Raw genomic sequence first — 72,089 nt, 5'->3', positions numbered from 1 at the left:
ATTGGAGCATAGTCTCCTGGTGAAATTGTTATGTAAATGTGTGTGTCATCTGCATAGCTATGGTAACTTATTTTGTTGTTTTTCATTATCTGAGCCAGTGGTAGCATGTAGACGTTAAAGAGAAGAGGCCCCAAGATGGAGCCTTGAGGAACCCCACATGTCATATTTGTCAACTCAGATGTGTATTTACCTATAGAAACAAAGTTGTTTCTGTCCTTTAAGTAGGATTCAAACCAATTTAGAACTGTTTCAGAAAGTCCCACCCAGTTTTCCAGTCGGTCTAGTAATATGCTGTGGTCAACAGTGTCAAACGCAGCACTGAGATCTAATAATACTAACATTGAAGTTCTGCCACTGTCTGTGTTTAAGTGGATGTCATTAAAGACCTTTACAAGAGCAGTCTCAGTGCTGTGGTTTGGACGAAAGCCTGACTGGAACACATCGAAACAGTTATTTAAATGCCAGAAATTACTCAACTGTTGAAAAAAAACTTTTTCAATGATTTTACCTAGAAATGGGAGGTTTGATATGGGCCTGTAATTGTTCATTACTGAAGCATCTAGATTATTCTTTTTTAAGAGCGGTTTAATGACTGCAGTTTTCAGGGCCTGTGTAAGGACCTCGAGCTGAGGCATATTTTCATACAGACGTTATTTTTCTGAAAGCAGGCTGATGGGAAATGAAAGCTTTAGCGCAAGTTCAATAAGGAAGACCTAACAATGAGTCACGTACACGTCACTCTATGGCTCCCTTCCCCCCTCATTAAATACAAGGGCGTCACCCCTCAGCAGCCAATTGCTGCACATGCTAAATTCCTTAAATGCCTGCTCTTCCTCCCTGTCAGTTGTCATTTCAGGTGACCACACGCAACCCGCCTCCACCGCTCTCGCCTCCCGTCTCCTCCAGGACAAAGCTAAACCTTCCTCCTTCAGACCGGCCCCACCTACTTATCACCACCACCAGTGTCTAGACCCCGGGGATTTCATCGGAGCGGTTCTTTCCCTCCTGAATGATTATCCTGCAAACCGGGGCCTAATCGCCAAACACCATTCCATTCTCCTGTTGTATTATTATGGCAATCATTTCATTTAGATGACGTGTAACAATAAATATGTATTCCATACATCACGTCTCTCCGGTTTGAAATAGGATGCAGCGAGGGTCTTTGAGTCTAAATGCCTTTTAGAGACGTTCATTAGCAACAGTACACACTTCTGACCTTTTAAAGAGAACAAAATAACTGGTGAACAAGCGATCGATAACTTTCATATGGATGACATTATTCTATTCACTGAAGAGATTGTAAAGAATGGAGATGAACGAGCAGAATGAGGAAAAAAGTAATGGTGTTAGTGGACTAGAAGTAGAGGTGATGAATAATGTATGTACAATGTGGAGAAAAGGAACGATCACACACAAAGAGTTCTCTATGCTACTTTACTATAACAGCTACAGCCTGGAAATAGACTCTAAACATTTCAGTGTAGGTGGTGTTACTATTCATATCGGTTTATTTAGTAAAAACTAACATTTACATATTAGTCTGTTCACTTTTGACTACATTTCTCCTACATTTCAAATACAAATATTGTCATTTAAAGATTTTATTTGCAGAAAATGGACAATATGTATTCCTGATCTCATCCTAGGTTAAATCGTTTAAATATATATATATATATATATATATATATATATATATAAAGTGCCTGTGTGCATTATTTGAGGTCTTAAACCAATGCATCTTTTTTGTTTTGTTAGACATCTTCATTCGAATATATTTCTCCCAAATTTGAAAAGAAAATATTTTCATTTAAAGATATTATTTACAGAAAGTGGCAAATATTGAGTCATAGTCTAATCCTAAATAAGACATGCCTAAAAACTGTAAAAACAGATTATCTTGCAGTGTTTTTTACATTTGCATTTGAATGTAAAAAGAGAAAAGGTAAAACAACACCAGAAGAGCAGCAAATGATGATTCAGGGAAACATGAACAGACAGAAAAGAACGATATGTGATAAAAAAGGATATACATTATTATCTCTGTTTGAAATTAGTTATTTACTCCATTCTGCAGTTCTACAAAAGATAATAATCAAACATACAAAGTAGTAAAGAATAAAATACATTAGCAGCAGGCACGTGCACAAGGATTTTATATTTACAAAGCATTGAAATTGTCTCACATAAAGCAAAAAACAAACAGAACCTGTGTCTAATACACATTATCTGAAGCATACGTGTTGCATTGAGAATGTTGTACCTTATTATGAAATGATATGTGAATTATATTGAAGTCATTTGTTTCCACATCTTCTTATTGCCCGTTATTTCTGAGGCATAATCTGAAAGCCTTTACTGAGAAGGTGGTACACTCGATTTCTTTGCATGTAGCATTAATGAACAGTCGTGTAGCAGCGTTTGAATCATCATCGGACTTAGGGTTGTTTTAAAGGTCACCTATTATTAAAATCCACTTGTTCATGTCTCTTCTACATCAACATGTGTCCCCTCTTCTTCATGTCTCTTCTACATCAACATGTGTCCCCTCTTCTTCATGTCTCTTCTACATCAACATGTGTCCCCTCTTCTTCATGTCTCTTCTACATCAACATGTGTCCCCTCTTCTTCATGTCTCTTCTACATCAACATGTGTCCCCTCTTCTTCACGTCTCTTCTACATTAACATGTGTCCCCTCTTCTTCATGTCTCTTCTACATCAACATGTGTCCTCTCTTCTTCATGTCTCTTCTACATCAACATGTGTCCCCTCTTCTTCATGTCTCTTCTACATCACCATGTGTCCCCTCTTCTTCATGTCTCTTCTACATCAACATGTGTCCCCTCTTCTTCATGTCTCTTCTACATCAACATGTGTCCCCTCTTCTTCATGTCTCTTCTACATCAAACATGTGTCCCCTCTTCTTCATGTCTCTTCTACATCAACATGTGTCCCCTCTTCTTCATGTCTCTTCTACATCAACATGTGTCCCCTCTTCTTCATGTCTCTTCTACATCATCATGTGTCCCCTCTTCTTCATGTCTCTTCTACATCAACATGTGTCCCCTCTTCTTCATGTCTCTTCTACATCAACATGTGTCCCCTCTGTGGAAAGAGACTCTGAAAGTTTCAGGAACAAAGATTCTCTCTCTTTTTGTCCTGATCAATTTCTATAAAAACCTGTCTGAAAATGAGCTGATCAGATTTTGGCCACTTTATGATGTCATAACGATGTGTTGGCTTGTGTAACCATTAGCCAATCACCAACCAAGGTAACCCCCCCCCACCTTATCACCTGAATCTCCTCCTAGAGCACCATTGAGTTATTTTTAACCAAATCTCTCTCAGAGGGGCGTGGGGAGGGGCTCCTTATTTTCATCTAAAGTAACAGACAGAGAATCAGCACTTTGGAAACAGGGCTGAAACAGAGGGGATTATGGGTAATGCTGCAATGATCTGTTTGGTGTTTGGAGCCAAACACTTCAGAGACATGTTTGTATATATCTGAAAACTATAATATATTGATAAAAAACAGTATAATAGGGGACCTTTAAATACATCCATATATATCTCAACATCACCCAAATGTACGAACACATTTCATCACAAATCTTCCTGCATCTGACCTAGCTATCTAACTTTACTTTATTATAATTACACTGTTATCTAACTTGTATTCCATGTCACCACTGAGTGCACAGAGTTAATTAAACACTTGAAACCTCCTGAGAGCCACAACCACAATCAGTTCTTGTCAACACTGTGTAATTGCAACCAAAGAAATCTATAGTTATTAATCTTAAGTTGTTAAGACTTACATACTCAATACTGTGGGCAATCCCCACAGGAGCAATTTGGGGTGAAGTGTCTCAGGGACACAACGACATGCTGACTGCAGTGGGCTTTGAACCTGTGACCCCCTGATCCCAACACCTACGCACAAACCACTGCACCACACGCCTCCCAACTTGTATCTGAGATTTAAGGTGTTGTTGTGTAAGGTTCGTCTAAAAGCATATTTCTACATGCCTTTCAAACATATTGGACACACCCTTGGTTATAGAAAAAATCAAGTATAACATGCAGTTATTTCAGTTTAAATTCTGCTCAATTGATGCCAATTTCGAGAGTCAAATATCGTCAAAGTTATTAACTCACAGTGTTCGGCCAAAAGGGAGCAAAAACAATCCAGATTGTGGATTATGCAAATATATCTGACCAAACAGACTGAATGTACTGTATGTCAATCTAAACTGGATTCACATCCCATGCAGGCTGAGGCAAATTGCTGCCAAGTGCTGCAACAAACCGTATCTAAACTTCAGATTTACTGCTCGAGTCTTCATCATGGCCAAAAATGCCTGGCCTGATCCACGGAGCTAGCATCTGTGAGGGATTGAAATAAAAAACAGGGCCTGATCGTTTACAGCAGACTGCCGGTGGACATCACGATGGGGCTTACCCTGCAGCTTACATTCAGCCGCCGCCTTATCAGCCTCACACAGGGTGATTCTGCGCCTGCGGAGTGTGTGTGGCTGCTGATGCTGATAGAGGCGGCTCACACACACTCTGCATGAGAGGCTGTGAGGACGCTGAGACAAAGAGAAGCTCAGCAGAGGAACGCCTGCCAGTTTTAACCATCTATTGCCTGTCCATCTCTGCATTGTTAGTGCAAACCTCAACACGTTTAGACCCTCCTCTCTCCTCCATAGCTTCTCTTGGACTTAAAATCTCACTGTATATTTTACATTTATATATTCAGTTTAATATTTAATAGCTCATCTGTCACATACCTATGTATATATAATACCTTGCTTTATATCTTGTTATTGTTCAGTTCTAAATTCAACATTTATATTTTCTACTTTCTTGTTTATTTCTTGTCTTTACATTTGTATTGTATGTCTTTTCATGCTGCTGCAACACAAACATTTCCCACATTGGGATCAATAAAGTACTATCTTATCTTATCTTATCTCTTGACCCTGAAATCAGACAAGACACGCCAATAGTGGTGCAGGAATTAGTCCTAAAACAGAGGGAAAAAAACGTAGACTTATTTTACCACCTCTCGTTTCCTCAAATGTTTAAAAAAATGTAACGTCTTTTTGGTTGTTAGCCTAAAATAATGTCTGTAGTTAACAGAAGCTAAAGAGTTGTTATCGTTTTGTTCTACAACATCAAATAGGTCAACCCCAATAACCCAAACTAATTTATTTTGGACTAAAGCCCGTTCATCTGACTGCACATTATCCATGTTTCAGTTGCCCTTCAGGTTTGCCAACTCGGAGCGTCCACACAGCAGCGTGCGTTGACGCTTGGAGGTGGGCGTATCTGAAGCTTGGGGATTTTTTGCGAGCAACACGACCAACAACCAATCACATGAATCTCCCGCCCCCGACATACAAAGCAATAGCAATGTTAAAACGAAGTAAACTGGATATAAAATCCCCAAACAGGCGAAAACCTACCAGTTTCACCCACTGTCTCTGCCTCCTCCCTCCATGCCTCGCTCCTCCGGTTTGTATCCCGGTAGATGAACAGAGACTGATCATACAGCACCGGGTGATTCACTACCGCTACAATGAATTTCCCCTCAATTTTTTTGAATATGAGGAAATGACCTGCGTAGTCTCTCCCAGCATACACACGGTTTGATTGGCTAGCGCTTGTACTGGCAGATTTGAATAAACGGGATTTCATTGGCTGACGCCTCCGTCAAGGCGTCAAAAGTTGAACATTGCTCAACTTTTGACGCCAGCTACGCCAGCAACGCTCCACGTCGCTTCCCAAAATGCATTTCGGCTAAAAGTGACGTCACCCCATTCAAAGTGAATGGGCAGAAGCGTTGGAAGCTTCAACGCACGCCGCTGTGTGGACGGGCCGTTACGCTGCCCAAACTATTCTCACGCCAAAACAAGAATACCGAAGACTAGAAACGGTTTTGAAAACTGTTGTCACGCAGTGATCGTCTTCTCAATAGAACATCTTTGATAATGTCTTCTGGCCAATCAGAATCAAGATAACGGCGTGGTGTTGTTGCAGGAAGTCCCGACGGAGAATACTTTTGCTGTAGTACATCTCTATATACATCGATACAACATTACGTGTTGATAGAAATCAACACGTAATGAAATAAGACACCACGGTTTGATGATTGGTAGGTGTGTGGGCTGTCTTCCATTTTGACACACAGAACAATGGGGGCTATCCACCCTTATCCAGTGTTGAAAGTGTGCCGGTGTTGTGCCGTAGATTAAAGCCTTGCCGTAGATTGAAGCCCTGTTCACGGGGACGCGCAAACGTGACGTCATGGCCTGTATTGAGCGTTCGTCTAGTTTAAAAAGCTTTTCTCTCTCTTTTGAATGATATATTTCCCATTAGATTAAACAGCAAAAGACTGAATAAATAATGTGCATACAATTGCGAGGAGGCTCGTTTTAAGGACACTTTTCAGATAGTCACAATCTTCGTATTGGAACAAACTTCCGTTTTTGAGTGCAGTCCCACTCTGTTATATTCCTCCTTCCTACAGAACAGACAATGACAGGATAATATGTGATTTGTCAATAGTCCTATTTCTTAAAACCTTCTCTGTTGTTTAAGTGTCTGATAACAACGAATAGTAAGCAATGATATAACAGTAATTATATCACATGATCATGTCAGACACTGTGTTATTTTCAATCAAGCCTAAAAGATAATGTGTTCAAACTGGCTTCACTCACTTGAATTGCTCCTTTGAATATCATTGTTATATATCCCTACTCAACACATGTTTGTATTGTAATGCCACTCATATTTTATTTTTTTTTAAATTGTATTTTAAGGTGACATTGAATGCTTTGAAAGGTGCCCTAAAATAAAGTGTATTATTGGTGTCAATAGGGAAGATCTGCACTGTTCTCTACATGTTCAGAGAAGGTATTTCTCCTGCCGGATTTGGAACCCCCCCCCTATATCTTATATATGCTAGAGCTGCCGGATTTTGAAGCGCCCCCTGTAATTTTGGCCAGGATAGTCACAATATCACACTGGTGTTGCCTGTTCCCCTCTAGTTTATGCTCACCAAAGCATTTCACTCTGGGCCCTGCAGGTGAAAAAATAAGGGGGGGCTTCAAAATCCGGCAGATCAGGTGTTGGTGCTGCCGGATTTGGAACCCCTCCTATATATTTCTCCAGGATAGTCACAGACTCACCAAAATCACACTGGTGCTTGCTGTTCCCCTCTAGTAAAATGCTAGGCCCAGAGTAAAATGCTTTGGTGAGCACGAACTGAGGGGAACAGCAAGCACCAGTGTGATTTTGGTGAGTCTGTGACTATCTAAGGGGCTTCCAAATCTGGCAGAGCAGACTTTCTATCCTGAGGAAGATTTTCTATTTGCTTGCAGTCCAAGTCATTTCTGCGTTTCTGTGTAATATCATAATAATAAAGTTGTCCTTTTTCCTGGCAACGATAAATCCCTGTTTTTACAAGTTCAAGTGTTTTGAATTCTTTCAACAGCGCACACGTTCTTTATTACCACATGGACACAAAATAAAGGGACATTCTTTTAACCTCACCCAAACATATTTGTTCACATTTGTGGTATCTTCTCCATTTCTTCACTTTATTGCAATAGGTTTGTAAATTATAAATAATTAGACCAATACAGTATTTTTCGTTTGCAAACACACTAAAATTACACATAAAGCAACATTATTTAAAGTGACACTCAAAAAGCAAAACCTCAGCTCAAGTCTCCAAAAATCTAAACACATTTTCAGCTTGGCACTCAATTTTAAATTCAACAGGGCACTTTTGCAACACTGCACGCAGTTCTACAGTTCAGGCAAACAACTGACATAGTCACTTGGTTTGGATTACTGGTCTGGGGGAAGCTCGCGCGCGTGTGTGTGTGTGTGTGTAGGCTACGTGTGTGTGTTTGTGTATTTTTGCGTTTGTGTGTAGGCTATTGTGTTTGTTTCCCGGGGAAAACACTCACGAGAAACACCGGCTGTTGTTGTGCCTGCTGTGACGTTAAGTTACTCCGTTCTCCGCTTGTAATTATACCGAAGCTTCAAAGTTGTATTTATCATCTGAATTTGCCGAAACAAGTTTAATGTTCTGAAAGCCAAGACTTTGTTTAATTGAAATCAGATGAAAACAAACTGTAACGGACCCTGCCGTGTTATCTATGATTACTATACTCTTTCATAATTTCAGCCGGAGGGAGGGGGGCGGCGCTGCGGAAGAGCAGATTGCGAGTGAGAGGTGCCTGTCTTCGTCCCTTTACAAGCTTCAAAAATGTATTTATCGTGTGATTTTGGAAATAAAAGTTTCATATTCTGAAAGCCAAGACTTTGTTTGTTTAAAATCAAACAAAACACCCGAACCCCAAAAAAATAGTTGTTTACGTAAATCCACGTTTATTTTGAAATGAGCCGTTGCGACTTCCGACTGATTTCGATAGAGCGGGTCACATATTGTCAAGTGTTTCTAATTTCTACCCCATAAAGGCATTACAAATGTGAAGTTTGTGTTCAGGGATGCATGAAGCTGGGGGCGGGAGGAGAACAATATGAACCAATGAAGGTCGGGGTAGCATTATAGTACCTGCAAGACATTCAAACCATGTTCACCCCTGCCCTTATCCACAATGTAAAGTAATTCACACAGCCTCTTCCCTCTTCTCTCTGTGAGGAGCAGCAGGTTCAGCTTCATTTAAATATGTCGTGTAGTAATAGATGTATTTATTTATTTTCTCAAGAGAGTACCAGAATGTGTATTTTATGTTAGTATTTCAAAAAATCTCCTGGGGGAGAATCCCCCCAGACCCCCCTGCAGGGGTTGGGTTTTCAGCATGTAAACTCTTTCACTTGTGGAAATAGCAGGATTGGCTCCAGGTCACTATTTTTAATTTCTACAAGACAAATGTGCCTTTTTATTTCATACAGTTCAATTTGGATTGAGACAGGGAAATAATGTAAACCTCACGCGTGGCGTTTCACTGTCAAGGGGGCGATAGAGCGTGTATGTAATTACATTGCAAATACTGACTTTAGCCCCACCACTGTATGGGTTAGCCCTACCATAGATTACCCAACAAAAACACTCCGGAGCCGATAAGTCAATTAATTGCTTATTGCGACAGGCACACAATAAAACAGTGGAAACAAAGATGTGAATGAAACTGTGTGCCCTTTGCCCCTTTGTAGTCTGTGTCCAATATTGTGTATTTGTATATGTATATCCTATATGCTAAGGACCCGCTACTGACACGATAGCAGTCATTTCGTGTGCAGATGTGTAATTAAACCCATGATATCAAAATCTCACTCCAGTCAGGTACCCAAAGTTGGCAACCCTGCCTTTGCTACAGAAATATCATTATCCCTGGAAAGAAAAACATGGGTACATGGATAGTTGTTTTGCAAAATGTCATCATCATATCTTAAAGGAGATATTTTTGCTTTACTGTTCTATAGGTTTCTGTGCATGTAAATGGTCTGCAAAGGCTAGCATCCCTGTGTTCCCTCCAGGGTGCTTTTCACCAAATAACAAAATCAGATTATCTTTAAAACTTGCCTACGACAGACATAAATGCCAACAAACTGCCCCGCCCAAAGTTCATACACATATTTCATCTATACGAGTCAGTAAAGCTGTCTCTCACACAGACGCTATAAAAAAGCATGAAAAAAGTGCAGCAGTCAGCGTTAGACGTCAGACAGCAAAAAAAGCATTTGGCTCCGGCAACTGCTGACAAATTGAAGACACACGCACACACACACACACACACACAGTGCCTTATGTAATTCCAGTTGGTGAATATATCATTGATTTCCTCTAAGTATTCAGTCAGCCTGGTTTTTGCAGAGTAAGCATTACCAGCAACTGCCAATTACATGTGCACGTACTCTGGGATAATGACACTTTTCTTCTCATTTCTCCCACGGAGGGCTTTTACTCTTCGCTGCAGTGAATCCCCCTTAGAGGTAGAATTAGTGACGCCTCCTCAGAGGAGACTTTATTCTCAGAGAAGAAGAGAGCGACAGACTTCATCTCTCATGCTGCCCAAAAGATGACAGGAATAATTGGAAGACACAAATATCTTACATTTTTAAAACCTTGATATAAAAAAAGATAGATTTTCCAACACATTTGAGCAAAGTCTCAACAGTAAAACCTCAAAGTATTCAATCAATTCCACACTTACAAAGATGTTTGCTTAATGTGTTTGCTTTATCATCTCTCGGTGTTCCTTTTGAAGTGCACATTTTATTCTGGGTTTTCCAGTTAGCCGCCACACAAAAGCTGCCAATTGACTGTTATATTAACGATGGGTTCTATGCAGAAGACAGACTCCTGTTATCAATCAATACTATTTTATATAAAAAGGTCCAGTATCACAAATTAAACATTCGTCTCAGGGGGAATACCATCTGTCCTTAGGCTCTTGCAGCACACAAGGAAAAATATACCCTAAAGAAACCTTATCAAAGACCAACAAAATTGAAAACTTGAGGAAAAGAAACAGAGGAAGGATCAATCTAAGGGGTACAATAGATGAAACATTAAAAATTACAACACAGATAATCAAAATGACAAAAAATGTGACATATTTAAAATGAAGGATCCAGGAGGATTTCAAAAGTTTCCGGCAAAAAAGGAACATGAAAAATACACACTTAATTAAAACTGAAAATGTTATGTCATAAGAAAGTCCCTCAAACATGTTTCAATGTGAATAATTGCCCAGTATGTTGCATGTTGTACATTAGAGTAGCTTTTCTTTCTGCATGTTGTACAATTTGACCTGGAGCCCTCAATAACAGCACTGATGAAGACTGTGGGATGTGGTCAAAAGCTTTTGGGCAAAGCAAGTGACATTTTTTCTCAACAACTGAAGCTCGGTTCCAACCCTTAAGACAAGCAGAAAGCTGAAGACTTGACAAACCACCCATAACAACATTTGATATTATAATTATATTACATCTCATTTGTAAGACGCTTTTATCAAAAGCGTCTTACAAACATTCAGTACTGTGGACAATCCCCACAGGAGCAAGTGTCTTGCCGAGGGACACAACGACATGCTGACTGCAGTGGGAATCGAACTTGTTATCCCCTGATTCCAAGTCCAACCACAGCCTCCCTACACTTATAAAACACATTTAACAGCCCTTAAAATCAAACAAGGAAACCCATGTCCTTATGTTATTGTACCAAAACAACCAGGAACAACAGCCAGTGTTTGCACTGATTACATACAGTGACATGTTATGCCTAAAAAGGACAAAAACTCCTCAGATGTTAAAGATATTTTGGAAGGAAAGGCCTGTAAGCCTGTAAGCAACTGGAGCTGAGTAGACTTCAAACTCACCAGATGTAGAGATGGGAATTCGGTAATCCGGCTTTACGGCTTGATTTCCAGTCCTCTTCCCAAAAGTTAAACTCCCCAAATCACACTTAACTGTAAATTCAACTAAGAGCTAAATGTTTTCCATCTCCACTGAAAGCTGCTCAGGATGCTGCATTAATCCAGAGTTTCCCTCCACAAACAAGTCTCTTCCTCATTGGTCCTTATAGGCCACGCCCCAATACACCTGTGATCCTTGAGGAAACAGATCACCTGACCAGAAGTACCTAGGAAGCCCATTTACGCCATTGAGATGAAAAAAAACATCCTTTGAGTCGGTCCAATTTGATTTAGTACCTCCCATATATACAGTATCTCAAAATGATGAGACACTTTTTCATTAAGTTCTCATTATTTTTGACTTACTATCTGAATGTTTTAACAAGTATGTCAATATGTTTGACTTACTGTCCAAGTACTGACTTACTTATTTTTTAAATCAGGAGATCCTTTTGCGGCAGAAATGGTCGCCCATAGAGCCATACAAAACTAAACTGGCAAAAAATAAATAAAAGACGGGGTGAAATGGTGAACGTATTGCACCAGAATTTGAAGTTTTTATTATTACCCCATTGGTTTTATGTACATGTATATCCTCACCCATACTTTTACGGCACTGTCACGGGTTAGGTTTTGGTCTCAAGGAGAAAAGAAACCAAAATAATCAAAAAGTATACAAAATATCACCATATTTTGTCCGAACTACATTGACTGAAATGTTCAATATATGACTTGAAAAAATACAAAAGTGTAGACAGTTTTCTACTCAAACAATACAAAAAAAATAAGTTTTTCATTGTTTAAGACAACACTAAAATACACAGTCATCTTGACGAAAATAAACACAATGACGTCTACTCTATAAGAATTAAAAGGACATTTGAAACAGGACAAAATATAGCTGACAAACTTCGACTAAATAATGTGTGAGCATGAATCAGAGCCAAATCGAATATTTTAATCTGAATCACTTTTAAATTCAGCCTTTCACAATTAACAAGTGATGAAAAGCTGAAGATCACAGAGAATTCATTCAGTGACACTTTTCTCTTTTGTGTTCCCAAATGAACAGCTAATATGAATCCTGCTTAATATGCAAGTTAACTTCAAAGCTGTCTTGCCTGAAAGCTTTTCATTTTCCCTACATCATTTTAGACTTTGGCTAGCCTGATTATTCTTTTATATTCCCAAAGAAGACAACTTAATGGATCACTTTAAGGACTCACAAAAGGACCAGTTAATTAAATGCGTAGCCCCATTTGCATTTTATTATTTATCTTTTGCAAATGTTCCTTTTTTAGCTAGTTTCTCCATTGCGATTAATAACGATCACCAAGTGGATCTCACTCCTTTATGTCGCTCGCACATGAGAAAGGAAGATATTCAAAGTCACAGCATCCAAGGAAATAAATGATTTATACTTTCAAACTACATGTGAGGAGAAAAACATCCATTTTATTTCATATGTAACAGACAGAATAATTAATCAAAACACAAAAAAGATACGAGCAGTAGGAGAGCAACGTCTCTTAAGGTATGAAGTATAGTAAACATTATTAAATACATAGTTTGAAACGTTCACTCTTATTTGCCGAATTAGATGTTGTTTCTGAGGAGTCACCGGTTGTGTCCTTAATTGATTTTATTACATGTGTGTTTGCTCCTTATTTACAATTTGTTATAGCATACTCATTTCATTTGTGGTTTGTATCTGCTCTGTTCCTTTCTGTTGGATCAATCTGAATGTCCTGCTGTGGGTCGAACAAAAGACATAGAATTCTTACTTTATCTGAAAGAAAAAAGCAAGGGGAGTGGGCTCTTCATGGGCATTGAAAAGAAAACAACATAAAAGCTGATACTGTGGGGGAAACTTCGGTAGCAATGGAGGAGTCAGGACTCAAAGGAGACACGAGGAGAGCTGGAGCTTTGATGTCAAACACTGATGGTTTATTTGGAGTATCGGCCAGAGAATTCACAAAACATGTCAAGAGCCAGAGGTCTGACTACACGGGAGCTGCCACAATCAATTCTGAAGAAACCTTCCTTTGCATGATTTAGTTTTAACTAGTTTGGAGGGGTGTAATCAACATTATTCACTAGATAGACTAAACAGCTGGGGACACTTGCAACCAATGCTTATGGCCTCAAAGATTTCACACCTTGGAGTCAACAAGCCCCGAGAAGGAAGCGTTCCATTTGTCCCCATAACAATAAACTATGTTTGGCCGAAAGGTGCCCGGTCATAAACTGGCAACAACAACATATGGCTGAAGCAGCCCCCGCCTTAAGGGGGATCACAGAAGAAGAAAAGAACGAGGAAACTGATTTGAGAAACCAAAAGATAATCTAAATAAAGAGGGCCAATTTACCAAATAAACTTAAGACAAACTAAGAACGACTTTCTTATAAAGAAAGTCATAAAAGTAAACAATGTAGAGAGACAAAATGGAGCACATCTCCAAACTCCAGCAAACAGCACAACTAGTTACCATGAATCACACACGGCACACACTGCACACTGCACACGACACACACTGCACACACTGCACACGACACACACTGCACACACTGCACACACTGCACACGACACACACTGCACACACTGCACACGACACACACTGTAATTAAGTCCTAAATCCAAAATGTTACTTAAGTAGAAGTATTATCTAAATGACCTCATGCAAGAGAGCACTTTTCACAGACTGATTGTTACAGTATACTATATTATACTAACAACATGTAAAGGCGTTTTAGTGTAGCTCGTCAATGTAGAGCCAATTTAAGATACTCTGCAAAAATACTGGGTAGATTGGTATTGCATTATATCATTCCAGCACATCATTAGTCTTTATTTGTAAGATAATGACTTTTGAATTAGTGTTCACTACATGTAGGAGAGTGAAATGTTCAACATTTCCCTCTGAGGTGTAGTGGAGATTAAGTATTGACAGCATACAATGGAAATACTCCAGTATATTAAAGATCTTTGAGTAAAAAAGAAGGTCAACAGATATATTGTGCATTTCCTAGTGTGACATTTGAAGGTTTTGTGTGCAGACAGGATTGTCCAGGGACTCTGGATTTACCTGCGTCTTCATTTATTCCTGACCAACAACCTACACAATACGAAGAGAATATAATATAGACATGAAAAAATTAGATATGTCCTAATTTCCAGCCTGGTGTGCCTTTTAGTTTCCTCCAAGGTATTCCTTTAAACCTCTCATTAACCTGTTAGGCTAAAGGTGTAATTACCTTTGCAAAGTGAGATTTCCCTCCAGATGTGGACTTTAAACAGCTGATGGATGCAAATGACAAACAGATCAATGCATCTCCACAAACCGGGTTAAAACATACTTACCTCAGCATATTGAAGAGGGCTGATGGGTAATCCTGAGAAGAAATTAAGGAGGTCACATGACCACAGACAGGGGTTAAGATGCGACAGGTTGGAGGCTGGGAAATGGAAAGTGAGCGAAACCGGACTATATGTGTGGTTTTCTAGATCAGTGGTTCCCAACCTTTTTCCCCAAGAGCCCCCCCAAATGACTCCTGTTGGAAGTTGCGCTCCCCCCCACACACACACACACACACGGGGGGGGGGCGCAACAGCGGTTATTAAAGTTTACAAGTCTCAAAAATGCAACAACTACTGTCACAAACTGGATGAATGTGAAGTATGTTGTTAAAGGAGGATGAAAGCGTAATTAAGGAGCACTATTGGAGTGACTTTGATGGTTATTGGACTCAGGATTAATTCATTTGGATTCCCGCTGAATGAAGAAATTAAAGGACGGCGCAAGTGGAAACAATTCACAAAGGGATTAACCTGTTTAAAACACATGCTCAAAGTAAGCCGGATTTTGCCGATGTGGATTCAAAAGTCGTATATAATCTAAATGGAGGAGACCGATCTGATCGGAGCAACTGTGACAAATAATCCAACTGAAACCGGCATGGACAATGACTATGTTTTTAAAATGCGCTTATCCAGCAAAGCCTGGTTTGGACACTTTATGGGCAGAAGACACATTTCTACTAAAGAAATAATTATACATTTCTGTCTTTTTATGCCTTTAATAGCTACTAACTTGAATTTTTATTAAAATTAATTAATCAATTATTTTTAATATTGTATTGTAATGTAGAGACAAGGCTTTTAGTGACAATCATGTATTGCTTTACAATTCTATGTACAAAAAAAACAATTCTAAATATGATATTTGGCCTCAAATCATCTGAGGCCTGGCGCCCCCCCCCTGCGATCTTTGGTGCCCCCCACTGTTCTAGATCATTTACTTTAAATGTACACTTGACAGATGGGAAACATGCTTATAAAGTGTTCTGTCTTGTTCTTTGAAAAATGTGCATAGTTTTAGAGAAGAGAAATTCCAAAAGTCTTCAGCCATGCTCGTATCTCTGTAGGCCTGAGGCTGTACTTGCTAGCTTAATGCTCAAGATAGCATGCTATCATGGAGACTTAAAGATAACTAAATACAGTTTTATCCTATCAAAAACAAACATATCCAGCTCTGAATTCAGCGGTTTCATGTAAAAAATATGTGTTTTTTCTCATGCTTTTTGGCTAACAAAGAGGGCTACAATCAGCGCTACCGCTAACGTTTGCTTAGCTTGTTTCTCTGACAGCTTTAGATCTGGACGTCTGCGGACTACATGTTTTGATATAGACGTATACAATCAGGATCTAAGAAGTGCACGCTCATAAAACTGTATTAATGACTGCTTCTCGTGGAAAACAACGACACGGACGCATGCTAAAAGGAGATGCGATGCATTACATGACATGAATGAAACACAGCTTTAACTTAAATAAAATAACCGACTTCTCTAGGTTTGAAAATTGCTGGGAACATTTATGATAGCAAAAAAGTTATATAGTACACTTCTAAAATCCAATTCTGCAGGGAACAATTATGCAAGCAGATACAAAGAGCACCAGGGGGACTTGAGACAGATTTTTTTGTAAAGCCTGAGAGTTTATGAGAGCACGACAGAGATTGATCATCAGACATGATGGCACTCGAGGAGTAATACCAGTCTCTGCTCAAACTAATCTCACGCTGCTTCATTAGGTCTGTCTGGATCCTCCTGCCGCTTCAGACGAGGAAATAATAATAATAATGGATTACATTTTTTAATTAGAGCGCTTTTACAGGTGCTCAAAGCGCTTCACAATTACATATTACACATATTAGACATGTAACCAATGAACTGGCCAGATGTATGGAGAGCCGAGATGACTGGAAGCGACGACGATGGAGGGCTCGTCTGAGGACGACCTAGAGAGAGAGAGAGAGACATGTAAATGTCAATACTGTGGACATTACCCACAGAAGCAAATGCGGGTAGAGTGTCTTGCCCAAGGACACAACGGCCTGACGCAGTGGCGGCCGAGGCGGGTTTCGAACTGGAGTTCATCAACGCTCGCCAAAAACGACCCTAAATAAACACTACCTTAATGAGAAATTGGACATAAAGTAATGTCTCATGATTGCATTTAGCTAGTTTCTTCCTGGGTTTTATTTCTTCATCTTCAGTTCTTTCAGAGCGAATAATGTAAGATGTTTCGGGCAGAGCAGCCTGACATTGCATGTAAGCTTTGTATGCTCACTTCACTGTGTAATTCAGGTTGAAGAAGTTATTACTGTTTGTAGGTTTTTTCTTCTTTACCCCTCGCTGTGAGGAGAGGGGTAAAGACGTTCTGTCTTTTCCTCCTATTCTCCAAGGAAATGTAGTATTGCACTGCCATAACGTTGCAGGAGTAGAATAATAAAATCAAAGCAGGAGAGGCGGAGATATCCTGATGTGAAGGCCCCTTTTTTCAAGTATAGCAACAAAAAAAAGCTGCATTCTACGACTTTCTTTCATTAGACCCTACACAAGTTTATTTACTCTGTTTGTTACACAGGTTTTAGTGCATGTAAATGGTCTGCAAAGGCTAAAATCACTTGGATAATAATATATTGGTATGTGTATTTTACATGATTGAAAGCCATTATCAACCACTGGTGAGTTTACATTTAAATTATAATGCTGTAAATTAGAGATCGTAAGAACAATGTCAAACCAGCTTCAAATAACCACATAGATTTCACACATAATCAGACTCTTCACTGTGAATTTATCTCAACTCCCATTTAGTCAAATAAATGAAAATAGACCTAAAAGCATTACAGACGCAGCTTCTGAGCCTCCACACCAATCTGTGGTGCTTTGGGGGCTTTTAACCCTCCTATTGTCTTCGTTCCCCCCCCCCCTTACTTTGGTGTTCGCGGTCCTGTTTAAACTGCTATTACATGAACACAAAAACCATTATTCATCACCACATGTCATTTAACACCCTTTCAAACTGTACATACTATATCAGACTACTGGTACACATGAACAACTGCAGTAAATATACAAAGAACAGACACTGAACATGTATTGCGTGTGCCAGGTGTGATCCATGTGGGGGGATGGGCACATAAGAGCGGGACATTTGTCAAATTGTTCTGTGTGTGTGTGTGTGTGTGTGTGTGTGTGTGTGTGTGTGTGTGTGTGTGTGTGTGTGTGTGTGTGTGTGTGTGTGTGTGTGTGTGTGTGTGTGTGTGTGTGTGTGTGTGTGTGTGTGTGTGTGTGTGTGTGTGTGTGTGTGTGTTTGGCAACAATTGTCAAAATCAGTTTTGTGGTGTTTATATATCTGTTGTGGAGGATATCATGAAGCCCTGTTCCGATAAACAAACTAGCGTAGTTATTATATCATTTGAACTTGAAACGGGTCACGGGAGACCCGAACACAACATAAGGGTTAAATGAAGGAGTGCAGTAAATGTCTTGAATCACTGTGCACCAAGGCGTGGACATTTTTTACTTGGAAGCTAATTTTCTGAAAGGTAATTGGGTATATTACAAAAACTCACCTCTTCAATCTGGCGTGTGTGATTGTTTTTGTATTATTTGACTTTAACTTTAACTATATATTTATTTGTTGTTCCTTTATTTTATTTTATTTTATCTTCACTATATATGTAAAGCGTCTTTGAGCACCTGTAAAAGCGCTAACAAATTAAATCTATTATTATTATTATATCCAAAGCCTCTTCCTCTTAATGCCTGAGTGCTCTTGAAAAATAGAGATTTTTATTGTCTTACTTGCCATAATTTAACACAAGACACACACCATTTTAGCTGGGAATTAAAGCAAAGCAGGCATAGACGATGAACAAGGGGGAAAGATGCGTTAAATTACATGTAATGCATCAACAACTGTTATACGGATTTAGTTGTTTATAAGACACAAAACATTTCTTATCCAGAAAAGAGGTTTTGTTTGTTTAATCAGAATACTTGCATACTTTTATATCGATCTATATCTTTTATTTAGAACTTTTCATTTTCCTGGTTCACAAACCAACTTTGGGGAAGAGCAATGGTATAATAAAGGCGTTCTGACCTTTTGAAATACAAATATATATTCCTATTCTATACCAGATAAAAAGGCACTTTTCTCTCTGGTAGAAATGGCTTTAAATGAAATTCCACTTCGCTTTCACTCCGTGCTCTCAGGGGCTTTAAGATGCTAACGATTTCAGATGAAGTGTGGGAGGCTGCTGAATGTTAATGGGCACTTTGTAGATTAGTTCATCGATGGTTCGAATATTTTTTAAAGATGTGGGTTACAGGGCAAAGGCAATAAAACAGTTAATGGTTTATAATATGAGATACCAAGTGAACAGTGTCTGGACCAACACATCCTCACTCCCAGGTCGGCCTATGTTGACGTTATGTCAAGTCCCCTGTCGGCTTTTTCCAACGCAAGGGGGGGGGGGGGCTTAGCATCCATTTTCAACGCAAGGGGGGGCCTTTAGCGTCCATTTTCAGCTTTCCGGGATGTCCATATGCTTCTATGGACGCTCATGGAAGCACGGCATTCGTTTGTGTCGGCTGCCCTTAAAGGCAATGTGAGCGTCCATTCTCATTGGATAACGGAGAATTGTACACCCGGAAGTAAGTATTCCCCTTACTGTCGATTGATTTTACAGTGATATCTGCACTACTCATCGATTAAAAAAACACCAGATTATCCTTGTTAATTACACAACATTGATTGGTTTAAATTGTGTGCAATGCTTTTGTATGTTTCCCCTTCGATTCGGAGAAACAAATATGTTTTCGGAGTAAAGGATGGCAGAAGACACTACACTACCCAGAATCCTCAGCTATCGTTTGGACTACACCATGCGCTCTGTTTGACGTCACGTGATCTTCAAATTTCTCCCTGCAGAAAAAAAAAAACATGGCCGAACTTCGTTTTATTCTCGATGGAAAATGCCTATTTTAAAGTTAGTTTGGCCATTAAAATGCGTTTTGATGTCATTTGATGCGAGAAATATGAGTTGTTATTTCAGATTATGTGTGCAGTGGATGTACATGATCTTTAGTTTGCTAGTTATTACGAAGATTACTTCAGGAAATTGCGTCCATAACGTTTTCATTGTTACCAAGGTGGTTGCTAGGGACGCTGCTATCGATATTATTTCTGTTATGTTGTGTAACTGTTTAATGGTGTTATCTTTATTGCTACCCCCTTCCCCGTCAATGTATAGTGTTGGTCCACAGCGCAAACATATTAGTTTAACAAAATCCGCATCTAAAGATAGCCTACGTTATTTCCCCTGTGCAGTTCCAGTCTCACATCTCACAGCACATCGTCATTAACAAATAACGGAAACAGACCGAAAACATTTTTTAAAAATACAATAATACTTTATTCCGAGTGTGCTTGCTTTTCTCTTTGGAAGTCATCACATAACGGCATTGTAATACACGGTTCGGCTGCATTAAATATTACATATCTGCCGTAGTTCTGTATTTATAGAGCCCTGATGAGAAGACTTCCAGACAAACATGAGGAACTGGAAACGTGACGTGGATCATAAATATATCAGCCATTAAACAACATCTTACATTTATTTTCACACAATACGTCTCCTTGCAGTATCAACACTAATTCGGCTGACTTTTATATTTGATCCAATTGGTAGATAGGCTGTATTTACACCATAAAGGTGCACAGCTGATATAAAGGGACACCTAGTGGTTAAAGCATGTTATTGAATTTCGGTGGACCCGTTCAAATCCAGTTTTGGACAGTCTGCCGTGATTCCATCCCATTTCAAGTGCTGTTCGAGGCTCGGCGTAACCCTCGGAGCGCACTCTCCAATCACAGAGCTTGAGGACTATCACGGGGTTTGTCAAACAGAGCACATGGTGTAGTCCAAACGATAGCTGGGGATTCTGGGTAGTGTAGTGTCTTCTGCCATCCTTTACTCCGAAAAAACATTTGTTTCTCCGAATCGAAGGGGAAAAATACAAAAGCATTGCACACAATTTAAACCAATCAATGTTGTGTAATTAACAAGGATAATCTGGTGTTTTTTAATCGATGAGTAGTGCAGATATCACTGTAAAATCAATCGACAGTAAGGGGAATACTTACTTCCGGGTGTACAATTCTCCGTTATCCAATGAGAATGGACGCTCACATTGCCTTTAAGGGCAGTCGACACAAACGAACGCCGTGCTTCCATGAGCGTCCATAGAAGCATATGGACATCCCGGAAAGCTGAAAATGGACGCTAAGGGGCCCCCCCCCTTGCGTTGAAAATGGACGCTAGGGCCCCCCCCCTTGCGTTGGAAAAAGCCGACAGGGGACTTGACATACCGTCAACATAGGCCGACCTGGGAGTGAGGATGTGTTGTCTGGACTGCACTCTGGATTGGAGGAGGCAATCTTCTCATTTCAGTTTTAATACTTTTTACAGACAATTTACAATCTTTAATGGGAGACAGTGTTTTTTATCCTTTTTTGTATTAAAGGGGCCATATTCTGCTCATTTTCAGGTTCATATTAGTATTGAGTGTCTCTACTGGGACATGTCTCCATGCTTTAGTGTTAAAAAATCCTCATCTTTTTCGACTCCACTTCGAGCGATAGAATTGCTAACAAAGCACTTATATACTAACAAAAGACTGGCTTATCTAAAGCCAGTTGAGTAGCACTTGAAATGTTTTAGCTCTATGAAACCTGATGTACTTATATGATTCTGTTTTCTTCAAGGTTGTATCTTCTTGGTCGAATGCACTTATTGTAAGTCGCTTTGGATAAAAGCGTCAGCTAAATGCAATGTAATGTAAAAAAGCTCTTTATTTTCCTGCCTGTGCTGCAGTTACTCCCTCTGGAGGGAACTTTGGATATATCTTAGCTTTTGCAGACCATTTACATGCACCAACACCTTTATATATATATATGTATTATATTTATATACAAATATATGCATGATGTCACCAGCAAAAGTAAGTGAAACGACAGGTGTTTTTCAAAAAGTAAATAAAGCAATAGGCAGGAACAATTTCATTAACCCTTGTTACGGTTTCAACTTTGTTTTTGTGAGGTTCCCATACATACATGTTCCTTAATCTCAAACATATATTATTTTGACTTTATTTCTGGCACTAATTGCAGGTGTGCCATACAGTACGCTAAATGGGCATGTTATTACCTCTTTCATCAATATATCAGACATGTCATCTTAGAGATATTTCCTTTAAGCATTACTCAGAGGAAAATCTAGCCTGTAAAAACACTTTTAATCTTCAGCCATGCAGAGTCAACTTCTGTGATAAATAGCTTTGCAGTGATTTCTGAGCTGAGTCTCCTGATATCTCTGCAGCTCATTTAGCTGTTCTGACAGACGTTGTTATCAGCGAGGAGCTCAGACTGTCTTTCAGGAACAGCTGTGATATTAGAGACACATACAGGTTGATAAAAACAACAGTAGATTAAAGGCAGACAGACACCGTTCCACAACAGCCAATCAGCCGGTTTTTATTTTTCCATTACTTCATCCGTAAAGGTCTCTGTTGGGTTGCGTTATGAATATGAGAACACCTCCGCTTTAAAGAAACTGTGTGGTCTATTTCACCAAACATAAATCTCAGTGGCGGCCAATGATAAGAGCCGGAGAAATGAATGCCTATCTTCTGTAGACTGGGAAACACATAATCAGTCACTTATGTCACATATTGTTGCAGCATGTGTTTGCAAATGCAAAAATGAACCTGCTTAAAATGTTATTTCATCTTCCTCTCTCAGGAGAAAAACCTCAAGACGTGGTCACAAGAGAGAAAGTGAATCAACAATATTTATTCATCTGTTCAGCCCTCGGTGAGAGTGGCATATTTTGTTAGCTCCACTCGGCGTCCTTGTGGATTGAAAATTCAGCTAAGCTTTGCTAATTAGCGCAGATTGCCAGGCGTGCGGTGATGGCATTCCTCTAATTACTCCTCAGTTAGCATCACGCTTGTTGGCTCAGCTTCTCCCTGCAGATCCCACCGTGATTTAAAGCGTCAACACATACTAACACACACAAGATTCTCTAACAGAAAGGTAATCAAGAAAATATGAGGCTTAAATTGTAGGGTGCGTTATACATTTTAGCCTCGTATTTGTGTCTGATTACCTCTGAAGCAGAAGGGATGAATCGTTTTCAATGTGTGCTGTGGGGGACAGAGTGTCCCCGCCTAATAACAGAGCTGATAGGTTGTCATTGGAGATCCATTTGGTTTGGAAGCAGCACAGCCTCTGTAGAAACATTTCAGGACTACTTCATTTCTGGCTTCCCTGTGCTGTGTTCCCTCTTCCTGACCCCCATTGCTTTTGCCGTTCTCCTATTTTCTTTTATAACATGGTCATTTTATTACAAGAGCTCTCAGTGCAAAGGGCCTGATGCAGGATGGATTTTCTAGAAAATGGAGGAGATAGGTTTGCAGGTTAGTTTAGCTCATTTTAAGCCTCACATGATTTCATATTTTACATTACATTTACATTTAGCTGACGCTTTTATCCAAAGCGACTTACAATAAGTGCATTCGACCAATAAGACACAACCTTGAAGAAAACAGAATCATATAAGTACATCAGGTTTCATAGAGCTAAAACATTTCAAGTGCTACTCAACTGGCTTTAGATAAGCCAGTCCTTTATTAGTATATAAGTGCTTTGTTAGCAATTCTATCGCTCGAAGTGGAGTCGAAAGAGATGAGTTTTTAGTCTGCGCCGGAAGGTGTGTAAGCTTTCTGCTGTCCTGATTTCAATGGGGAGCTCATTCCACCATCCTGGAGCCAGGATAGCAAACCCACGTGTTTTTGCTGATGGGAACTTGGGTCCCCCTCGCAGTGAGGGTGCAGCGAGTCGTTTGGCTGATGCAGAGCGTAGTGCACGTGCTGGGGTGTACGGTTTAACCATGTCCTGGATGTAGGAAGGGCCAGATCCATTCGCAGCATGGTAAGCAAGTACCAGTGTCTTGAAGTGGATTCTAGCAGATACTGGAAGCCAGTGAAGGGAGCAGAGGAGCGGCGTGGTGTGGGAACATTTAGGGAGGTTGAAGACCAGACGAGCCGCTGCATTCTGGATGAGCTGCAGAGGTCGGATGGCACATGCAGGTAGACCAGCCAGGAGGGAGTTGCAGTAGTCTAGGCGTGAGATGACGAGAGCCTGGACCAGAAGTTGCGTCGCTTCCTGGGTCAGGAGGGGACATATCTAACGTATTTAAGGTTTTCGTAGAAATTGGCTTGGCTCATGTAGGATGCAATACAGTGGGGCAGTGAGGAAGTATTTTTGTAGGGAAACCCAGAAGTTAGCATTGCAATGGTTCCTCCGACAAAAAGATGATGGGATTTATTCATTGGTTTTTGGAATATTGAAGAAAAAAAGCTCTGTGGTCAACACATGTGTTAGGATACTTACACTGTTTGTTCAGCAGGATATCCTCCACCATTTTAATGATTTTTGAAGTATAAGTACAGATGTATGGATGCACTTAATGCACTGAAAGACCAGAGAACATTGAAGTCCAAAGAAAAACGAGCAATTACCCGTCCAAAGAGGACATTTAGGGCAAAGAGTGACGCTCTGCTGGCGTTGTGTCTGAGAAACAGGAAACTCAGCTATCAGGTTTCCTCCTGTGTTGACTGTTTCCCGCTCGTGGCCCCTGAGATTCATTTAAAAGTCAAACATCGAGTAACCTTAGAAGCCAATCAAACATACATACATATAAAGCATGTAATACAAAAAGTAAATTACGGAATCGGTGTTTTACACCGCTCTCGCAATTGTTTTAAGCTCAGTGTCCGAAAGAGAATTGCTTCTCAACTTATTCTTCCGATTATGGACTATTGTGATGTCTACCAAAATGCACATAAATCAGATCTTGCTCCACTCAACATAGCCTACAATAGACTATGCAGATTTGTTCTTGGTTGTCCTTTTCGTACACATCACTGCACAATGTATAACCAACTTAAATGGCCTTCTTTAAATGTAAGAAGACACACGCATTGGCTTCAGCTGATATTTAAATGCATGTATCTTAACTATCCCCCTTATTTAAAGCAGTATTTTGTACCTTTACTCACCAAATCATCAAGTTAGACATTCTGTTCAGATGTATTTCTCTGTCCCCTCTGCAAAAAAATTGTTTGTCAAAAAAATGTTTAAAGCCCCAACAGACTGGAATACTTTACCTGCTGCCATTAGATCTCTTGCATCATTGGGTTTATTTAAACATGCATTGTTATCTCACTTTCAACTGGTCTGCACTTGTTATTAACTGATATTGATGAAACTGATTTGCTTGACTGTCTCAAATTGTAATGATTGTATGCATTGCTTGAATTGTACTTAACAGACTGTATGTGGTTTGTCTTGTGTGTCATGTTTTGCATTTTGTCTTTTTGTTTATGTATGTCTGTAAGTTGTTGCTATTGTCGGGACCCCCTTGAAAACGAGATGGTGCATCTCAAGGGGTTTATCCCAATCAATAAACATTTCTATATATAAACTAATTGCAGTGGTGGTGGAAAGTAACTAAGTACATTTACTCAAGTAATGTGCTTAGGTACCATTATAGGGTACTTGCAGATTGATATTTAAAATCTATTATTAGTATCTGATATATAATCCATTAATATACAGTAAATTAAAACACAGGAAAGTTTAAAAATATTAAAATAAGCTCTATTGCAGTTCTATTACAGCAACTGAAGAGACATTTTGGCTGCAGAGTGAGTACTTTTTTGAACATTTATTAGAGCAAGTTCCTTCACACTGAGTCTCAAACAATATGCTACAGATACAATATCATACTGTTATATACAAAACTATATATATAATATAATCAAAAAGTACAATGTACAATAATATTTATCAACAAAGCATAAGCAATCTAAAACATATAGAGAGTCCAGTTAGAGGTTTACAATATATTCACTTATAGGCCTACCTTGCAACAGGTGACCATTTCAATAATACACTTCCATCTTGAGTTGTAGTTTTGCTGTTAGATTTTCCGTACAGTTTACAACCTTAAGTCTTTGTGTCTATTGGTCCAAAGTCCAAAGGGTGAGGCTCAAGCCAGTTTACAATAATAATTGTATGGGCTATTAATCCCCGAACTCTGAGCATATACATCTTGTCTTTTCCAATTCTCCTTGGAGGTACATTCCCTAAAATCAACCTCTGTGGTTCATATAATACATTTAACTCGAAGATCTCTTCAATTTCCCTCATTAAAATATTCCAAAACAATCGTATGAGAAGTCTCCAATTGATCAGAGTGAGCACTTTTAATGTTACGCTTAGAGGTGGTAATGTGAAGTCATGTGACCGTGCTGTAGTTCCTTTATAGCCCAACATAAGCCACCTTTAGCTTAGCGGTGGTGACGTGAAGTCATGTGACTGTGCTGTTGTTCCTTTATAGCCCAACATAAGCCACCTTTAGCTTAGCGGTGGTGACGTGAAGTCATGTGACCATGCTGTAGTCATACTTGCCAACCTTGGGACCTCAGAAATCGGGAGCATTTCAAAAACACCGCGGGTGGGGGGGGTGCTAGTGGATCGCCGGAGCTGTATTAGATTAACATTAACATGTTTATTGTAGTTGTAGGTGCACTGTCTTGCAGCCTGTAGCACCATCCTTGATGGAGCATATGTGTGGACTGGACCTGTAGCCTATTATAGAGGAAAGGAGTGAGCAGGGTAGAATTGTCGATTCTTGTTCTGTTTTCTGTGACTATCTTCCTCACCCTTTCAGACTTTCAGTTGCACGCGCTACTTAAGAGACGCTCTACCATGGAAACCAAACAATGGTGTAGCTGTATTAAAGTCAGAGTGGAAACAGTCCTGAGTATCTGATTTTGTCAGAAATCGGGAGAAATATGACCCCGGGAGGAAACCGGGAGAGGGCAATGAATTTCATTTCATTTCAAACCTTTATTTATCCAGATTGGTCCCATTGAGACCAGACCTCTTTTTCAAGGGAGACCTGCAGCAATTAGGTTCCACATGAAACATAAAACAACAAAAAACAATAGAGGATATCATACAACACATATGCAAATCGGGAGTCTCCCACGAAAATCGGGAGGGTTGGCAAGTATGACTGTAGTTCCTTTATAGCCCAACATTAGCCGCCTTTAGCTTAGCCGTGGTGACGAGAAGTCATGTGACCGTGCTGCAGTTCCTTTATAGCCCAACATTAGCCGCCTTTAGCTTAGCGGTGGTGACGCAAAGTCATGTGACCGTGCTGCAGTTCCTTTATAGCCCAACATTAGCCGCCTTTAGCTTAGCGATGGTGACGTGAAGTCATGTGACCGTGCTGTAGTTCCTTTATCGCCCAACATTAGCCGCCTTTAGCTTAGCGATGGTGACGTGAAGTCATGTGACCGTGCTGTAGTTCCTTTATAGCCCAACATTAGCCACCTAGCTTAGCGGTGGTGATCTACAAAGCGCTGTGGCAGCTTCCACATGAGCATCATAGCACAAGGAATTCCCCGTCTCACCACCGTGGCATCAGGCTTTGGTTCAGAAAATGTAATTACATCGCCCTGCTTCCCTTTACTATTCCCCTGAGGGGTTTGGAGACTCCCAGGGGTCCCTAATGATGCAGTGGTGACCCCCGCCTACACAAAGGCGCCCCCAGCCTCTTTACAATCCATCTCAGGCTCATTTCCTCTGGGCTTCTATAGTGGCAGCATTTTGTAGGCTTCATCAGCAGAAGGTGGTCAGGTTAAAGCATTTGGTTTTACTCTAATAACCTGGAATTAAATTATTATAACCCTATGTTAATATAACATGAAAGATAATTAATCTCTCTTAGTTCCCAAACCTTGCATTGCATCATGGGTATTTGATAGTGATGTGGTTGGATAATGAATTCCCCTAAAATATGTTTGTTATCTAAATGTATCCAGCTGCCACCAGCGCTCGATGCATCGATTAGTCCCCATAAAGACAAATTGAACATAGAATTTTCATCGCCCCGATGCAGTCATAAATATTCAATGCTCATACAAGATGAAGTACAGCTCATGCTTTCTTTGGTTTTTCTTGCAGTGAGTTTTATTAATGCACATTTAAGTGACATTATTCAGCTTGGGGATCGATCAATGCCTTAATAATATTGCACGATAATGTATTAAGTTGTGTCCTTGACTTGCCTTCCTGATCTAAATTAAGGATATCAATCATATCCACTGTCAGAGGAAATGTTACTTATTCATGAATGAATTGCTGTGGTTTTACAACAGAAAGGACCTTTATAGATGCTTGCAGGATATGCAGTACAGCTAAATAAAAGAAGGGGGCAGTATTTGAAGGCATTAAAAGGGAGTATTGATTGATGAGCGAACCTCTGCTTCCCACAATGCAGTTCGGTGAAAAGTGACGTCACCCCTTTCAAAGTGAATGGGCAGACGCGTTGGAAACTATATATATACAGTCTATGGTTTGAAACCGTTTTTGAAGCTGTCGAAGCTGTAGTGTGGACGGGCCGTTAGAGTTTGCGTGGAGGACCGCACGTTTTCCCGTCAGGTTAGTATTTTATAAATCGCAAACATTGCGTAGAAACTGGCGTACGCCATTTTTTGAGCGTATATCCCGTTATAAATGAGGCCCCAGGTCATTTGAGTGTCTCCAGTGTGTTCTACAGTGCGTAGATGCAGCGGACAGACAGGTCTCAGTTGGTTTGGTGTCCTCTGCTTACTTTTAATACTTGTAAATAAAACTTTTGGCCCGTAATTTATTTTCCTCATTGTAGCGACCAGAGAGGGGGGGGGGGGGATATATCCAGTCTCTGATGGTGTTACGTTATTATGAGAGTGCTCTGTTTGATTCTGAAATTGTATATATTTATATAAATATACATATATATATATGTGTGTGTGTGTGTGTCCGCATCTGTAGCCTGTTATTGTCTCATTATACCGCACTGTGAATGAATTAAAAGTAAATATATAAGTCGTCATGAACACATCTGTCCATCAGACAGAGTGCTCTGCCTCCTGTCATCATTAATGGACGTCACTTTAAAATGACCGCTCAGAGGAGAGGAGTTCTCATTTCTCTAACCGCCTGCTGCTTCCCCTCCTCTCTCCTCGGTTCCCCTCCTCAGTCCTCCGCTCGCATCTCCTGTGGGCGGGACTAAGTATTGAGGATAGGAGTCGAGGAGGGGAGTCGAGGAGGGGAGTTAGAGAAATGAGAAAGGGCCAGAGAATCAGCACTTTGGAAACAGGGCTGAAACAGAGGGGATTATGGGATGCTGCAATGATCTGTTTGGTATTTGGAGACAAACACTTCAGAGACATGTTTTGTATATATCTGAGACCTGTAATATATTGATGAAAAACAGTATGATAGGGGACCTTTAATGGAATTCCCCCAATAGTTGTGAGAACATTTAAAAATCAGCCACATGGTGGAGCTAGAGGAAAAATCCAAAGACATTGGGAGACGCAATTTGGGCATTCTCGAAACCCATTGGATATCTGACAAAGATCCAGCCTGTGATGCAGCGGCCACTATTTCAGGGGGTTTAAGTGCAGCCAGGAGATATCCAGGCCAAGACCTCCTTCTTCTTGCGCCACGTGGTGTTTAAAGTTCGATCAGCAACCTAAAACGCAAGAATGGATTACATTAGAAGCTAAATGATCTTACATTGAGGCTGATGCCTTCCGACTCTTGCTAGTCTCAAAGCTAACCTGTATAAAACCAAAGCCAGCTCAGGCTATTTTGCTGAATACAAACTGAAACCAAAATGTTGTCCTGAATCTGCATTCATATATAGATATCTGTTATGATGTATGGATGTCTTAACAAATAGTAGATTTTACAATATGTATCAGGGAAGGTGACACTTTGACTATGGTGGCGCACCTTAAAGTCATTCAGTCATCTCAACACAATACAAATCTAATTTAAAATGCATAGATATCACAACCAATAAATACTAAACCTGCTTAAGATTGGTCACAAAAGTCATTAGACTTCATCTTCTTGGACCATGAATAGTACTCACTAATGCCATTTTGCTACCGTGGCTGCAACATAATAAAGACGGCTCTGGCTATTCTTCATCCCTTAGTGCAGGGGGGTGTCAAACTCAAATACACAGTGGGCCAAAATAAAACCATCTGTAGGGTACTAGTCGAGGGCCGGACTGGTTCGATGTTTATTGCAAAACTTATTGAAATGAACTTATTGCACATATTAAACCTGGAACTAACAAAGCTTAAATGATTGCCTATAAAAACAACATTACATAATCAGTTGCATTAATTTCTTATGGCTCTATCTGCAGATTTTCCAGAGTCATTTCTTATGATTACATTTTCCCACAGGCCAACAACAGCTTCAACAAAAACTATTTCCCTCAAAGAAAAAAACCAAACATGCCCTGTTGTCGTGAGAGAGAAAGTGCAAAAGGAAACATCCATTAAACTCAGTGTGCTGCTCTGTGATAGTTCAAGCAGATACTCATCTTGGGTGCAAGTTCATCAATGTGTGGGCTCAGGCTCTGAGCTGAGGAGACCCTCAGGATGGAGTGAAGGTGTGCGTGCAATATACCGGAGAACCAGATCTAATAGTAATTAAAAATGATCCTGCGGGCCGAAATTAAATCCACCACGGGCCTGACTTGGCCCCCGGGCCTTGAGTTTGACACACGTGCCTTAGTGTCTTTGGCTTGTAGCCGAGGATTCAGCGGTTATAATTACTTTGACTTAATTGTGTTTACATGTGCAAACAGTCTGGCAGAGTGAACCAATTTAGAAGTGTCTGACAACCTGATGATGAGGATCCACATGCTCAGAGTTAATGTGATTATTATAGGAGTAATTAAAGCTGTGAAGGAGCTGAGACACCTTATCTTACCTTAGGTTGGAGTTGATCAGGCACACGGAGACATCTTCAATTTAAAGCAGCGACGACACCATCTCCATCTCTTCGATTACATCCATCATTTCAGCAGCAGCTTTTACAGGAGAGGATTTATCTCTCTGTTACCGATTCCTATTTTTAGAGTTGAGTTGCTGAAAGCATGTAAAGAGAGACATTGTATTTTTAATCGCTTATTGTTAGTAAAACATGATTACATTTTGTGTAGGTGGAGTTCGGCGAGAAGCTCAATAACTCAACGTTACACAGGCTATATGGTTTTCGTACTATGGCTAAAGTAAGCAAACTAGCTAATATAACGTCATATTAATCAATCCCTTTTTTAACTGGGCACTATAGCCTACCAACCAAAGTTGCATAAGACCCTAACATGAACATTAAACATTTTTTATCAACTACTGAGTCCTTAAAAGATTAAAATAAATGAAAACATCCACAACTCAGACGAGGAAGAAAATGGGAAGCTTATGAATTTGTATTTTTTCTTTTAACATTTATTACAAATTAAACCTGACAGTGAGATTCAATATTTGCTTCAGCAAGACAGGATGTATCACTCTGTCACTGATTCCTCTCTATAGAGTTGAGTTGCTGAAAGCATGTAAAGACAGTGGTTTAATATGATTTCTGGTGTAGACTTTGTAGCTTTAATAAACCGCTTTTCTGTTTTTAAAACATGATAACATTTGTTGTGGATAGAGTGGCTTCAGGCAGAATTATTCTCTGGAAACATTAGCTAACACTAGCAAGTAGGATTGTTTTCATTGCATCTTTGGCTAACATAAGCTTGGTAGCTAACGTATCAATGTTTACCTGGGCACTGCACTATCAAAAGTAAAATAAAAAAAACAACATCTGAAACTCAGACGTGTAAGAAATTAAGCAAATGCGGCTTTATGGATGGGTATTTTATATTTTGACATTATTACTAATGATAACTGACACAGATATTCAATATGTGCTACAAGATGGCAGGATTTCTCCCTTTGTGGGTGAAGCGTGACTGGAAGCCAGTTTATTCTCTGAAAACATTAGCTAATTACGGAGCCCTGGAGTACGGAGCCCTGGAGGGTTCATAGAGAGAAAAATAAATAAAATGTGGCCACGTTTTACTTTCTCGTGCGCACGCTTTAGTAACTCGTACGCACGAGTTACTAAAGCGTGCGCACGAGTTAATAAAGCGTGGCCTCGTTTTATTTAAATTGAGGGATTCCTGTCCGTGACTCACAGTATCTGCTGCCCACAGCTGTTTTATAGAAGGAAAACCTCCTTCACTTTATGAAATCTCAGCGGCACCAGTGGCCTGTACTACGAAGCAGGATTTGCTATTTACACTATTCATTCATGAAGTATGACACTGCGCTGTCAGCACGCGTCTCCATGTTTGTGATTGGTCAAATGTTGCTAACCCCGTCCCTTTCACCTGAGCGCGCTCTCAGCCGGACAGAGAAACCCTGGTTGATTTACTGAGAGCTTCGTAGGACCACTTATCGACATCGCGTTTGTTAGGGTCAGTTAAGCCGGGTAAATCGAACATATCCAGGTCCAGGGTCTGTTGAACTGGCTTCGTCGTACAGGGCACTGGAGGCAGTAACGTGTAACTCAGCAGAATCTGAGAAGAGCAGCACCAGCTGCAAAGAGCTGTGCCTTTTACTGTTTACTTCACTAGAACCGCTGAATAGAGATTGTTGGAGATTTAAAGGGATAACTGGTCCGCTTTTCAAATCTCCGCGCGTTCCTATGAAGCTGGTTATAATACAGGAAGGAATCCATATATACAAAGTAACCGTTAACAATAATCTACTTTAATGGCAATATGACAATGCAATACAATCATTACAACACAACATGATATATTACAGTTATATTGCAATGCTTAAGGAGTAATGCCGGCTTACTCCTGCTCTGGTCCGCATACTGCAGAGCTACTTTCACCCGAGGGCAGCATGTGAAGAAGAGGCCGAACGCCAGGGATCCACCGGATATATACCAGAGTAAGAAGGAGGGGTTTGGTGTTAGGTCAGCTGGTCATCTGTTCAGGTCATCTCATTGGGAGACGCAACGCAGCAGGAAACACAGCAGGAAACCAAACAGGCTCACTTTACAACAAAAGGTCTCAAGGCCTGCATACCTACACCTCCCCCACAGAGCCATAAAACCCTGTTTACTCCAACCAGCCCAGAATGTTTATAGCCATTTGTAGTCCTTACATTTATGAAAGGATAAAACAGAGAAATCAATATAAAACACAAACACAGGTATTGTTTGAACAGTATTCACTTAACTGCTACTGTTGATAACCACCAGAGAAACCCAAGGGACCTCTCTTAATAGCACAAACACTGCAGCTAGATCTAAGTTGAATGCAAATCAGGACATGCTCTCACCTTCCCCCATCTTCCTTTGTCCTCAAAAACACATGTCAACAGGCCCCAAATGCAGCTCACAGTTTTACCCAAATTATTCTCATTTTAAGCTTATCCATAGTTTGCTAACATGAATAAATACAAATATAACTCTACAAGATCGAGGCTGCTACGTTTAACCACACACACCTATACACACATCAAACTACCTGAGTATTCCCCCTCGCTTTATGAAGGAGATGTCCTGTCACCGGGGCGCATGGTGTGTGTGTGTGTGTGTGTGTGTGTGTGTGTGTGTGTGTGTGTGTGTGTGTGTGTGTGTGTGTGTGTGTGTGCTCAGCTCTGTGTGCGTGAATCCGACACCACCGGCATTTGTTTTCAAATTACCACGAACAGCACACGCACACACACACACAAAACGAGGCCATGCTTTAGTAACTCGTGCGCACGAGTTACTAAAGCGTGCGCACGAGAAAGTAAAACGTGGCCACGTTTTATTTATGTTTCTCTCTATGAACCCTCCAGGGCTCCGTAGCTAATGCTGGTTAGTAGGTTTAGTTTAATTGCAGCTTTTGTTAACATAAGCTAGCAAGCTCATATGAATTCAGTTTTTACCTCGGTAATGCACAATACTACTAAACAATTAACCCTTTGCTGTCAGTAAAACGTTTTTACATATTAGAGAACTTAAAACTATAATCAAATTATGTTTACAATGTCAAGATACAACTCTGATAGTAAACTTTTTCAAAAGTTTTAAGGAGGAAGTGTCGGTTGCAACACAGTCTCACGGCATTTCGTGTTATAGTCACGAAATTAATCTATCGATTCGTGATTTTCAAAATGTTTTCGCGTCACACAGAACAATTTTAAAAGCAATGTAAATTAAAAATGTTAAAATAAAAGGGTTAGGCTTAGGGTAAGATATTGAGTAAGACATTTTTTTTATGAACCTCACAGCTTCTGGTATTCCAAGACCCGACCGGACAAAGACGTGCTGCAGGCACGAAACACACGACCAATAGAAATACATTGCTTTTAAAATCGTTCTGTGAAACGAAAAAAAAATGCTAAAATCGTGTTGGTGAACACGAATCAATAGATTCAATTAATTTCGTGACTATAACACGAAATACCGTGAGACTGGGTTGGCACATAGCAGGTGAGGCCTTCTCCTGTTTGACACTTATTGACATGGATGTGCCAAAAGTGAGGAGGAACTGCAGTAAAGACAGCAACACTTTCCACACACTGCCAACAATGTAAACCTGTTCATGAACCACTTCTTTGCTAAATTGACTGTTGGACTGCATGTCCATGTTTCAATCTATTGTATGTATACATAATTGATTATCCTGCACATGCACCAAAACTCAATAATGCGGAATCAGTAGGCATGGACAAGCTGTTTATGTGATTCCTTATTTTAGGAGATAAGGGAGGGTATTGTAATTCAAACCGGAGAGACGTGATGTAAGAATTACATATTTATTGTTTACACGTCATATGAATGAAATGATTGCCATGATAATACAACAGGAGAATGTAATGGTGTTTGGCGAGTAGGCCTCGGTTTGCAGGATAATCATTCAGGAGGGAAAGAACCGCTCCGATGAAATCCCCGGGGTCTAGACACTGGTGGTGGTGATGAGTAGGTGAGACCGGTCTGAAGGAGGAAGGTTTAGCTTTGTCCTGAAGGAGACAGGAGGCGAGAGGGGTGGAGGCGGGTTGCGTGTGGTCACCTGAAATGACAACTGACAGGGAGGAAGAGCAGGCATTTAAGGAATTTAGCATGTGCAGCGATTGGCTGCTGAGGGGTGACGCCCTCGTATTTAATGAGGGGGGAAGGGAGCCATAGAGTGACGTGTAAGTGACTCGTGTTAGGTCTTCCTTATTGAACTTGCGCTAAAGCTTTCATTTGTCAACACAGTGCTTTTGGCAGAACTGTATTTTATTATGGTCATGCCATTAAAGCTATTTAATTTGACTGTGAATTACCCGACACAAGGATGAAGATGATATATATTATGTCTGCTGTCTCAGAGTCATGTCATGTTTAGATAATGAAGGAACATTTAGATGGTTTTGCTCCATCAATCACTCAGAAGCAGTACCGTGTGACAGTGTTTCTTTCCTTCCTTGTTACAATGATAACAAGACAGTAATTGATACGTTGGTCAGTGTGCTAATAATCAATCAATGTGTAAATTGCGTACAAACGATGGTGTGTGTGACAGGTACCAAATTATACCTATAGCATCCTTGTTATATGGACATTTATAGATTAAGGGCTGCTTTTATTATCCTTACAATGCTATCTCTCAATTGTATTATAAAATATATTACTACTATTGCTTACATCTCTATAGTATTATCAGTTCATAAGCACATTGTTTTTTTTGCTGTTTTGCACAACGCAATGTCGTATTATCAGTAGACATAAAACACAGGATGTTCAACACATCAGCTCATTGTATAAATCATTTGACATTTAAAGGAGCTATTATCTGCTAATAAGTGTCATGGGGAAGGTTAAAGAGAAAAACACTACAATATGTCAGTTACACAGGTCCAGTATCCGGTGATATCAAAGTATTTAAAGAGGACATATCCTGCTGATGTTCAGGTGTATATCAGTATGTAGTGTCTCTACTTTAAAGAGTCCTCTCCTGCTGATGTTCAGGTGTATATCAGTATGTAGTGTCTCTACTTTAAAGAGTCCTCTCCTGCTGATGTTCAGGTGTATATCAGTATGTAGTGTCTCTACTTTAAAGAGTCCTCTCCTGCTGATGTTCAGGTGTATATCAGTATGTAGGTCTCTACTTTAAAGAGTCCTCTCCTGCTGATGTTCAGGTGTATATCAGTATGTAGTGCCTCTACTTTAAAGAGTCCTCTCCTGCTGATGTTCAGGTGTATATCAGTATGTAGTGTCTCTACTTTAAAGAGTCCTCTCCTGCTGATGTTCAGGTGTATATCAGTATGTAGTGTCTCTACTTTAAAGAGTCCTCTCCTGCTGATGTTCAGGTGTATATCAGTATGTAGTGTCTCTACTTTTAAAGAGTCCTCTCCTGCTGATGTTCAGGTGTATATCAGTATGTAGTGTCTCTACTTTAAAGAGTCCTCTCCTGCTGATGTTTCAGGTGTATATCAGTATGTAGTGTCTCTACTTTAAAGAGTCCTCTCCTGCTGATGTTCAGGTGTATATCAGTATGTAGTGTCTCTACTTTAAAGAGTACTCTCCTGCTGATGTTCAGGTGTATATCAGTATGTAGTGCCTCTACTTTAAAGAGTCCTCTCCTGCTGATGTTCAGGTGTATATCAGTATGTAGTGTCTCTACTTTAAAGAGTCCTCTCCTGCTGATGTTCAGGTGTATATCAGTATGTAGTGTCTCTACTTTAAAGAGTCCTCTCCTGCTGATGTTCAGGTGTATATCAGTATGTAGTGTCTCTACTTTAAAGAGTCCTCTCCTGCTGATGTTCAGGTGTATATCAGTATGTAGTGTCTCTACTTTTAAAGAGTCCTCTCCTGCTGATGTTCAGGTGTATATCAGTATGTAGTGTCTCTACTTTAAAGAGTCCTCTCCTGCTGATGTTCAGGTGTATATCAGTATGTAGTGTCTCTACTTCTCATACTGCCTGTGCTGCAGCACCTCTTTTCACCCTCCGTCTGAAACCAGAGCCCAGCTCTGATTGGTTATCAGAGCAGACTGGCTGGCTCTGTTGTGATTGGTTAAACGCTTAGAGATGTCACGTACAGTACAATGTGTTGGAGCACTGGCCAATAGGAGCGAGAGTGTTACATAGTGATGACAATATGTGTAGGAGAGAAACTCCCTCTACAGACCATTTACATGCACTAAAACCTATATAACACACTACAGGAAAGGGGAAAAGCATAATAGGGCATTCTTTTTCGTGAAGCACGTTATTGGATTTATTCTGAATCCTGATCATATTATATAACACTGCCCTCATCTGGTCATTTCCAGAGTCCACTAACATAATGAATAATGAGAGCATATTGAAATGAAAATCACAGGCTATTTTAATGACTGAGTGGATTGTTCATTTATACAGTGTGCTTTGCAAAGAAAAAAAAAACATTTTAAAGATCTCCGTCTGTATAAAAAAAAAAAAACCACGTTGTACCATTACTACTTGGAAATAACATTAGAGAAATACTTTACAATTAAAACATGTCAGCATTACTGAGGATGTACAATATAATCACATCTACAGAGGTGATCTATACAATTGCAGCCTACAGGGGGACTTGCATATATAAAGTACCAATAAAACAGCCAGGAAAATAAAAATATGTACATTTTCCCGCTCGGATAATTCAATTATATAAACATCGATTTATAGACTTTCTTTTCTTTTTTCTATACACCCAATTTAAGGAACATAAAGTGCCTTATTAGAAAGAAAAAAAAAACCTAGTGACATGTGCTCCATGAGAATCATTTAAATGACAAAAATACAGTACAAAATGCACACATATTAATTAGGAATCAGCGCTCTGAGGGTCTACTCACACACATGTGGATTCAAAGAGTTTAAATAAGAAACACACTGCTGTCGTTCACATTACATGAGATCCTGTGAGGAGTAAGGCAGGTATTTGTAGTACCGAACACGCACTTATAGCCAGTTTCAAACACATTCGTTTAGTGGTACCATTAAGGGTGTTAAAGGATTTATTTGCCCACAAAATAATATCAATTAATTCCCCTCTAAACCTTGAATTCTTGTAGAAAACTGTTACTTTTCATAAGGCTGGGGAATATATCAATGTTGTATCTGTATTTTGTATTTTATAATATGTTGTAAATGTATTGGTTTTAAATTGGCTGTAAAATAAATGTATCACTGTTCGAGCTCTTGATTGTTCGCCTTTATCCATTTTTCAACATCATGTATTCTTGTTCATCAAGAATCTTATAGTGAAGCACCAATATCGATAATGGGATATTGAATCGAAGAGTTAAACAACTAGGATAATTATTGATACATTGAAGTAAATGAAAGTGGTTTAATAACAGCTTAAATGTACGAAAACATCAATACTACAAAATAAACGAGACTTGGTTTATACTGCAAAAAATATGAATGAGAGTTTGGATGTTTCGGTATAATTTTAGTGTTGGGAAACCGTACATTTCTCATTGTCTTGTTGTCTTCGTTCACCGTAAAGCATGTGATTTCTTCAACAACTTAAAGGTGAGTAATTCATAATCATTTTGTGGGTGAATGATTCCTTTAATAGGAGCTACAAAGATCTCTATGTGCATAGTCTTCCCTCAGAAGGAAGTAGAAGAAGGCAGGTGAAGGCGTGGGGAGGCGTTTCCCCGGAGGTGATCACCCTCCAGCAGTCAGTCTTTCTGGGGTGTGTTTCGGGAGGTGTGTGTGTGGGGTGTGTTCCCAATCTTTCATTCAGTGTTGGCACCAGGTACCTCCATCATGGACGCACCTACAAACTAACTCCTCGAGTCCTGAACTCCACGGAGAACGTCTGAGGAGGGGAACCGATCTGAGGCTTCTTTAGCTTCAGATCAGCGACAGTAGTGTCTCCAGCTGTTAGCAGGTTAGCATGCAGTCAGTTATTAACGGACCACAGGCTTTTTACTCCTCCGTCTAAGTGCTTTACTGGCTAGCATTAGCAGCTAAGGCCGATGAAACCTGGAAGACAAAGAGGGGAAAAGGTTATTGCAGCTGCGGACGTCTTTCTAATAACCTTCCAAAGAGATCTAAGGATGATCTTCTGGTGTTCAGGTGAATAATGGATGTATAGGAGGTAGGATTCTGACCGGGTGTAGATCCTGCTTTCTTCGTGAACCTCCATCTCGGAGCTCTTGAATTCGTTGAGCTCTTTACGGATGGCAGCCTGAGGGCAGACAAAGAGAAACGCTAATTCAGCTTTTATTCATTCACAACGAGGCACAGAGGAAGAAAGGCAGCGTGGGGATACAGCTGAAGATGTTTAGAGCACTGCTGACTATCACTTAATTATTTTTTATTTTGTTATGTTTAATTATTTGAATATATATATTTTTGTATTCTTTTTTGTTTAATTAATTATTTTATCCTAAACTAGGATAAAGAAACAGCTAAAGATAGATAGAGAAAATACGTTAATCTAGTGGAAAATAGTACAAAGTTAAATAAAAAGCCTCAAATGATACAAGAGTTTCTGCTATAATGGCTATAAGATAAAAGAAATATGCTTTATGGTTTTCAAACGGGACATTTTAGTTCTTACTTTATTAAAGACATATTATAGGGGAAGAGTTTCAACTTAATAAATGAAAAAATAAAGCACAATAAGCTTAGGCCATTTGCAAAAACAGCCAAATTGGTAACAAAATGAAACGGTAAAGAATATGTGCTTGAAGTAACTTCATATAATCCCAGTTCCTTCATGTTTCCTGAGCCTTACAGAACCAGGTCATTCACTGGGTAAAACTCAGCTCAGACATTAAGCAGTGTGAACAACTAGTGTGTGGGTGTGTGTGTGTATTGGATTCCTGGGATTCCTCCTCGATACTCAATCTGCTTGGAATGCAAATCCTCCATCGCTGGTAAAACCTCTCAGGGATCAGAAGTGTGTGTCTGTGTGTGTGTAGATGAATTTGTGTGTGTGTGTCTCACCTTGTCAACAGGAGTGAGTGTGTAGATGAAGGTGTGTGTTTGTGTGTAAATGAAAGTGTGTGTGTGTGTGTTCCTACTTTGTCGGCAGGAGTGAGCTTGGTCCACGGTTTATCGGCTCTCCGGTCGTACTCGTGTGCGTGCGTGCTCTCCACGTTCTGATGGAAACGGAGGATCTTCCTCGCCTCGAGCTCGGCCACCGTGGGTCTCTGAGAGAGCTGAGGGCCAAGAAGAAGTGTTAAATGACATCGGTTGTACATATACATCTAAAAACATGAATAAAAGGATCAGTTTAAATAAAGTGTGTGTATCTGGTCCACGTGTGTGATTCAGGTCTCGTGTTCATCCTGACCTTTCTGGTGAGCCTCCGTTTGATCTCACATCGCTCTAATCGCCGGTCGTCTTCGTTCTTGGCTGCAGGAAGAAAAAACACATTCCATGAGAGGAGGAAACACAGCAGGCAGTCAGCTGCTTCACCCGAGACGTCGTAACGGGAAGCTTTAATCACGCCGAGTCGTTTCAGGACAGCAGAGCGGCGCCGTGGAGGAAAACGAGATCAAAACGTGTCGACAGATCCTGAAGAATCACGATAACACTTCACGTTCTGGAGCCAACTGTGAGAAGTGATGCTTCAGGACTGCACATTTTTAGTGCAATCACTGTTTTTTAACCAATTAAACCAGGGGTGTCCAAACTTTTTTAACCGAGGGCCACATACAGAAAGCTACAGAGAGGCGAAGTCCCTCCCTTTCCGCGGGAGCTCCATGGGACCTTATTTCGGAAGAATTATGTTATTGAAGTCAATGGGGAGAGAAAGATTATCTTTCGATCCCGTTTGAATTGTGCCACGAATTACACATATGATGTTTGTCAATTGAAAAGATAATTTTGCAAGTCAAACATTTTTAAATGTGTCGTAAAACTGTGAAGTAACACTTTTTTTTGTGTGAAACGCTCAATGAACTACATCTCCCATCTCGCACCAACACTAAGACGGCCGTCACGTTGGAACATTTCACTTCTTTCTTTCAGAATGAGACGAAAAGTATTAAACGAGGTGAAAATCACTCCAAGTCTGGGCGTGTTGAGAGCTGTGCACACACACAAGGGGAGTTAGTCGGTTCCTAAGAGCCAGCATGCGGGACCGGGGATTCTGGGATTTGTAGTCTTTCTAGTTGCATATTTTTCATAGTCTTATATTTCAACAGTTTTACGACAAACTGTGACTTTTTTGCTTTGGAAATTATTTTTTAAGATGGACAAACATCATGTGTGTAATTCGTGGCACAATTCAAACGGGATCGAAATATACGTTTTCTCTCCCCATTGACTTCAATACATAATTTTTCCTAAATGGGTCGGAAGTAGATGGGCGGGACTTCGCCTCTATATACGAAGGGCTGGGCCACTCACTAGAGGTATTTTGCCTCATAAGTTAAGTTATAAGTTAGCTAAATCAATCAAATGCAGATTGCTCATGATAAGAGGAAATAGGAAGGGTATATTGTCATGTGGATAGCTATTGTAAATTGTAATCCCTGTAATGATGCTGTATGATGTCCTTTTTGTTGTTCTGTTTATGTTTCTATGTTTCATGTGGAACCTACTTGAGCAGGTCTCCCTTGAAAAAGAGATCAATGATCTCAATGGGATACACCTGGATAAATAAAGGTTTGAAATGAAATGAAATATTTCAAGATTGTTATGGAAATAAGTTATTGGGATATTTTCTTATCAACTAAGATTTGATAGAAATTGTTTTCAACTTGAATTGACTGAATGTATTTCAAAAGTGGTCTCATTAACACATGAATACTGTGTAGTATATTTGTACATATATATTTAAGAAGTAAAATCTAAGACAAGCACAAGTTTAATTTGTGGGCCATATTTCATTATACCTTTTGAATTAGCTAAAAAATGGCCCGTGGACCGCATTTGGCCCCCGGGCCGTAGTTTGGACACCCCTGAATTAAACATATTTTGATCTATCAAAACTTAACTCAGTTCTCTGTTTCTGTTTTCACTCAGGAGGCATGAGAGAAGATATTCAATAATTTGAACGAACACGGGCAACAAATGGTTATTTTTCTGGGTGAAATATTCCTTTAACGCTCTCAATGGTCCCAGCTAACGGATGTGTGTAAACGTGTTTTTGTATGTGGTCAATACGGCCAAAATCTTGTAAAACCATATACTCATTAAGGAAACAGTTTATATCCCGACACAGTATTGTTCTGTAGACTCAATGAAGTCATGTTTAAAATAACTATACTATCTTATTTGATTAATTTCCTCTTGAATTTGCCTCACAAGAGACACCACTTGAGTTCAAAATGATAATCTAAAACTACAAAAACATATCAAAATGTAACCTTTAGGGTACCTGAGAACAATCATATTAGTGTGACAGGCATTAAGGTTAAAATGGACCAATAAATACCAGCCTGACTAAAGTCCAGGCAATATTAGACAATATAAAAATCACAAAATATATATATGCATTTGTAAAAGACAAAAAACTCACTCACTTCCTTCCTTGATATCTAACCAAATTCAGGCATACAGGATTCTTAAATAACCATAATCACATACACACTCAGTGAAAGTAACCAACGATCAATCAAAGAATGCTTGATTGATTTGTATAATTAATTGGTTAATAAGTCTCTCACTTGGTTTTCCATCTTCCTCATTCTCATATCACATTAAGAACAACGTGAAAATATGCATGAGGTCACAACGACGTGACTGCACAGCTTTCTTTATAAGGAGCAGTTAATGTGGGGGGGGGATAGCATCTAGAATAACCTCTAAATCACCTTCAATATTCTACATAGTGCTGTGTTTAGAGACCGTAGGCCTGAGGCTTTCAGAGGAGGACGAAAACACTTTAGCGGCTGGACGAGCGGCGTATTCAGAATATCGATTTGAAGCGTTATGAGGAAAATGAAGCGAGTGAGGATTGACTTTGTGGATGTACTGAGTGAACACACACACACGACACCTGATGGAGGAGTGTGTGATGGAGTGTGGAGGAGTGTGTGATGGAGTGTGGAGGAGTGTGTGATGGAGTGTGTGATGGAGTGAGTGATGAGTGTGTGAGTGGAGGAATGTGTGATGGAGGAGTGTGGGACGCAGTGTGTGATGGAAGAGTGTGTGATGGAGTGAGTGATGAGTGAGTGATGGAGGAGCGTGTGATGGAGTGAGTGATGAGTGTGTGAGTGGAGGAGTGTGTGAGTGTGTGATGGAGTGTGTGATGTAGTGTGTGACGCCGTGTGTGAGTGGAGGAGTGTGTGGAGGAGTGTGTGATGCAGTGTGTGATGCAGTGTGTTACCTTGAAGGATGTTCCTCTGCTCCAGCTCGTCGGCTGACGGCCTCTGACTCAGCCGCCTGCATGAAGGAAACACTGTTGAGTCGGCGCTTTAGAAAGGCTCACAGAGGAGCAGCATTGATCTAGAGCTGCATATCAAACGGTCTGAGGGCGGAGAGCCTCTCAAACACATGATTTACAGCATGAAGAGCGGGTGGAATCTGTCACTCTCAGGGGTGGAAGGTACATGTATTGAAGTACTGTAAGTGTGTATTCGAGGTACTTGGACTTCACTTTAATATTTTATTTTCATGTCACTTTATACTAATTTAGACGTTTGCATAAAAAGAGCTGTTTCACTTGAACAATTTATGAAAAATATGACATTTTTATTTATTTAACTTAGTTTTTGTAATGTTTTTATATATATTTTTAATAATACGTATCTTTTAAAGGTAATACTTAAGTTGATTATAATGACTTGTTTTCACTTAAAGGTAGGGTAGGTAAGAATGGAGAAACCAGCTCGAGTGCGCTAAAATTTGAAAGCACACAGCCGGAACAAATCTGCCCCTTCCTTCAGACTTCCTTACAGAGCCCCTCCTCCAACACACACGAACGCGCACATGACCAATGAGGGCACGAGATAAGTTTGTGCACAGATGGAAGGCTGACAGGCAGGTAGGCAAAGCATTTCATGTATTCATTGCTATCGGGATGTTAAGAGCATTCCATGGAATATAACAAAAAGTGTTTCTGAAGTGAATTACCTACCCAACCTTTAAAGATCAAATGCAAAGGTTTTTTTTATAATTGCCAGTAAAATCGAAATCATATAGCAACAACACTATCTAAGATATTGCAGTATTAAAATCGGAGATAATATGCGTCTGGCAATGCGCAATATTTATTTTGTTCAACCCCCAACACCAAGTCCGACGATTTATTTTCTCAGCCGCTCCTCCGCAAGATGGCGTCGCGTGACGTCACAGTGGCCAAACAAACAAACCTTGGCTTTTCGCTCACAGCTGCTTCCGCCGATAGTACAACTTAGTTTCGTTATCATGTCTGATTCTGAGTAGACTATAGACTAAAAGCTTTAGGAATCCAAACTATAACATATAATAAGTACCCTGTATCAAGATTGATGCAAAACAAGTGAAATGTGACCTTTTTAGAGAGGTTTAGAAAAATAAAGTCCAGGCGCACTCACCACTGGGTAATTTGGGAACCATCACAACCAAACACAATGCTAACAGTGAGACTCTGAATTAGCCCCGAGCGAAAAATGCTAACCTATTACTGCACCGAAATCACTCCTAGCTCCCTTATTACTTATCCTAGCTCCACATCCAACACATTGTTTACACCTCTATAAGCACCCACTCGGCTGAAAGAAATGAAAGCATGGCGGAGGGCTTTTTTGATGCATAGGCCTAATGAAGTGGTTAGAAGAATGTTGGGTTTTCTAAGTGCTCACAGTCACTTTTAATTGCGCGGGGGGCATTTTTAATTGGGCCAGGAGGAATAATAGTGGATTTAATCCCTATCATAATGCATATTGTTCACACTTTTCCGTTATGAGTGGAGGAGCGATGAATGAGCTGCAGATAAACTACAATGCTAACAGTGAATTAGCCCCGAGCGAAAAATGCTAACCTATTACTGCACCGAAATCACACCTAGCGCCCTTATTACTTATCCTAGCTCCACATCCAACACATTGTTTATGATCGTAAGGACACAGAATCTAACGGTGCCCACCTCTATAAGCAATACAACTGCAATTCCGTTATCTGCGTTATCTGCTGTGCTCCGTGCGCTTTGAAATCTAATCAAAAGTTATTTACCTCAATTCTTTGGCGTTTCTGCATCGCCCGGCTCTTTCGTTCTTTCAGTGGTTTCTTGTGCTGAAATGTGGAGGGGACGGCTCCGGGTTTCAGCCTCCGACGTGCTATTAATGCTTCTCCACCAACAGACTTCATGATAGCAGGATCAACGTCGTATGCATCACACGCGAAGTGGTCAGAACACAACTTGCTCCATTTTGTCGGTTGCCATCCAACACGATTCACTAAAAAAAATCAATTTTTTGCGGATGATTTGGTCTTTGGGAAATGCATGTAAAACTCTCCCAGATCCCGCACCGTTCGTACAACAAAAAGCTCAACAATAACCCATGTTAATTCAGTTTTCTTTTCGAAAAACATGTGACCGAGACTGCCGAGTCGGGATATTTGGTCCAGAGACTGTTTGGCCACTATTACGTCACGCGCGCGGAGGCTGCTGGGAATTACATGTCAGAAATTCAGACGGCTTTGGGTCGAGTTTCGGATCAATAAAAAGCTTTTTTTTGGGTGTATTATCTCGATTTAAATTTTAAAAAAAATACAGGCAGTCTTAAAAACAACATTTCTATAAAAATGTAGCATATTTGGAAGCTTTGCATTTGATCTTTAAGAAACATTTAACAGAGTGTATTTTTAAAGTGCACCAGCAAAGGATCTGAATACTTCCTCCAACAATAATCAGTCTAAATAATGGCTGACTTCTCACATCCTATTAAACTATAAGTATATTCAGTATATATATGATTTATTTACCGTGTGAGTGCGGATCCGATCTTGTTCCTGACGGCCATCCACTGTTCTCGGTTCTGCCAGCTTATGTCCTGGTTCTCCTGGTTCTCCTCTCTCTCCTCTCGCTCCTGCCGCTCCAGCCTCAGCGCCAACGTGTCCTTCCTCTTCACACGACTCGCCAGACCACCTGGATCACACAACACACAGTTGATATACTACGAGTTATGTATACTACATAGTACTATACATTTTGCAATCCAAACATTAACGATAAGTTAAAATCCTGCATCACCTGACAAAGAATGTCAGTGTTCATGAGTATAGACAACAAACTAAGTCTAACACTTAAATGCTCTTAAAAGAGTGTAAGAGACCATGATCTGGCATTATTATTAACAGTTATATATAAAAAAGACAACTACAAAAAGCTGCTTTGGGAAATGAGGCCCAGAATAATTTACATGTCTTCCATTGCTAGGATCACACATTTTAAATCAAGCATCTATTAAAAAAAGAACGGCAGTGTTCATGATAAAAGTATAGACTTAAACATTTGAATAAAATGTAAAAATGAAGATGCTCTTAAAGGTCCCATGACATGGCCATTTCTACTGATCATAATTCCATTGTTGAGGTCTACTAGAATAGATTTACATTGTTCAATTTTCCAAACTCACATTGGTTTCTCATACAGCATCTCTGTAAAGTGTGTATTCACACTCTGTCCTAAACGCCTTGTTGGAGATCCTGCCCCCCCCCCTCCCTGTGAGCCCAGTGTGCGTCTGCGAGACACAGCGAAACCACACACACACACACACACACACACACACACACACACACACACACACACACACACACACACACACACACACACACACACACACACACACACACACACACACACACACACACACACACACACACACACACACACACACACACACACACACACACACACACACACACACACACACACACACACACACACACACACACACACACACACACACACACACACACACACACACACACACACACACACACACACAGAGTTTGTGTGTGTTCAGGCTGAGTTCCGCGGTGTCTCGCTGTCTCGCCGACCCCACACCAGTGAGCCAGCTCAGTGTCCCGCTCCTCGCAGCAGCGAGCCTCGCAACGTCCCGCCGAATGTGTGTGTGTGTGTGAGGAAGTCCGCGGATTGGTCCAAACGTAAAGGCTCCGCGGACGTAACATCCATTTGGACCAATCCACGGAGCCGTTACGCTACGTCACTATACCCGAAATACGTCTCTATACCCAAGAAGTAAACAATGGAAAAAGAGAAATCCCCAACGAGGCGTTCTGGGGCAGCTAGACAGGTATTTTCTGTGTTCTCGCTACAGGGTGTACTTTGAGGGTTTGTGACTCTGCAGACCGTTTACATGCAGGAAAATCTTGTTAGGGCCAAACCCTCAAAGATGATTCATCTCCTCTTAGTAAGACAAAACAAAGCAGTGAGAGATCTTCAGATTTCACAAGCTGAAGGTTTAAAACTATCCGATATTATAAAACTACTAAATGGTTGCATCAAACTTTTTCTGACTGAAAATACTTATTATGATCAGTTTTAAAGAACATGAAAAAGCAGTATATTTAAAGAACTGCTTTTTCAACTTCTTAAAAAGTCATTTCCAAGCAGTTTTCACACTCGGGTTGATCTCCTATACTAGTATAACTAGTCAAACGTACTTGGGGGCCCTTCCTCATCGTCGTCGTCTTCTTCGTCGTCGTCTTCTCGGTACAGGATGGGGCCGTCGGAGTCGCTCTCCTCCTCGCTGTCGGGGCCCCCCCCCCTCCGGGATCACGCTGACCCTCAGGTCCACCAAGCCCCTCCGGCTGCGAGGCTCCAGCTCCGGCTGGCGGGGGGGCCGGGTGGGGTGCAGCTTCCTCATCTCCTCCTCCAGGTCGAAGTCATCGTCGTCTTGCCTGTGAACAACCACAGATTCATTATTAGTCTTTAATAAACAAGGAAAATGCATAAAAACTCACAAAAATATGATTTATTCCAGATTTATGGATGTAGGAAGCAAGGCTAAAAGATGACTGGCTGTAGGGGTACAACTAACAATTATTTAAAATATATTATTCGTATACATTTGTTTTCTTTTGAATAATCAATTAAGTCATCGTCGTCAGATTTATTATTAATTAATATCAAGGATATATCAATATTCCAATTACTTGTATATAGACAATTCTGCATTATTTCTATTATATTATATTTTATTTACTTGCACTATTATCTGTTTATTTGTGTTGCATTGTTGGAGGAGCCTGTGACCTAAGATTTTCATTGCCATAACTACACTGTAGCTACAGTATGCACACATGACAATAAAAGCCTTGAATCCTTGAACATGCATAAAAACTGCCAAACATATTATTTAGTCCAGATGTATTTATGTAGGAAGCAAGGCTAAAAGACGACTGGCTGTAGGGGTACAACTAGCAATTATTTTAAATACTTATTATTCATATACATTTGTTTCTTTTGATTGATACATTTTTATTTGGAGTCTAAAATCTCATAAAATTGTAAAAAAAAAAGAGGCAATTTTCAAGAACACAAGGGAATGCCATCAAATGTCTTCTTTTTCTCAAATAAATGACGAGAACCCAAATACATTTATTAGCTTTTATGGAAGGCAAATAAAAATAGCTAATAGTCACATTTGTTGGGCTGTACACAATTAACTTTTTAAGCAAGGTGTTTATCCAATTCATCAAGATGTGTTTGTTTGGGAAGCATTGGAGAAAACTCTCTTTAGGAATTCAAGGTCACACAAGAAATGTCATTGATATAAAATGTGGTGGGGTTGAAGACGTACTCCTTCGACCAAATCAAAACTTCTTAAAAATGACATATTCTGCTAATTGTATGGCAGGGATTTTAAGCTTTGCAGACCATTGACATGCACACAAACCTATAGAACACACTACAGGAAAGGGAAAACCCCATGCAGAATAACAGGGCCTCTTTAATGACTAAACAATCCTCATCCTGTGTTATTTGTTCAGTCTGTGGCTATAAGTATGGTTTTATTGTCTCGTGCTTTTACATTTGTTTCTTTTTGTCCTATAGGGTTTTGTCTAAATGTATTTATGCTGCTTTTTTATATATGTATTGATGTACAGCACTTTGGTCAGCTCTGTTGTTTTTAAATGTGCTATATAAATAAAGTTGGATTGGATTGTACAACAATATTTTGTATTACTGCCGATTTTTGTTCCATATTTTATTCCTTCTTATTCCATTCCACTGCAATGTAAATATTTTTCTAGTTCTCTACCTGTGTTTTTAATTCTTGTTTTTATGCACCACGACACCAAGTCAAATTCCTCATACGTGTAAACCTACCTGGTAATAAACCTGTTTCTGATTGGTTGTATAATCGTGACATCTACAGTTTGTGTTACACTTACAGCCTGAGGGGCTCGATGGTGATGGGCAGGGAGTTCCTGGTGGGCCCTGCCTCCGAGAGGAAGTCTGGGGGAGACTCAAACAGCAGGGAGTGGGCTCTCTGGGACCCCTCAGGGTGGGGCTGGGACAGGCCGGGGCTGTTCAGCGCTCTCTGGATCAGGATGTGCAGGGGGATGGCTGGAGGCTGGCTGGGGGGCTTCGTGGTGGGGCTGGGGGGGTCAGTCTGCACCGTGGGAACGGTGGAGGGGGGGTGCTGAAGGGAATGAACCCTGGGGGGGGATGGAGGGATGTGGGCGGGCGGGAAAGGCAGCATTTCAGAGGGACTGAGGGGAGTGTTTGAGACCTCCTCTGTGTGTTCTCCTCTATGGACAGCAGGGGGCGGCGGTGCAGAGGCTGGGTCAGCGACGGGGGGAGAGGGGTCCTTATCGGGGGCCGAGGGGTCCACAGAATGGCGCTTTGTGACGGGGGTCATCCTCTTTGGCGGCGTCGGGGGCGAGCGCTTAGCGGGGGCTGGCACTGTGATGAAAGCACTGCCAGGCTGCGAGTGCTCGGCTGGTAGAAGAAAGAAAAACAGCAGGAATTAATACAAGTTAGAAAGAATCATTCACATTAAATATAATGTACAGGCAGAGCATGAGGATGCACGTCGGTCTGGATTGAAATGAAGTTAGTGCCATGAACAAAAACAAGCAAATTGTCAATAACTAGAGATTAAATGGGGGAGAAAAGATGACGTTAGTGTTACTGGTGATCTGGAGTCAGTGGAGGGTGATAACATCCATTGGTTGAACATCCATTGTTATCAACAAACACATTCAATGCACAGCAGCACATCTAGACTTCCATGCATTGTTTCTTGTCCGCATGGAGAGTTAAGTTGGTTAAGTGTAAACCGTGTAAAAGCGTTATGTAGGTAGAGAAAGAAATAACGTAGGCGAGGGAGTTGGTAATATTCTGAGAAATAAATACGAGATTCCAAGATTCAACTTCAGAGAAATTATAAAAAACTGTGAAGAAAAAATAAATAAACCCTTAATTTAAAGAGATCAAGAGGAATCACACAATTTCGCTAAAGAAAGTCAAATATTCTCTGATGTAAAAAAGTTAAATAAACTAAATTTCTTTCTGAGTTTGAAGTAAAACATTTAAAAGGAAAAACAGGGAAATACAGTGTTGTTTTTAAATGTAATATTTGTATTATAATATTAATAAAAAGAGAATATTTCGAAATGTGTGTGTGTTTTACTTAAATCTCATCAAATTTTGAGTTTTAAGTGTGAGATTTGTGTTTCTATTCTCCTCAAATGCACCACTGAAACTACAAGGGTATATACGTCTTTAAATCTTGGAAATCCTGATTCTTTTCTCAGAATATAACCCCCTCCCTCCGCTCTGTATCTTTCATTCTCTTCCCCTACATTGGCCCCATTACATCTCTATTGTAAACACCTCCTGTAGCTGCAGAACACATGCAATGGCGATTACATGAGGGGAGGTTTTGCGTGTGCAATGAGGCGTTGAATCCAGTCTGCAGACTCTGTTAGGATGCATGGAGGGGCGCCCCCCCCGCTGGGTACCTGAGCAGGTGTGAGCCCCTCTGTGTCTCAGGTAGACGGGCAGCGAGAGGTAGAGGCTGCTCCAGGATCTGCAGGAGGGCTCAGCCTGGCAGACTGTGCTCAGGGACGAGGCTGCACACAACCAGCGAGAGGCAGGGAGAGAGCCAGGTTTACATTCCAGTATGAGAGGAGGGGGGGGATACAAGAGGAGGGGGAGGGAGGGCTGATAACGATTTTCTGGGTTTGACACTGTCCAGAAGCAGAGCGAACATCCACCGTTTAAAAACAAACCGCTGTGGAGGAATAACTCTGAACACAAGCTGAGACTTAGGGTCTACGATGCTGTCAGCTTTAGTCAATGTAATACCCAGCTTTCTTGCTTTTTTCCACTCTTGTACGCCATGTAAAGGTTTCGGGTACCTACTGTACTTACTGTATATGTCTTTGCTTTATTGTAACTAAAAAATTCAAAATAAAGTATGAGATTTGGGATATTTATCGTTGGCTCAGTTTTGTTTTAACTGTTTTTTCACTTTCTTTCTCGTAAAATAGTTCCTCCAGGGGATGAATCACAGAGAAACCCATCTGCACTCGTCTGATCTTCTCAATCCCTATTAGAGCTAAACCTATAAATCATCTGAAATCAGATTATTGCATATATTTTCTATCAGTTTATATGAACTTGCAGAATAGAAATGAAACACTCAGTTTAAATTGTTTTAATTGCCTCCACCCAGAGACGTTAAAACCAAGCGCTGTGGACGAATAACTCTGAGCACAAGATGAGTTTGGTTGATTTGGGATATTCATTTCATTATTTACAGTAAAATAGTTCCTCCAGGGAATGAATCACTCATCTGCATGTGTTTCCTTTCCCTTGGAGCTACAACAGTAAAACCAGAATCTGATTATTGCAGATATTTAGTAACCCGGTTATACATCAGTAAGTTACGTAATTCTCCGTTCTGTATATAAATACAAAAGTTTAAAAGTTATTTAAATAGTCACTTTCACAGCATTTCGACACCGAGAAGCACTCAAAAAGTCTCCTCTAATTTCAGCTTTAATCTAAAATTGTAAAGGAACATTTTCTGTTTTTTCTGTTTACAAATTAAGGAAATATTTCATTTAATTAATTAATTAAATCAGTTATGTTAGAGTAGGCCTTTGGGTAGAAAAGACAAGATAACATGTGCATTTATTTATGTATTATGTTTATAATAAGTCACTAAACAATCTTTTTTATATATATAATATTTAGCATCGTGAGTTGACATGTGTTTTTAATATTAACATTTTTATTTGAAAAAGGAAAGGTTATTAACGTTGTTGCTTATTTCTCAGCAATTTGTGAATTTTTTTGTATTTGCGCAACATCTTGCAACTAATGTCCTATTTATGAGATATTAAATGAAAGTATATAAACTTAAAAGTACCAGTGTTGGCCTCAGATATGGATAGGCTCCAATCCCTGTGATGTTTTTAATATGAAAACTGAAAATATGTCATATTTAAAAAGTGTGTATTTCTAGGTATTGAAAAAAACTGAGAAATAGAAAAACATGTATCCACCAGGATTTCAATGCATTTAAGGTGCGTATCAGCAGTCCAATACACTGACACAGACACTTTAACGACACAATCCATGTAATCCGATTATGTAGCACATAGAGAAACCTGGCTGACGGACAGCGGAGGAATGTGTCAGACTCAGTTTCAGAGAGACAGCACCGGGATTAAATAGATAATATAACAGATGAGCAATCTTTATTAATGAATTGAACCGAAGATCAGTGTTTCTGCCAGACATGGGCTGAGAGGGCGGATGTAACAATTGAGCCGTCCCTTTATAGATATTATCTCTTTACGTATTAGTGATGGGAATTCCGGCTCTTTTTAGTGAGCCGGATCATTTGGCTCGGCTCACTGAGAAGAGCCGGCACTTTCGGCTCCTAAACGGCTCTTTATTTTACCACAGTTTACCACGGAGCCTCAGTTTCGCCGCTGCGAGGCTCTGGCGCTCGCAGTTCATGCGCGTGCTCCACTAGCACCCCCCGTCAAGGCTCGCCGGCAGTACACTTTCCGTCACAGGAACACGCTTTGCTGGCGGCGAAAATAATCCCACCAGACTCCTTGCCCCTCCAACAGAGGGATGTCCTTGTCCTTTTTCCTTTTCGTCATTTCAAGCGATAAAAACTCTCGATCTTCTCTCAAATTATTAATTTTTTGTCAAATGACGGCAAGACGCCCCCCTGGCGGAAACGCTGCCGAGGATAATTGAACAGTAATCCAGCTACACTAAAGCAAAACTGGGAAATACGTCAATGTTCAATGCGATGTTTGCGTCACCGGTTTGTTTCACATGGGTGTAACTAAGTCAGTGTGTTCTTTAATGTAAACAGATGCAGTCTGTCAACACAAATGTGTTCCCTGTGTAAATATTGAAGTCAAACTCTTTTATCGTTAGTCTTGTGAGGTCCAACTTGTTTTTACTAGCTCAATTTGTACCATTTACTACTTTATCTCAAAGATTGTATTCCCAGGAGCTACAGTAATTGAAAGCCTTTTTGGAGGTAATTTGATTAAAAGAAGAAAGACAGATAAACTAAGACCAGCTGTTGATTTTTATAGAAAGACGTCCCATAAAACAGAGTTGATGAACTCACCGAGCAGGGTGCTGTTGCGGTTGGTGGGTTTGGGTGGAGGGACGGGCGGCTGTTTGGCGTGGGGGGGGACGGGGGGCGGAGTCTCGGAGTCAGGAAGTCTCGGAGGATCTTCAATCAACAGGGAGACCGTCCTCGGGGGCTTGGCCACAGCTACAGCAGCAGAGGAAATGGAAGAGGTGGAGGAGGAGGATGATGAAGAGGAGGAAGGTGTTGGACTCCTGCCCGAGTCTGTGAGGAACTTCGGGGGAAGAAGAGCCTGTCGGGTCGGGAGAGGGTCCGGGTGAGAGTCTGGGTGAGGGTCTGCTACTGGACGAGGTTCTGGACGAGGTTCTGAGACGAAGCGGACACCAGCGGACTCTGAAGCGAGGAAACACACAAACAGATGTTAAAGGAAAGAACACAAAAACAGTTCCTACGTTTGAAAACTCAACACAAGGAAAAACAGAAACATTTACAATAAAATAACTTGTTTTTTCTTCATTTGGAGCTTTTATTTGAGCTTTTTGCATGAAGATTTGATTTTCTGTCGCTATATTTTAATAAAGTCATCACGCTAAAAAGTTATTAAAAAGTAACTTACATAATTCTCAATTTAAATAGAGTTTTATTTAATAATATAACTCTTCAGTGCGGCCCCCCCCTCTCCTCGTACAGCAAGCGGGACATCAAAGTGTGTTTCAAGGACGGTGAAAAGGTGTTTTTGGGAAAGTTTAAACGCCAACAAATATGATTTCAAGCAATAAATTAAATAAATTATAACATGAATCTTTTTCCAATAACATTTGATGGAAATAATGATATCTCACGTGTCAAAAACAATCCTAAACCAATCAAAGGGAAGCCAATTCTACTAATAGTACGATACTAATAATGTTGGTTTAGCCTAATCTTGATGTGCAGAAATACCTGCTAAATGAATGAAGCTATGTACTATTCTGTACAGCGATTTCACGTACAGTAAAAGACTAAAAGATACTATCTAGACATGTTTTAGGAAATTAGAAAACTCTACTTTAAAAAACGAGATGTTAATGATCCAAAGATAATGTAGGAAAACGGCCTCATGCTTTGTTCCTTCTCTCTTCTCATGTTCTCCTTAATCTATCAAATCAAAGCTTGATGGTCACCGTTTCACTTTGAGGAAGCTTTCAGACGGAGCTTGTTGGCTTCATAACTCGGTCACAATTACAGTTAAATCATTTACAGTACCATCAGGAGACTTTAGTCTGCAAACACTGGAGGTATTTAATCATCAGCAAAACATTTACTAGCCCACTATCTACTAGGAAATGGTTGGCAGAACTGAGGAAACAGGACTGCATGTTAGCTCACATGTCAACCTGAAATAACGAAGGCACGTGCAAACATGTTAGACATAATTAGTTTGTTGACGGCTGAATCATATTGAAATCTCAAACTCCAGGCTAAGGTTATTTTGTATGAACAAGTATGGCGTACATAAAGGAAATGTCCGAAAAGAAGATTTTGAAACAGTAAACAACCAAACTATTAGTCAAGTAAAACGTCTTGGATATACCCACACGTGGTTATTACTTCAGTGTCAAAGCCTCTGCCACAGCGAGACAGGCTTTGCAATTGGATCAGAGAAGCTCCCTTTTAGAAATACACATCAGATCTTGCTTTCAAATTGTGAGATTTTGGAGATAAACAAAACCGTATGCATTCTGCATCACTGCTCAATCTTACCAAGATGTCCTATATGGAGAGTTTCTGTGTGTCATCCAGTTTCAATCTACTTTCAAAAAGGGTTCTTTCTGGATTTCGTTTGGGAAAACTTTGACTGTCAACTTTCCTTCTAGTTATTTAATTGACTAGGGCTATTCAATTAGTTTGGAATGGGGCCGGTTGATGAAAATGATCCAAAGCAAGGGGCCGGGGAAAAGATGGCTTGAAATATGAGCATATTAAGAGCTTCAGATACAGTAAATACTACAACAGCATAGTGGAGTGCATATATTGTGTTTAATTAAATCAACATAGCCCCAAGGCCTTTATAGATCTAAATGGCAAGTTCAGAACTCAGTAGGCCGACATGTGAAGCTAATTTAACCATCAACATCATTTCATTTGATTTCATTTAGGTGAAATGATCTAATCATTCACGCAGAGATGCAATAAATGACAGGAGTTGTCACTACAGTAGTAGTAGCTGGGTTCGAAACCCGAGCCTGCCGAAGTTTTCAGGCAATGTCTTCCCTCTATCTCTCAATTGAACACCCTCTCTGGAATAAAGGCACTCTGGAATAAAGGCACTCTGGAATAAAGGCACTCTAGCCCAGAAAAAACTCGTAAAAAAAACAACAAGGAAATATCACCCCGGGGCCGGATTTGGCCCGCGGGCCGCCAATTGAATAGCCCTGCCCTAGACTCTTATATTTCAACATGGATTTGTCAAGTTCACCGTCAATAACAAAATATTTTGTTATTAAACTAGATAAAAAAATAAGAAGCACCTGGCTCCAACAAAAAACATGACTTAAAAATCCCCCAAGTAACTTTGGATGCGGGTGTCTAAGTAAAGTATAAAAACACACCTAGCGCTAGGTAAGCCAGTTTTCTCCAACACAAGGGAAAATCTTACCTGAGCGTTCCCTGAACTCTGCAGCCGGTGAGTATCTGGGCAGAGTGAACCTCTTATCGGCCTCCGAGGAGGACCGGATCTTCTTGTTTTCCTCCGAGGAAATTTTTTGCAGAGGAGGCCGCAAGTCCATCTCAGAGGAGGGCTTGGCGATGGGCCGAGGGTCGTCCACCGAGCGCTGAGGCTCCGGCTTTTCCCTCTTATCCCGCTCGTCCCTTCGCTCTCTATCGTTCCTCTTGGCCCAGTCGTCCCTTTTGTCCCGATCCTCCCGCCTCTCTCGGTTCTCCGTCCTATCCCTATCATCTTTCCTCTCCTTGTCGTCTTTTCTGTCGTCTCTATGTTCTCTCTTTTCCCTCTCAGCCCGCCGATCCCTATCCTTATCCTGCTCGTCCCGGTCTTTCCGTTCTCTTTCATCCCGGTCTTTCCTTTCTCTTTCGTCCTTGTCTTTCCTTTCCCTCTCGTCACGATCTCTGCGTTCTTTCTCGTCCCGATCCCGGCGTTCCCGCTCATCCCTATCCTTTCTTTCCTTCTCCTCGCGATCTTTCCTTTCCCTATTGTCTCTTTCTGTCCGGTCATCTCGTCTGTCATCTCGCCTATCCCTCCGGTCGACTCCACCATCTCTTTCCTTTTCATCTCGCCAATCCCTTCTTTCTACGTCTTCGCGGTTCTTCCTCCCCCTGTCTTCCCGGTCGTCTTTCCCATCCCTCCTCTCTTCTCTACGGTACCTATCGTCCTGTGGAGGTCCTCGGGGTAACGATCCTCCTCTCTTATCAACATCGGATGGGAGTCGGCTTCTCCTGTCTGGCTCCACAGGAAGTCGAGCGTGAGAGTCCACGTCCAGAGGTGCTCTGTTACTCCGGGATGCGTCGGACGGCGCTCTGCCTCGACGTTCCTCGGCTTGAGGAACCCGGAGGGAATTCAACTTGGCGTCGGATTCCCCTCGAGACATCCTGTCCACGTCCACAGGGTGTCCATTTTTGACTGGTGGACCTTTGGAGTGGTTGACATCATTGTTTTCTGAAGACACAATCAGTGAAATACAGTCAAAAGGGAGCCAAATAATCAGAATCGTTTTTTACAGAGTAGTTTTACGCATACGAGGAATTTGCTTTGGTGTAAATGGTGCATACAGAGACACAGAAAGAAAAATGTGTTGTTTCTTTAAAATAAATTAGCAAAGAATAGTTCTATTATAAAAACTATTGTAACAAATGAAAAATAATGCCAATATTTACACAAAAATATAAATATGAATATGCACGCATAGAATATCCTCAGAAAAGGCTCGACCTACCACTTTCTGGAATATCCTTTAAAACCCCTCTGGCAATCAGCTCTTGGCGGCTTTTTCGGACAGAAATCCTTCTTTCCAAGACTGAAAACAGAGAATATACAAAAGGGAAAACTATGAAACAATTTTCACTGCACAAAATGGATGAATGCCCCAACACTCAGAGTAGATTCCCTAACACAGACTATCATATTTAAATGTGGATTCTTCAAGTTTGTTGCCAATATCAAAAGATTTGATAGTTTATTCTAAGTAATAACTAAGAAAAGTAACGTTTGTGTCTAATGAAAGCGTAGAGTGATGCACACAACAAGTCATTACAACACCTTTAAACCCAACATACCTATTGATGTTTCAGTAAACTTGTCACTCGGCTTCTTCTTTCTCCATTTCCAGGGTTTGAAGATCCGTCCCATCTTGGAGAACTTTCCTTTGCGTTTGGTTTGTGGCGATCCCCCACTAGAGCTTCCTTCTTCGCTTCCTTTATTGCCTTGTTGCAGGTCGACCTCATCGTCTGCATGAACAGGACAAACGGTAAATTAATCTTTAATATATTTTTAAATATTTAAAGGTTACCTATTATGCAAAAAACACTTATTCATGTCTCTTCTACATCAACATGTGTCCCCTCTTCTTCATGTCTCTTCTACATCAACATGTGTCCCCTCTTCTTCATGTCTCTTCTACATCAACATGTGTCCCCTCTGTGTAAAGAGATGCTGAAAGTTTCAGGAACAAAGATTCTCTCTCTTTTTGTCCTGATCCATTTCTATAAAAACCTGTCTGAAAATGAGCTGATCAGATTTTGGCCACTTTATGATGTCATAACGATTGTTTGTCTTGTGTAACCATTAGCCAATCAGCAACCAAGGTAACCCCCCCCCCTTATCACCTGAATCTCCTCCTAGAGCACCATTGTGTTCTTTGGGCGCTTTCACACTGCGGTACTTTTCCCACAAAGGTTCATGTGAACTTAGTTCATGAGAACTCTTTAGTTCTCATGAAGTACAGATCGCGTTCACACTGGAAAAAGTCCCTGGGGGTGGATTAGGCAAATGAAGCCGCTGACGTCACTTGTTCTTCTTCTGCTTTGGGTTTACTGGCAGGCCGCAAACAACTTCACGGCGTATACTGCCGCCCAAAGTCCCCGGAGTTGGGGACTGGCTTCAGTAGAAGCTGCTGGGACTCCCAGCAGCTTCTACTGAAGCCTTCCGAGTAAATCTCCAGAACGCCGACACCTCCTCATCTCCACCGCTCCCATGTTTTCTTTTGTGTTGCCATAAGTTAGTCTCTCTGCGTTTCTGCGCTGGGCTAATGCTAATGCTAATAATGCTAATGCGAGGATAATAAAATGGCGGCTTCACAAAACTTTTTGGGAGTTTTGCGGGGCGTGGTTTGCAATCCTTCCAGCCAATCAGAAATGTAGCTCTTTTCTCACAAAAGAGCCGTTCGAAAGTCCCTGCTCTCTAGCAGGGACTTTCGAGGGGGTAAAAAGGTTCACATGAACTAATTTTAGTACCGGCTCTTTTTGGTGTGAACGCGATAAAAGAGTTCACATGAACCTTTGTGGGAAAAGTACCGCAGTGTGAATGCGCCTTTTGTAACCAAATGTCTCTCAGAGGGGCGTGGGGAAGGGCTCCTTATTTTCATCTAAAGTAACAGACAGAGAATCAGCACTTTGGAAACAGGGCTGAAACAGAGGGGATTGTGGGTAATGCTGCAATGATCTGTTTGGTGTTTGGAGCCAAACACTTCAGAGACATGTTCTGTATATATCTGAGAACTATAATATATTGATGAAAAACAGTATAATAGGGAACCTTTAAAATAGTTATACTAACCAGGCCTTGTTTTGCCATAATGTATAGCCATGATCAAAAGAAGAACGCAATCAATGTAAACAAAGAAAAACATAAATAGATCAATAAGTTATTTGAACAATCACACGTAGAACAGTTCATTGTGGGTTTGTGTGGATGTCAAGTCCCTGCTATGTTGTCATTTAAAAACCTAGATATTATTAAGGTTTCGCAAAATTCTTGGCATGGATCCTTTACAAAATTGGGCACATTGGAATTTTATCTCCACTCCCGCTAAATGCTCACATCCGGATAACAACTGCTGTGTTCTTAGAGGACAGCAAACACTACAGATCAGGAAATGCTCTGTTTCCGTGCCCAAATTACTGAACAAATTGTCATGATGGCCAGGAAAGGGGTAGGAAAGGGGTAAATAAGGACAACATCGAAAATGAAAACCACAATTGCTTAACCTGTTAACCCCTGAGCCTGTTTTCAGGCCTCAGGCTCGAATATGACATTCCCAGAACAAATGACTGTATCTTCACTTCTAAAAAGGGGTACATTAATAATCTTTTTCTCAAAGCAATGATAAACCTGTGAGTTGGATGTAGAAAAGTCAGAATCAATATACTTATATTTCTAGCTTGCTAGCTGATATCTTGTTTGTGCAGATTCGATAAAGTATTTATACCGTGAGTTCTGTGCTAAGTGCGTTAGCATTTTTTCGCTCAGGGCTAATTTAGACGGTTCTTGTGAGACTTGTGTTTTGTTTCGGTAAAAATGGTTCATATCTTCAGTTAGCTGAGTTTCTTCCCGTTAAGTGGGTATGACACATTAATAGGTTTTTAAATGTTAAGAAGACAGTTTCGTGAAAGGAAAAAAAACAGGATTTCTATAGAATACAATTAAGCATGACTGTATTATAGGATATAAACACACTAGATTATGTCCAATACATCAGATGTTATAATTACCAATATAAACCTGGTGTATGAAGAATGCAATTTAAAAAGTGCATTCCTAATTGCATATCCACAAAAATGATCTGAAACCAAACCAAAACTGTCCCTCTTTTCTGGAGGCAGCAGACCAGATTTCTCGGCTTTAAACGGCCGTTTCAATTTTCTTATATAATAAAACTTTAAACAAAAAACGATCCAAATCTTTTCTCACTGCCTTAGCTGTCATATGAGAGCCAGAGAGTGAAATATGGCCACAGCTTCTTCTGGTACTACTTACACTGTGGTGTGAATTCATGTGATTTATGCCATAGTACAGAACATTATCTACAGGTGTCAAGTTCACCATCAATAAAACCAAAGTAATAATGAAACAAAGTAAAACACTTGTTATACAGAGTTATTATTAAAAATGGCTTTTAATGTGGGTTAACTTTCAATTCACTTTGTGCATGAAAGGTGCTATACAAATAAAGTGTATTATTATTTTTATTTGTACAGAAACCGTGACTCAAAGTTCCCATGGAAGTCTTCTGCCATTGAAAACAAAACACAGCAATAAGTGGGTGTGAAACCACCATAATAATTCTTCAGTCAAGAGTCTCACGGCAGCCGTTACACTGTCATAGTCTGCACACTGAAATGCAGAAGAAGGACATCAAAAGAAAAATGAGGGTAAAGTAAATTAAACACACGCATCCTTGATAAAACGTGAATATGTGTTGCGCCCATAATAAGTGACGAAATTGGATTCCTTAAACATTTCTCAGAAACAGACTCCATGTGGAAAGGTAAGCTATAATCATTGAGTTGGAACTAAATTACCTGTTTTTAAAATACTAATGATATCATTCAGCTATTATGTATGTGCCAATTTAAACTGTGCAATTCAGCATTAATACCTTATTAATGCTAATAAAACACTGTATATATTGTAATATCCATAATGAAATATACCTGTAATAATTGATGTCACCTGTACAATATGCAGTTTTACTTCAACTTCCTATGTTTTTATACATATTTGTATTCTATGTTATATGAACTTATATTCTTACATTACTGAATGAAACAGAGTTCTATACATTTGAGTAAAAACGATGTATAAAGAATAAAATAATATAAATCATTGTGGACAGCCAATAAGAACCGGGGAGAAATATTGTGTTTGGAGCGGACGTCGAAACAATGGAAAGCAATGATTAAAAAAAGTGACGTTGGGTTTCTTTTCAGCAACACTATGACCGACTGATTTCACCTGAATGAAATCTGACAGCTGAGATTTACCTGCCTTACCAAACACTGAAGATATTAAAAGGCTTCAGGTTTGTCCCACATATGTTAGACTGAGGGATTAAAGTGGATTTCTACCTTTAATAATCACTATAAACCCTGCCGATGAGTTTTCAAAGGTCACACAATGAGGACATTATTGCATTTTGAATGGAGGCGTTGATAATTAATGCATTATGTATTTTTCCATCACTAGAGTTTGATCAGTCAGGAATATAAGAGCAGGGTTAGGGTCTTTGTGTTCTTGTTGCTGGCAGTTTCCAAACAGTTCAGATAAATGTGCTTAATGGTGGTCAACCTTAATCTCACCACATCCTGTGGACACAACCGTGTGGTGGTCAAAACATCAGATAGTCATGTTGTGTAGTTCTCCTATTACCATTACACAATTGCAATATCTTTAATACGTCTCCAACCAAGATATGCTTTCGTTTTTAAAAAGAAAATACAAAGTCTGAGCATGATTCATGGATCCAGAAATGATTCTTCATGTATTGCTAACAATGGGAACACCAAAAATGAAAGGGTACATATGTCCAGATTTTAACTATTCAAATAACAGCACAAGACTTATTTTGCAGTTCCCCTTAATTGATAGCCTACATTTAGTACAAAAACACTGAATACCCACCCAAAGAACGACTATCAGAATAGTCGAATATTGAGGTCCAACACTGAAATATCCGCAATAACATTTGGACATGACAGATGTTTTGGTTCAGCTTTATCCAGTTAAGCCCCACGGGCGGGGGCAAACCACAACATCTTGCAAGAAACAGCGTCTGAGTGCTTCTTAACATTTAACAGACTATGAATGTGTCTCACTTAACGGGAAGAAACTCAGCTATCAGACAATATTAACCATTTTTAGCTAAACGAAACAAAAGGGTAATAACAAAGGCTCTGAATTAGCCCTGTGAAATACCCTTATTACTTATCGGATCTGCACAAACAATATAGCGATTAGCAAGCTGAGATTCCACAGATTCCAGACATAAGTATAATCACTGAGCGATCAGAACTTGCGACATGGGAAGCAAAACCAGACATCACACCACGTAGCTTTACGGAGCAAACATTGCCAATTTGTCTTACCTTTTGCTGTTTCTGATCAAAAGTTGTGTTCAATGGCATTAAAACGAGAAAAACGCTCCTGAAGGTTAATCCATAGGTTAATCCAATGTGTCTGTGTCACTTTGAAATGATTACTGATCATCCATCATTCCATTTTTATGTCAATAACAAAGATTTCATATTAGCTGCTACGATAGCTACCAGAGTGTATGACAGCTTCCGGTTCCGGGGCATTCTGGCTACGCAGCACTCATTCACCAATGGGTAGTGTTTAGATGAATTTTAGGAACCTCCCCTCGATTCTATTGGCTCTAACGTCTCAAAAGAGGTGTCAATCATCAAAATTGACAGAGGGGGGCCAGAGATATGGAAAATGCACCCAAATGACCCCAGAAGTGGTTTCTTTTTTCTAAATCTCTCTAAAAAGGTCAAATGTCACTTGTTTTGCATCAATCTTGATACAGGATACTTATTGTTTGTTATAGTTTGGATTCCTAAAGCTTTTAGTCTACCATCCCATCATTCAAGGGTGGTTTTCACTATAAGTAATGTGTTTTTTTTGGATGGAAACTATAATTTAAATGTTTTCAATGTTCAATCTGAATTTACTTTAAAATAAAAAAAATCTATATTGATTCTGACTTTTCTACATCCAACTCACAGGTTTATCCTTGCTTTGAGAAAAAAGATTATTAATGTACCCCTTTTAGAAGGGAAGATACAGTCATTTGTTCTGGGAATGTCATATTCGAGCCTGAGACCTGAAAAACAGGCTCGGGGCTCAACTGGTTAAGTGACATAACCAATTTAGAATTCCCCCGTCAGTATAGCAGTATAGGATGCCTAAATGTGTGAGAGCATTCTGCTGACTAATCCAAAACATCCGTACTGTCCCCGACACTGTAAACATCATCACTTTGGCAATAGAGGCATCCCTCGAGAGCTCAACACGTCAATAAACTGGCTGATAAATTACTACTCGAGGTACAAACCTGACACAAGACATTTCCAAACGATTGCACTGCTGCAGTGAGACATATCACAAGAAAGATGTTTACTCTTCAGCCTTGACCTTTTTATTATTGACTCTTTGTCTTTACACTACTGGGAGCTGATAAAATGTCACAGCTTCACAAAGTAAGGTTTCAATTAGGCTGTGTGTCTGTAGGCTTTAGTTTATGACATCCATTTCTCTATGAGCCGCCCTGTTTGTAATCTTTTATGTGGGATAACTGTTTTTTCTGGGTTTAGTTTTAGTTTAGTTTGCATACATTGCATTAATGCTAATGAGATGAGGCTGTTTAGCTACACATATCAAACATATTGCTGATTGTTTTTACCAAGACACCGACAGTTGAGTCACAGAAATATCCAAGTAATTGATTAATGCTATTTAGTTGCAACTACTAACGTTAACAAAAAACTATACTTTAGTACCAAACAGTGTTAAAATACTGATCATACTTGTTAACTGTTAGCAGCTAGACGGCAGCACAATCCTTCTTAGGTAAATAACAAAGCTAACAGCTAATGCTTACGGTGGTTGCATTGTTTTACATAATGGTGCGTTCAAGCTTTATTCAGTTAAAAAAGATTATTGGTGATTTATAATCATGATTTACATAAAAAAAGAACACAAATAAAAAAATGTATCAAGATCTTTACAAAAACAAAGACAATTCAAAATGTCATTTTTGGCGGGAAACATGGAAAAATACAGTTAGCTGATGAAAGTGCTTTCACAGCAATATTATTACATTACATTTAGCTGACGCTTTTATCCAAAGCGACGTACAATAAGTGCGTTCGACCAACAAAATACAAACTTGAAGAAAACAGAATCATATAAGTACATCAGGCTTCATAGAGCAAAAACATTTCAAGTGCTACTCAACTGGCTTTAGATAAGCCAGTCCTTTATTAGTATATAAGTGCTTTGTTAATAGTTCTATCGCTCGAAGTGGAGTCGAAAGAGATGAGTTTTCAGTCTGCGCCGGAAGATGCATATTAAAGAGGGAATATGACCTGTTCAACTTACTAACAATAACAAGTTTGCAAATGGTGCAAAAGGAGTGAATTTTGAGTCGTTTGAACTTAGGTCTCAAGATTAATGTAACTTCATTTCCAGTTTTACGACATCCCTCTGCAAAATGCTAACATGCTTTGGTATCAACCCAGTGTAAGAAACAATGCAGGCTGTTGCATGTATGTGTGAAACCCCATGCTGAAATGCAGGCAAACAGAGGTCAGTGAACTCTCAGCTACTCCTGACACATAACCCAGTGGGTGTTAAACTGGGAGGAGTGATGGCGGTGAACTGGGAGAACACTACAGAAGCAGAGTGTGATGTGGTGACGTTGCACAGTAGAGCATGACAACCTGAGATGGTTGTTTTTCACAGAACCAACAAGAGAATTAAAAAGGCACCGACCCGTGATGGAGGTAAAAGATAGTCAAGAGCGGAAAAGTCTTACAAAGCTTAAACCAAACACCAACACTCAGGCCGCAGGTATGCATTTATAAAGAGACTCCAAACAGCAACGCTTGTTTCAACAGAAGTGAAGCAAGACCGTAGCAACAACATAGGCTTGAACCATTCTTTGTTAACTGCCGACGTGTCTGTATATTGAACTGTAGCTATTTTAAACCGATGTAAAGCTGATCAAATATATAATTTGGAATCATTTAGTAGTTATTGATAGATTAGTCCTGTTTTTGGGGTGTTTGGTTAGCGTTTAAGGGTTGTCAGGGGTTTAGTTGGCTTGTAGAAGGGGTTTCTGTATATCTCCAATTCTAGATGTGTTAGTAAGATATATTAGTGTCAGTCCCTTATTCTCAAGCTTCAGATAGCTTATTGAGGTGTCCCATTCCACATATCTGCATTTACCTGTTTTTTCAACCGTTGGTGAATACAATTAATTGTTCCCGTAATGGTGGAGCCATTTAAACCTGCACTGATGTAACTCCAAGCAGCCCATATGACTCACCCAATCACAGGACAATTTAACACCAACGCCACAGAATAGCACACCAGAGACAAAAATACAGTTTGCATGGAGTGTCAATATGCAACGAAGAGGATGTCATCGTGTTTCATTAAGGCACGAGTGTCGAGAAGTGTTTCAACCCTTCAGTAACTAACAGAGCAAATATTGACCGATAACAAGTTCCTTTAATTAAACTAACAGCACGGCAGAAAAGCGGTGACAGACGTGCGCAATAGATGCAGGATTCTTTAAGCTGCATGCTGAGTTATTAGGGGGGAATCGAGCAAGTGTGCAAACCTGAGAGAGGACCCTCCTTTTGACAGCAAAAACAGGTTCTTAAAGTTTGCACTGTTATTAGCTTAGTCAGCGAGACATTAGGTGGAGTTACAGTATGACTAGAAAGGTGTTTTAGTAGGAAAACAGAGTGATACACATGGGCAGAGCTGGTGTCAGTCGGTGCCTTGTACCCCCACATCTCTGGGGGAAGGAGCGTTACGTGCAGAGAAAAGGGTTGCATAAGTATTCTTATTGAAATCACAATATGGACTAGGGTTGTAACCACATTGTAGTAAGAGCAATATTTGGTCAAATCAGAATCCCTTTTATTAGTCATACAGCAGGGAATGTTACAGCAACGGTGACATGGCAGAAGAAAGGCAAGCAATAAAAGACATGTTGAATATATAGAAGAGTAAAGCTACACATTCTGAATGAGTCCCGGCCTACAAACGGCATCTTTCTTTGGTATTGTTAAAACGCTTTTCAATCACAATGTGACGTATGTTTCAAAGACGATCAAAACTGGAATCATGTCGCAATTGTAAAATCAGCCAATATGATCCCAACTTTGTTATTTTTCTCGAATCGTGCAGCCGTGTTTCAAACAGAGAGAAGTTTGTTTCAACATTTCACAATCACCACATTCCATCTGCTTGCATACTTCTACACCTGTCTGTGCCTGCCGCCTCTCACGCCGCTCTCTCAAAAACACCTGGAGACACTCGCCCCTTGTTGGGTTTACCTTACTTCGAAAACATTCACGACTCAAGCTGTTTTACCGTCACGTATACAGTCAAACAGGCAGTTGCACTGTACAATGAAGTCCTTATGTTTCCACTCTCCATACCTAAATATTAACAAGCATATAAGATGAAAACTAGCATAATGTAAACTGACATACATGAAAAAAGTCCTGTCTCAAAAGATGTGCTGCACGATAAAACAAAAAATAAGATATTTAAACAGCAGGGTAGAGTACAGTGTTTGAATGTATAAACAAGCATAAGAATTGATAAATGAATCTGTGCACAACAACAAACCCTCTTGTTAAAAAAACAACAACAACTTAAGGTTTTCTTTGCCATAAGAACACCATAGCTACTGAGCATTTGACAATAAAGCCTTTGAATCTTGAATTGAATCCACAGCAAACAGAGTCTAAACTCACCGGTGTTGTGTGTAGCTTGTTGCTGGGCCACTGTCTCACTGCTAGCAGTGTGTCCCATGCTATGGCTCCCGTCCCCACTGGCCTGCCGGGCCCTTCCTCCCCCGAGGTCGGCGGCAGGTCCTAAAACTTAAAGCCACCTCGCTCGTCTAAAACCAGACATATCGGAGCTCCGGTAACTGAACACTGTGTGGTTTACTCTCCTGTCTCTCTAAAAGTCTACCCCTTCTCTCCCTTCAGCCTGTGTTTTCTCCCTCCCGTTTCCTCCCCTCCTCCTTCTTCTTCTTCTTCTTCTTACACTTTAAAACACAAACCCTCCCCTCCCCTTCCTTCCTTCCTTCCTTCCTTCCTTCTTGGAGCACTGACTTCATAAATAAGGTACGCCGATATGGTAATCCGGCCACATGCCTGTCATTCCTGAGAGCACATTTTTCAGGGACAAAGTTCACGGAGAGCTTTGAGGTTTGGCCACCATTCCATCAAGGGATCGAGGGATTTTGGATGCAGTGCCTTCCCCCCCCCCCACACACACACACGCACAAACACACACACCCACAGACTGACTCATAGGGCGGGGGGGGAGGGCCCTGCAGGGTGGAGGTAACCGGAGAAGTGGAAGGTGAGCCGAGCAAAGGTGGAGCTCAAAGCCAGAGAGCAGGAAGTGACTCAGAGTCCAGTGACTCCCCAGGGTTTGTCCTTTTAAACTGACATGTGAACTAATAACACCTTTATTAGATAATAGCAACTGTGTTGTACAGCTACACCTGATCCCTTTCACTATATGGGCATGGATTAAGGCTGGGAGGTTATTCAATATTCAGTGTTTAGTGTCATGTCTTAAATTAGAATGAAATGAGTTTTAAATTAGACTTTTCAAGGTGCTGGGCTTTATGGAGCAGTTTAAATATGAGTACGGTATTTAGGCCTGGGGGATTTTATAATTGATGGCATTTAATGATATATATTTATCGAGATATCATGCCAAACAATGAATTTGTCTAAATGGATTTTAAAAAAAGCAAATAACTTAATTTTTAAGGCAATGTGTTGAAATATTTGGAGGGAATTTCTTTTAGATTTGACTTGAAACTGTTCATATTGCATAAATGTAAAAAAAAATAAAAAATTGCACACCTTTTTGTCAGGTATTATGAAAAATCATGTGGTAGTGAAGAAAGTCATAATTTCTGAAAAATCTCACTTTTTTTCTTTAAAATAAAATCTTACTTTTTTTTTATTGAAAATCATATTTTTTTTCTTTAAATCTTGAATATTTTCTTTAAAAATCTTACTTTTTTCCTTTAAAAATCTGACTCTTTTTTCTAACACTTAAGCCTTTTTTTCCCACAAAATTCGGACTTTTTCCTCTAGAAATTGTTTTCCCCTCAAGATCTGGACTTTTTTTCTTTAAATTCAGACTTTTTTTCCTTTACTTTAATCTCAGAACTAAAAAAGGTAAAATTAAAAAGTTAGTATTAAGTGAAAGAGGAGCTATGAATGTGTTTAGTCATGAAACTGCTAACTATTTAAGCATTGCCACATCACTGTTGCTCCCTCTGCAGCCTCACTGACAGAGGAACGTCGGGAATGCAAATCCAGCATATTTGGAAACAAGTCGGCAAATCGGCCAATAATCCAAGAAATCTCAGGTAAACAAAAAGGGATAACATCCAAAACATAAATCCGTTTCCAAAAAGCAGCAGCAGATGGAGACAAACACATTTCTCATCCACATGAGAACATGAATCCCAGCTGAACAAAAACATGACTCACACAAATACCAGCACACAGTGTCATAATGACAACCCAAAAAAAACATTCAAATGTGACGTAACACGAGTAAACACACTGGGGGACTTTGCCAAATCTGGTTAAAACACAACAAGTCGAGTTCTTAAATTACCATGTCTTCTTGTCTGAAAACACATCTGTTTTTTTAGAGGATAGGGCAAAGAGGAAGTCTGGTTTATTTTGGTCCAGGTAGATCAAGCTTCCTTAATCTGTTCCTGCAGTGACCCGAAAGACTGTAAAGGGATCTAAAGCCATGCCCTGTCCTGCGTTTAAATACAGCAAAGCAATGAGTGATCACTTGCTTTCAATACGGTCTCAATCAAATTATATATATATATTATTGTAATTATTTATTGTCTTTTATTGTGATTGTAGTATTTATTACATGTACAGCACTTTGGCCCGACCAAAAATCTCTTTTAAATGTGCTTTATAAATAAACTTTGATTTGATTTGATAACTATTCAACACATTGTACTCATGAACAGATACAAATACCCAGTACCAAAGCATTAGGGCTCAGACACTAAATATAAAGGATTTCAAATATATCTTACTAACGTGTAGAATTGGAAAGAGTTCATGTATTAAAACAGACTAAGCTAAAAACACCTACAAATGAAATGTCACTAACATTAAATACTAAACACAGCTTTATGTCAGATTTAAAACCAACCACAGCTATTTTGTCAGTCAAAAATGTAAACACTTAACTGAAAATAGAGATATTAACTGAAATAGAAACGCAGCTTTACTCACGAATATATTCAGAGTGAACAGCCATCCAAGATATTTCCGTAATGTCACTACACAGTTGAGTCTGGGTTTAATAATCCTCTGGTGTTTAGTGCAGTGTGTCTGTCAATGATACTGAAGGTATAGTGACAGCGAGAGAAACTGCTAACCTACAGGTGTGTCCTCTGGGTGAGAGCCAATCAGATCGCAGCACAGGGACGCCCTTTTAACAGACAGATTCATAACCACACACTTTGTTTGTTGACTCACCGCTTTCCGTCATCACGATACTACGGCTCAGATAACAGCAGTCTCACTGGGTTTATAAGAGATGTCATAATGTTTGTTTTATTTCATAATGTATTTTTACACCTCTGATGCAATGGTATGTACAAAGAATATACGAAAATAATGACAAAATATATGAATTAAACCCGATACAATTTTGATGGTATGACATCAAATTAAATACAACATATATTATATTTGATTTAGATCATTGATGAATTGATTTATATAAACAAATACAAATAAAAAGGTAGGGTTTTGTATTTCTTTCTTTTTTAAAACCTAATGATGTAAAGATTTGCTTAAATTTGGTTAATATATTTTATTTTTATAATTTTCTATTGGCAAAACAACATTTTAGATTTAAATTGTTTTATTTTACACCCTTCAAATCAGATCAACCTCAAATCACATGGATGTTTCTACAGGTTTGTGTACGTCTTTTATGCAATGGTTTACAGATAGAGATCAAATGTATGGATACAACATTCAGATTAAATGCTATCAACCTCAGATTTAGGTCTTCAAATAGATTTGCTTTAGAACTTTTATGCAACAAGCGAAATGGAAGAAGTAGGAAAGCGTCTTACCAGGATTTTCCATCACGTGTCCAAAACTCAGCAGTCAGCAGCTCCTGAAACAAACCAACGGGATCATTAAGACATTTATTTATTAAAATACATTTAAATAACCATAATAACACAGCAAGGCAAGGCAAGTTTATTTATATAGCACTTTTCAACACAAGGCAATTCAAAGTGCTTTACAAAAAACGAAAGACATTAAGAAAAGGGCATTTAAAATCAGTCATTAAAAAGAAAAGCTAATAAAATAAACATTAAAAGAAAAAGTACATGGATAAAAGTTACAGTGCAGTTTAAGATGTGAATAGTTCAATTAAAAGCAGCGACAAAAAGAAAAGTCTTCAGCCTGGATTTAAAAGTAGTCAGAGTTGCAGCGGACCTGCAGGTTTCTGGGAGTTTGTTCCAGATATTTGGAGCATAATAACTGAACGCTGCTTCTTCATGTTTAGTTCTGACTCTGGGGACAGAAAGCTGACCAGTCCCTGAAGACCTGAGAGACCTGGATGGTTCATCATTTAGCAGGAGGTCAGAAATGTATTTTGGGCCTAAACCATTCAGTGCTTTATAAACCAGTAGCAATATTTTGAAATCTATTCTTTGACACACAGGAAGCCAGTGTAAAGACTTCAGAACAGGAGTGATGTGATCCACTTTCTTAGTGTTAGTGAGGACTCGAGCAGCGGCGTTCTGAATTAGCTGCAGCTTTCTAATAGATTTTTTAGTGAGACCTGTGAAGACACCATTGCAGTAGTCGAGTCTACTGAAGATAAAAGCATGGACAAGTTTTTCCAAATCCTGCTGTGACATTAGACTTTTAATCCTAGATATATTCTTTAGGTGATAGTAGGCTGATTTAGTAACTGTTTTAATGTGACTGTTGAAACTCAGGTCAGAGTCCATGACTACACCTAGATTTCTGGCTTTATCTGTTGTTTTGAACATTGCACACTGAAGCTCAGCGCTAACTTTTATACGTTCTGACTTGGCTCCAAAAACCATTACCTCAGTTTTATCTTTGTTTAATTGGAGAAAGTTCTGACACATCCAGTCATTGATTTGTTCAATGCACTTACTCAGTGTTTGAATTGGAGCATAGTCTCCTGGTGAAATTGTTACGTAAATTTGTGTGTCATCCGCATAGCTATGGTAACTTATTTTTGTTGTTTTTCATTATCTGAGCCAGTGGTAGCATGTAGATGTTAAAGAGAAGAGGCCCCAAGATGGAGCCTTGAGGAACCCCACATGTCATATTTGTCAACTCAGATGTGTATTTACCGATAGAAACAAAGTTGTTTCTGTCCTTTAAGTAGGATTCAAACCAATTTAGAACTGTTTCCGAAAGTCCCACCCAGTTTTCCAGTCGGTCTAGTAATATGCTGTGGTCAACAGTGTCAAACGCAGCACTGAGATCTAATAATACTAACACTGAAGTTCTGCCACTGTCTGTGTTTAAGTGGATGTCATTAAAGACCTTTACAAGAGCAGTCTCAGTGCTGTGGTTTGGACGAAAGCCTGACTGGAACACATCAAAACAGTTATTTAAATGCAAGAAATTACTCAACTGTTGAAAAACAACTTTTTCAATGATTTTACCTAGAAATGGGAGGTTTGATATGGGCCTGTAATTGTTCATTACTGAAGCATCTAGATTATTCTTTTTTAAGAGCGGTTTAATGACTGCAGTTTTCAGGGCCTGTGGAAAAATACCGAGTGAAGAGATTTGTTTACTATATGAAGTAGATCTGAGGCCATGCAAGGCAAAACATCTTTGAAAAATCCTGTTGGAATAATATCAAGGCAGCAGGAGGAGGATTTCAGAAGTTGAATAATGTCCTCTAGGTTTTTATCATTAATCTGATGGAATTGTGTCATGGTGTTTGAATTGATGTTAGGTGGACATAGGGACAGTACATTTGCTGTTCCTGATGCAGAGGCACTGACTGCTTGTCTGATTTTC

At 39.9% G+C, this 72,089-nt stretch overlaps 1 protein-coding gene across 1 annotated transcript; it reads right to left on the bottom strand.

The window, feature by feature from the left end:
- Nucleotides 1-37,084: 37,084 nt before the first annotated feature.
- On the bottom strand, nt 37,085-67,020 carry phactr4a (phosphatase and actin regulator 4a). Its single transcript, XM_034236683.1, is given in 15 exon segments — nt 37,085-38,745; nt 38,874-38,950; nt 39,792-39,929; nt 40,064-40,125; nt 43,049-43,104; nt 45,628-45,790; nt 47,332-47,423; nt 47,425-47,568; nt 49,066-49,615; nt 50,641-50,751; nt 53,286-53,642; nt 55,888-56,901; nt 57,179-57,259; nt 57,519-57,689; nt 66,738-67,020. Coding segments are annotated over 15 exon segments (3,090 nt in total). The 5' UTR covers nt 66,796-67,020; the 3' UTR covers nt 37,085-38,729.
- Between the last annotated feature and the right edge of the window lie 5,069 nt (nt 67,021-72,089).

Source organism: Gymnodraco acuticeps, unplaced genomic scaffold (genome assembly GCF_902827175.1).
Source record: "Gymnodraco acuticeps unplaced genomic scaffold, fGymAcu1.1, whole genome shotgun sequence".
NCBI lineage: Eukaryota > Metazoa > Chordata > Actinopteri > Perciformes > Bathydraconidae > Gymnodraco > Gymnodraco acuticeps.
The sequence above is the reverse complement of the archived record's forward strand: the minus strand, read 5'-3'. Positions and strand labels throughout refer to the sequence as shown.